At 44.7% G+C, this 62,640-nt stretch overlaps 1 protein-coding gene across 1 annotated transcript; it reads right to left on the minus strand.

The window, feature by feature from the left end:
- Window positions 1-23,921: 23,921 nt before the first annotated feature.
- Window positions 23,922-54,728, minus strand: LOC141129646 (vomeronasal type-2 receptor 26-like). The gene is made up of 5 exons (XM_073617775.1): window positions 54,465-54,728; window positions 41,656-42,444; window positions 28,410-28,640; window positions 24,921-25,044; window positions 23,922-24,820 (listed from the first exon to the last, which is right to left on the minus strand). The coding sequence occupies exons 1-5, from the start codon at window positions 54,726-54,728 to the stop codon at window positions 23,922-23,924; spliced, it is 2,307 nt and encodes a 768-aa protein (XP_073473876.1).
- Window positions 54,729-62,640: the final 7,912 nt, after the last annotated feature.

A 62,640-nucleotide genomic window follows, 5' to 3' on the forward strand; every position in this document is an offset into this window, starting at 1 on the left:
TGATATTCTATCTTGGTCACGAGGGACTGCGCCTCCCCGTTACCAATCGCTAAGTCAATCCTAGAGAGTGTGTGGTGTGACTCTGAGAAGCAAGAATACCGCCGAGCCCCTGGGTTCCGGGCTCTCCAAAAGTCACACCACCCAACCTCCTCCAGAAACTGGGCCAACCGCCCCCCAGACACTCCTATCGACCTGGGCCTAGGCGGAAACCTATCCAGGCAACCGTCGAGGACCATATTGAAGTCTCCCACTATTATAATCGGGACATCAGCTTTATCCTCCACATACTCCAATAAATGATATAGGATTTCCAATTTGGAAGGCGGAGGTATATACAAATTAGCTATGATAAATGGGTAGCCCTCTATGAGGCAGTACAGAAACACATAACAGCCTAGTGCGTCAATCTTAACATCTTTACAAAAAAACGTTATACCTTTTTTGATCAAAATACTAACCCCCCTTGAATAGGACGAGTATACTGAGTGGAACTGGGCCTGGAGTTTCCTATTCCTGACTAGTGGTATGGTCTCATTAGTCAGGTGGGTCTCCTGAAGGCACACCAGCCCCGAGCCATGAGACTCCAACTCAGCAAATATCATTGCTCTCTTAACAGGGTCGCCCATACCCCTAACGTTCCATGAACTAACACCTACGATGTTAAATGACATTTAAAGGAAATACAGCCCCTGCTAAAATAAAAAAAAAAGAAAGTGTTCCTAACCCCTCTATCCTGTTCACCCTCTCTAAAGTGTCTATTTTTTGTGCACTCGTTCCTATATCACTAGTTCCCTCCTCTAACTCCGTTATTTGGTGTAACCAAACTATATTTGTGTGTCTCAACATACTATAAACCTTATTAATTTTTTTACTCCCCAACTTTGGGTCCTGTGTAATGTGGATTTTCTTTTTAATTATTTTGATTTTAACCCCTTGTGTTCCCTTGCCCTTGTGTACTCCCACCCTCCTCCCCCCCAACCTATCTTGGTACGCCCTGAGGGCTTGTTTTGTGACCGTATTAACCCCAACTCTGCAACCAAACCATCTTTCCCTCCCTCTACCCAGATGTACTTCACCCCCCATCCCTCCCACACCCCCCTCCCGAATTTCGTGCCTTAGTGATCTCAAATAAGAGACGTCCACAACACACCATTCCTTCATCTCACCCTTCCATCAAAACCCCCCCCCCCCTCCACCCTTGCTGCAAAAAAAAAAAAAAAAAAAAAAAAAACCCCAAGAACCCCCCCCAACTACAACAAAAGTTAACACTATTTTTCGTTCAATGTGCTCAAATTCTAAAAGTTCCTCTTATTATCATCAAGCCACTTAGTGGCCTTTTCTGCTGTGTCAAAGAATTGGATCGACCCAAGAGCTTCAATGCGCAGTCTCGCCGGATACAATAGCGCATATGGTATTTTTAAAGTCCGCAGACTGCGCTTTATTTCCACAAAGCTTGCCCTCTTCTTCTGTAACTCAGGGGAGTAATCTGGGTATAAAGAGACTCGGGTGCCATTAAAAAAGATGTCTCCCTTCTCTCTGGACTTCTGCATTAGTGTAACCTTGTCCCTGTAATTAAATAGTTTCATAATCATCGGTCTAGGACGTGTACTCGATGAGACTATTCTGGTAGGTACTCTGTGCGCCCTTTCAATAGAAAAAAAACGTGAAAAAATTTCAGCTCCAAAGACCTCCCTCAACCATCCCTCCATGAATTCTTCAGGGTGAGGACCCTCACTTTTCTCTGGGAGTCCCAATACCCTCACATTCTGTCTCCGTGATCTATTCTCCATTTCGTCTATTTTAGACTTATAGATATCCAGCTGAGCTTGCATAGTTTTAAATTCATGTTGCATTGGGTGCAAAACATCCTCGGCCTGGCTTAACCTCTCCTCCAATGCTGAGGCCCTATCTGCAGCTTTTTGTAGTTCGTGGCTCATGGAGCGCAGCTCTTCTTTAAGGCCCCTTATTTCTTCATTTAGACTAGTTAATGAGCCCCTACAGGAATTTACTGCTTTCAGCACCTCTTTTAATGTAGGCTCAGCCTCACCCATTTCATCAGGAGCAGAAATATCTTTTGGCGCCTTTTCCAATGGGCCCTTTTCAGGGCTTTTTTTGTTCGCCCCTTTAGCAGGAATCGATAGCGCGGGTAGGGTTTTTCCTATACTTTTCCTGTCGCTCACACCACCCGTCTGTGTTTTTTCTTGGAGTACCAGATTACTTTTGGCTGGGGAGTGCTGGGGGGTGTGTGCGTACTTCTCTAGTTTAGCTGCTGCTGTTGCTGCAGATGACACCTGACTCCCCTTTTCTTTAAGTGAGCGGGTAGCTTGAGCCACCGCGCCTTCCTGGGCATGCTGAGCCTGCTCTTCCCCCTTTTTCCTAGTCATATTACAGACGGTAGCAATAACAGTAGAGGTAGCACAGAGGTGATATGGGGGTATTTTGAAGAAAGTGGAAAAATGATCCCTAGATACGTTCTCTTCCAAAAAAAAAAAAAAAAAAAAAAAAAAAAGGGGGCACAGCTGAAGTACCTAATACCAGGAGAAAGTCAATTTTTAACAAATCAGGGTAACGCTGCTCTTTGGTTACCCTCTCATCTCTAGCCTCGCTAGGGATATCCCGGGCTTCCTTAGTACACTACTGTTCAATGTAGAGCACTGCACAGCATGGAAAAGAGAGGTGTGTAAAAGGTACTCACGCTGCCCGTCCACCGCCGCTTCTACCCAGCGGTACAGTGTAGCTGTCCGGTTACTTGAGACTGGAAAGAGCACAGATCCGGCGCGAGGAGCTTTTACTTCATTTACTCCGGGCGTTTAGCTAGCCCAGCTGCTGCTATCAGTTTTCCTCTGGTAGACTCGCGAGAGTGCAGGGCCGTTGCCAAGCAACCCTCCGACGCGTGGAGCCGGAGTTCCGTCATACAGAGCCGGGCCCCCTCCAGCGCCGATCCGCCCTACACCCTCCTCGATGCAATGCCGGCTCTCTCACCTCTAATGCTCCGGCGGTCAGCGGGCTGCAAGAGAACCCCCCCACTGGGGAGCTGTGGTAAGCCTGAGAGGGGAAGGCAGGGTTGTAGCTGGGGGTTGCAGCAAAGGACCGAGCGGGAGAGGGGGCTCACATTCCTCCACTCACAACCGCGTCCTCATCCACATCCGGTCACGCCCCCTCCATCTCTAAATCCTATCTACAACAGTATCTCTAGTTCACCCATCTTGTCCGCCATGCTCCTGGCATTAGTGAACATGCCACATAGTTTAGACCGGTCGCATATTGTCCTCGTATTGGGTGTTTCAAGATTGCAACTAGGACTTGCTACTATACTCACCTTGTGTTTTTGTGCTTTGGTTAATCTACCACTAATGCCCCCAATACTACCCTCTGGTATATCTTCCACGCTGGCTATCACTGTCTCTGGACCCTCCCCCCCATCGCCTAGTTTAAAAACCCCTCTAACTTTTTGGCCATCTTCATTCCCAGCAGATCTGCACCCTCCTCATTTAGGTGCAGTCCGTCCCTTCTATAGTACCGGTTACCGACTGAGAAGCCGGCCCAGTCCTCCAGGAACCCAAACCCCTCCTTACTACACCAGCTCTTCAGCCACTTGTTTACTTCCCTAATCTCCCTCTGCCTTTCTGGTGTGGCTCGATGTACCGGTAGTATTCCTGAGAACACTACCTTGGAGGTCCTTTTCCTCAATTTAGCACCTAAATCCCTAAAATCGTTCTTTAGGACACTCCATCTGCCTCTGACTTTGTCATTGGTGCCAACGTGCACCATGACAGCCGGGTCTTCTCCAGCCCCTCCCAGTAATCTGTCCACAAGATCCATGATGTGCCGAACCCGAGCGCCCGGTAGACAACATACTGTTCGGCGCTTCAGGTCTTGGTTACAGATTGCCCTCTCTGTCCTTCTAAGAATTGAGTCCCCTACCACCAGAATCTGTCTTTCCTTTCCCTTTGCTGCCCCCCCACTCTCACTGGAGGAGTTCTTCCCCTGGCAGCTAGGAGAGTCCCTCATCTCCAGCAGTGCTGGTCCCTGACTGGTTTCACCAATGTCACTCAATGGAGCGTACTTATTGGGATGCTCCAGTCCTGGATCGGCCTCTCTGGCACTTCCCCCTCTACCCCTCCTGACTGTCACCCATCTACTCTTTGCTAGTGCCTGCACCTCTTTGTCTCCACCCGCCTCTGTGCTGGCCCCTGCCGGCACCTGCCGTGTACGTTCCTGGCTCACCTTTAGTATGGAGGGACTTCTCAGTGCTGACAGTTGCTTCCCCAGATTCAGAACCTGGGCTTCCAGGGAAACAATGTGCTTACATTTTGCACAGCAGTATTCGCCCTCGATCGGATGATCAAGGAACGCATACATGCGGCAAGATATACAAAGAGTCGCCTCTCCACACCCGCCGGGCATCGTACCTATTGAATATAGTGAGGATTTGGGGATTATACCCTGTCCAAATTACCTAACAGCTAGCTTCCTGGCACTAATATCAGTGCAGCTTCATCAGTACCTCCTCATCAGTGCCCACCAGTGCCACATATCAGTGCCCATCAGTGCCGCCTCATTAGTGCCACCTCATCAGTGCCCATCAGTGCAGCCTCATCAGTGCACATCAGTGAAGGAGAAAAATTACATGTTTGCTAACATTGTGAAAATGTTTTTTTTTTCACAATTTTGTTTAGCAAACGATAAAAAAAACAAAAAAAAAAAAAAACAGCTGTGATTAAAACCACCAAAAGAAAGCTCTATTTGTGTGAAAAAAAAATGATATAAATGTCATATAGGTACAGTATTGCATGATCGCACAATTGTCATTCAAAGTGCAACAGCGCTGAAAGCTGAAAACTGGCCTGGGTAAGACGGGGATAAAAGAGCTCAGTAAACAAGTGGTTAAAGGATTTATATATTCTCTGTGTCACTCTTGAAGATATACCATATGAAGAGGTCCCTTCTTTTGCTGGACACTTTTTTTTTACATTAGGTATAGTTTAAAGGTTCCATCAGCATTTGCCCTGAATATCATGCAAAAGTTAATTTATTTCACTAACGCAACTTAAAACATGATATATGAGATAGACTCATTACATGCAAAGCAAGACGTGATTTGTCATAATTGTGATGATTATGGCTTACAGCTCATGAAAACCCCAAATCTGCAATTTCAGAAAATATATATATAATATTCTAGGCTCAAAGTGTCCCACTCCAATCAGATAATTAAGCCATAACACCTGCAAAGGGTTACTGAGCCTTTAAATCAGGGATCTTCAAACTACGGCCCTCCAGCTGTTGCGGAACTACACATCCCATGAGGCATTGTAAAACTGACATTCACAGACATGAGTAGGCATGATGGGAATTGTAGTTCCTGAACAACTGGAGGGCCATAGTTTGAAGACCCCTGCTTTAAATGGTCTCTCAGTCTGGTTCAGTAGGAATCACAATCATGGGAAAGACTGCTGACCTGACAGTTGTGCAGAAAACCATAATTGACACTGTTGTGGACATTTTATGAAGATGTATTTTAATATGTATTGTCCCAGTGTCTCCCAGCGTTAGTTCTCCTGCAACCCGCTCTAAAGAGCTGACTGGGGCAGACTGATGCTGGTTGAGATCCGTTAGGTAGTGGAAAACTTCCTGTTGTTTGGAGAGAGGTGTTTGCAGAGTGAGGATATGTCCACCAGCGAAGATCCCCTGTGCGATGCACAGAACGATTCTCTGGGGGGGATGTTTTCGCTCTGCAAACACATTGTCGTTTTAGCGGATGTGAGCTCGTGTCACCCCTGTATGCCCGATCAACATATTTATGGCGGCATGAGCATACACCTGCAGATAAGCTCCCATCAGCAGGAATTGTAGTCATCGTTCATTGGTTGTTGTAAAAATTCATTTATTCTGTGTTGACATTAACATCCTGTGTTGATACATCCTTATTTGGCCATTTCCTGTGTTAACATTCAAATCCTGTGTTGTTACATCCTTATTTGGTCATTTCCTGTGAGGTCACATCCTGTGTTGTTACATCCTTATTTGGTCATTTCCTTTGAGGTCACATCCTGTGTTGTTACATCCTTATTCGGTCATTTCCTGTGAGGTCACATCCTGTGTTGTTACATCCTTATTCGGTCATTTCCTGTGAGGTCACATCCTGTGTTGTTACATACTTATTTGGTCATTTCCTGTGAGGTCACATTCTGTGTTGTTACATCCTTATTTGGTCATTTCCTGTGAGGTCACATTCTGTGTTGTTACTTCCTTATTTGGTCATTTCCTGTGAGGTCACATTCTGTGTTGTTACATCCTTATTTGGTCATTTCCTGTGAAGTCAGAGCCTGTGTAGGAGGCTATTGGCTGTTGTAGGCAAGCCTTCCAGTTTGTGACTTCCTGTTTGTGTGTAAATAAAAGAAGCAGTAAACTGCTCTTCGGCAGTGATGCTGAAGGAGCTGAGAACGTAAGCTATGGTGATGTCTGTTTACTTGGAGATATATGGGAAATAGAGCTATAGGTGAGATGCATTATATCATTAGTTGAAATGTGTGCTTATTAGCACAGGAGATATGGTGTGCGCATAGCGTAAAGCCAAATTTCCCTGACAACACCCTCCATAAGGAGGGAAAGCCTCAAAAGCTAATTGCAAAAGAAGTTGGATGTTCCCAAAGTGCTGTATCACAGCACATTAATAGAAAGTTATGTGGAAGGGAAAAGTGTGGAAGAAAAAGGCGCACAAGCAGCAGGGATGACCGCAGCCTGGAGAGGATTGTCAGGAAAAGGCCATTCAAAAGTGTTGGGGACTTTCACAAGGAGTGGACTGAGGCTGGAGTCAGTGCATCAAGAGCCACCACACAAAGACGGATCCTGGACATGGGCTTCAAATGTCGTATTCCTCTTGTCAAGCCACTCCTGAACAACAAACAACATCAGAAGCGTCTTACCTGGGCTAAAGAAAAACAGACCTGGTCTGTTGCTCAGTGGTCCAAAGTCCTATTTTCTGATGAGAGCAAATTTTGCATCTCATTTGGAAACCAAGGACCCAGAGTATGGAGGAAGAATGGAGAGGCACACACTGCAAGATGCTTGAAGTCCAGTGTGAATTTTCCACAGTCTGTGTTGATTTGGGGAGCTGGGCCGGACTGGCAATAAAAACCAGCCCTGGAAAAAAATTCATACCAGCCCCATAGCATTTTTATACTAGCCCAAAAGCAAACGTCATTATTTTCTTGTTCATGAAAGGGAAAACCATTTTAAAGCACATTTGAAGAGTGTATTATATACAGAGAAGACAGATATGAAATCACATAGGGCCTTATGTGTATATATATATATATATATATATATATATATATATATATAAGCAAATGCCAGTTAAAAGTGCTAAAAATGGTCAATCATCAAGGGGGACCCCAGGAACTCTGGGAACGTGTGGGGGGGAACGACTCTGTTGACCAGAGACCACCTTTCGCAGAAAGAATACACTAAGGTAGGGGGGGTTTACTAATATAGGGGGAAACCTTTATATCAGTACCCCCTTACATTATTGTATTCACTCCCCCCCTACATCAGTGACCCCCCCTCAGACTGGCCTGGCGGCGCCGTCACTGACCTCCTCCCAGGTGCACTGTGCAGGGATCAGTCAGTCAGCTCCAGCTTGGTGGCTCTGGTTTTATCCTATAGTCTCCTCTCCACAGTCCCCACACATCTGACTTCTCCCATGACCCCCAGCACGCCCTCTCTTGACTTCTCTACAGACTCCCTCAGAGACTGCAGACATGATATATAAGACAAGAGATGGTTAGAGGTTGCAGCCATGATACAAGAGATGGTCAGAGATTGCAGACATGATACAAGACATGGTCAGAGACTGCAGACATGGTACAGGAGATGGTCAGAGACTGCAAACATGGTACAAGGGATGGTCAGAGACTGCAGACATGGTACTAGAGATAGTCAGAGACTGCAGACATGATACAGGAGATGGTCAGAGACTGCAGACATGGTACAAGAGATGAATGCAGCCTCCTAAGTGCCCATGAATGCAGCCTCACTGTGCCAATCAAGGTAGCCTCACCGTGCCCATCATTGCAGCCTCACTGTGCCCATCAAACGCAGCTTTACGGTGCCCATGAATGCAGCCTCAATGCCCATCAATTCAGCCTCAGTGTGCTCATCAATGAAGCCACACTTTGCCCGTGATTGCAGCCGCACTGTGCCCATGAATGCAGCCTCATTATGCCCACCCATGCAGCCTCACTGTGCCCACCCATGCAGCCTCACTGTGCCCATGAATGCAGCCTCACTGTGCCCATGAAAAGAGCCTCACTGTGACCATGAATGCAGCCTCTCTGTCCATCAAATGCAGCATTACTGTGCCCGTGAATGCAGCCTCACTGTGCCCATCAATGCAGCCTCACTGTGCCTGTGATTGCAGCCTTACTGGCCTGTGATTGCAGCCTTACTGTGCCCGTGAATGCAGCCTCACTGTGCCCATGAATGCAGCCTCACTGTGCCCATCCATGCAGCCTCACTGTGCCCATGAATGCAGCCTCACTGTGCCCATGAATGCAGCCTCACTGTGCCTGTGAATGCAGCCTCACTGTGACCGTGAATGCAGCCTCACTGTGCCCGTGAATGCATCCTCACTGTGAACATCAATGCAGCCTCACTGTGCCCATCAATACAGCCTCACTGTGACCATGAATGCAGTCTCTCTGTCCATCAAATTCAGCATTACTGTGCCCGTGAATGCAGCCTCACTGTGCCCATCAATGTAGCCTCACTGTGCCTGTGATTGCAGCCTTACTGGCCTGTGATTGCAGCCTTACTGTGCCCGTGAATGCAGCCTCACTGTGCCCATGAATGCAGCCTCACTGTGCCCATCCATGCAGCCTCACTGTGCCCATGAATGCAGCCTCACTGTGCCTGTGAATGCAGCCTCACTGTGACCGTGAATGCATCCTCACTGTGAACATCAATGCAGCCTCACTGTACCCATCAATGCAGCCTCAATGTGTCCATCAATGCAGCCTCACTGTGCCAGTGAATGCAGCCTCACTGTCCATCAATGCAGCCTCACTGTGCCATCAATGCAGCCTCATTGTGCCCATCAATGCAGCCTCACTGTGCCCATCATTGCAGCCTCACTGTGCATATGAATGCAGCCTCACTGTGTCCATGAATGCAGCCTCACTGTGCCCATCATTGCAGTCTCACTGTGTCCATGAATGCAGCCTCACTGTGCATATAAATGCAGCCTCACTTTGCATATGAATGCAGCCTTACTGTGCCCATGAATGCAGCCTCACTGGGCCCATTATTGCAGTATCACTGTGCCCATGAATGCAGCCTCACTGTGCCTATCAATGCAGCCTCACTGTGCCCATCATTGCAGCCTCACTGTGCAACTAAATGCAGCCTCACTGTGCATATGAATGCAGCCTCACTGTGCATATTATTGCAGCATCACTGTGCCCATGAATGCAGCCTCACTGTGCCCATCATTGCAGCATCACTGTGCCCATCATTGCAGCCTCACCGTGCATATGAATGGAGCCTCACTGTGCATATGAATGCAGCCTCACTGTGCATATGAATGTAGCCTCACTGTGCCAGTGAATGCAGCCTCACTGTCCATGAATGCAGCCTCACTGTGCCCATCAATGCAGCCTCACTGTGCCATCAATGCAGCCTCATTGTGCCCATCAATGCAGCCTCACTGTGCCCATCATTGCAGCCTCGCTGTGCATATGAATGCAGCCTCACTGTGTCCATGAATGCAGCCTCACTGTGCCCATCATTGGAGTCTCACTGTGCCCATGAGTGCAGCCTCACTGTACATATAAATGCAGCCTCACTTTGCATATGAATGCAGCCTCACTGTGCCCATGAATGCAGCCTCACTGTGCCTATCAATGCAGCCTCACTGTGCCCATCATTGCAGCCTCACTGTGCAACTAAATGCAGCCTCACTGTGCATATGAATGCAGCCTCACTGTGCATATTATTGCAGCATCACTGTGCCCATGAATGCAGCCTCACTGTGCCCATCATTGCAGCATCACTGTGCCCATCATTGCAATCTCACCGTGCATATGAATGGAGCCTCACTGTGCATATGAATGCAGCCTCACTGTGCATATGAATGTAGCCTCACTGTGCCAGTGAATGCAGCCTCACTGTCCATGAATGCAGCCTCACTGTGCCCATCAATGCAGCCTCACTGTGCCATCAATGCAGCCTCATTGTGCCCATCAATGCAGCCTCACTGTGCCCATCATTGCAGCCTCGCTGTGCATATGAATGCAGCCTCACTGTGTCCATGAATGCAGCCTCACTGTGCCCATCATTGGAGTCTCACTGTGCCCATGAGTGCAGCCTCACTGTACATATAAATGCAGCCTCACTTTGCATATGAATGCAGCCTCACTGTGCCCATGAATGCAGCCTCACTGTGCCCATCATTGCAGCCTCACTGTGCAACTAAATGCAGACTCACTGTGCATATGAATGCAGCCTCACTGTGCCCATGAATGCAGCCTCACTGTGCCCATTATTGCAGCATCACTGTGCCCATGAATGCAGCCTCACTGTGCCCATCATTGCAGCATCACTGTGCGCATCATTGCAGCCTCACTGTGAAAATGAATGGAGCCTCACTGTGCATATGAATGCAGCCTCACTGTGCATATGAATGTAGCCTCACTGTGCATATGAATGCAGCCTCACTGTGCCCATCAATACATACTCACCATGGCATTGCCTGGATCACACACAGCAGGCATCTCCCGCTGTATGTCACAGAGCTGGCTGGGTCTGTGTTCGGCTGTGCTGTAGCAAGGTCCCACCCCCTAGATCGGCTCGTGTGATAGGCGAAACACTGATTCAATCAGTGTTCCATCTACACACAAGCTGGTCTAGGGAGGGGGACCTTGCTACAGCACAGCTGAACACAGACCCAGCCAGCTCTGTGACACACACCGCGGGAGATGCCCGCTGTGTGTGTGACATATAGTAGAGAGAGAACAATGGAGGGGAGCGCTGCAGTCAGCCACAGCTCAAAGCGGCCCCAGAGCAGGCGGCCTACCGGGAAATTTCCCAGTATCCCGGTGGGCCAGTCTGGCCCTGTTAGGGAGCCATGTCATCTGCTGGTGTTGATCCACTGTGCTTCATTAAGTCCAGGGTCAACGCAGCCGTCTACAAGGAGATTTTGGAGTACTTCATGCTTGCTTCTGCAGATGAGCTCTATGGGGATGCTGACTTCATTTTCCAGCAGTCCACACTGCCAAAAGCACCAAAACCTGGTTCAATGCCGGTGGGATTACTGTGCTTGATTGGACAGCAAACTCGCCTGACCTGAACCCCATACAAAATCTATGGGGCATTGCCAAGAGAAAGATGAGAGACATGAGGCCGAACAATGTAGAAGAGCTGAAGGCCACTAATGAAGCATCTTGGTCTTTCATAACACCTCAGCAGGGCTAAAGGCTGATAGCCTCCATGCCATGCCGCATTGAGGCAGTAATTGCTGTAAAAGGGGCCCAAACCAAGTACTGAGTACATATGCATGCTTATACTTTTCAGAGGTCCGATATTGTTCTATGTACAATCCTTGTTTTATTGATTGCATGTAATATTCTAATTTTCTGAGATTGTGGATTTGGGGTTTTCATGAGCTGTAAGCCATAATCATCACAATTATGACAAATCACGGCTTGAACTATCTTTCTTTGCATGTAATAAGTCTCATATTTTAGTTTCACGTTTTAAGTTGCATTAGTGAAATAAATTAACTTTTGCACGATATTCTAATTTTTCGAGTATCACCTGTATGACACCGTTACCACACTATGAAATTATGACACAAGAGACCTCTTGATGTGAACACTGTTTTTATTGATATTGTTTTTTAATTAAGTATATCAACAAAATACTAAAATGCATTTTGACCTTTTAACCACTTCAGCCCCGGTAGATTTGGCTGCCTAATGACTGGGCCATTTTTTGCGATACGGCATTGCGTCGCTTTAACTGACAATTGCACGGTCGTGCGACGTTGTACCCAAATATAATTCTTTTTCACACAAATAGAGCTTTCTTTTGGTGGTATTTGATCACCTCTGCGGTTTTTATTTTTTACGCTATAAACAAAAAAAAGAGCAATTAAAAAAAAAAAAAACACAATATCTTTTACATTTTGCTATAGTAAATATCCCATTTTTTTTTAATAAAAACATATTTTTTGGCTCTCCTGGGCGAAGCTTCCCAAACCCCTTTGGGTCATAATAGTTATCTAGCAGCCCCCCAAAGGATCAACAGTGACTTTAAATTTAATTTTGTCTAAAATTTCTTGTGTTTAAAATAATTTGACCAGTGCAAATTTTGGCAAATTCAGGTAACACTAGTTGAGTCACCATGTCCTATTTTTATTCTTCTCAACATATACAGATTGTCCTCGTTTTAACATTATACCTGTTTAACAACCACTCAGACTTACGACCAGCTCTCCCCACCCGAACGGCGCTCTATACATCATTGTATTGTACAGTACAGTAAAGAATTTTCTTTTCTTTTTTTTTCGTTTTAAAATGTTTATTAGAAAAATTTAACAGTTGTACAAAAAAGAATAAAGCCCCAGAGAGGAGCTAGTGCAATATGAGGGGAAACTCCATCATAAATATAGAAGGCACAATACAAATAAAACAAGGGAATGAGAAAGGTTTGTTAAGTAAAACATTTCTAAAAGACTCTGCGAAAGGTCACCCCCATACGCCCCACGCACCCCTAATGGGAGCCTGCTGTGCTAGGGGCAAATGGGCGGATGATCAGGTACTACATGGGCTGGGCAGGGCCGCTCCCCTAAACATGCTACATAATAAAACACACATTGGGAGTCACGTGGAACAGGATAATATGATGTGCAAGCAGCAGCCTACGGTGTTCCAGTGGAGATCATCATTAAGGATATAAGAAAAGTTTCCTCCTTGCCCAAATGATTTGAAGTACTCGACAAAAGAACCATCTTGAAGTTTTAGCAAACTCCAAAATGCTTAGTAGGCTGGTTCAGTTTAAGTTTGCGCATAGGGTAGAGGATGAGGAGAGGGCGGGGAGCGGAAATGAAAGAGGAGAAGAGAGAGTGGGGATGAAGAGGGTTGGCAAAAGAATGAATAAGGAGGGGGGGGTAGGAACCTTCACGAAGGATAAAGGGCACGAGCTGTCAGCATGTATTGCTCATGCTTGAGAGGGTTTCTGTTCCTCAGGGTAATAGAGAGATTCCTATATATTTAGCCCAGGGTTCCCAAATAAGTCTAAATTTCTCTGAAGTGTCGAGTATGGCGTTGGAAATTTTTTCCTGAGACATGATCCAGGAGATTTTTTGTTTCATTAGGTGGAAGGAAACCGAAGGGGATTTCCATGCCTGGGCTATTGTAAGTTTGGTCCCTAGGAGGATAAAGTGGATAAGGATTGGGACAATTTAGGTACATCAGGAACTCTGTCATTAAGGAGGGAAATTGTGGGATCCTGTTTCACCGCATATCCAGTGGATTTGCGGATGAGAGAGAAGATTTTATTCCAGTACCCTCTAATTCATGGGCATTCCCAGAAGATATGGAGGAGAGAGCCTATGTGGCCACATCCTCTGAAGCAATATGGAGAGGACTGAGGGTAGCATTTGGTGAGACGAGTGGAACTAGATACCAGCGAGAAATAACTTTGAGGTCCGCCTCGACCAGGGAGCCATTGAGGATTCCCTTAAAGGAGCGGGCAAAATTGGTGTGCCATTTGTCTAGGTCCCACTGAAACTGGAGATCTCGCTCCCAATTCAGCATGTAGGTCGCTTTCTCCAAGGGATCGGCTAGGGCTGAATAGATCAGGGAGATTCCCCCTCTTACGCTCAGGAACACCAAAGCTCACATTAAGTTCCAGAGAGCGGGTTCTCAGAACTTTTCCACACCTGGCGCAAAAAATGTAATAGTTGATTGTATTGGAATGTTTCCGAGGGCGGGATATCTAGCTTAGAAATGCAATAGCTAAGAGAGATAGGGCCGATACCATTGAAGTATTGCCCTATCCGGTAGAGGCCCTTATTAAGCCACCACCTAAAGGCCTTGATGTTGAGACTCGGGGGGGAACAATATGTGAGAAAGGATGCCAGGCCGATGTCAGGGAGTTACGTTTGTGTAGGGAGTCACATAGGGTCATGGAATGTGAGAGTGTGGGGGAAAGAATTGGGGGTCGATTTTTCTGTGGGCTCCAGACTAGGAAATCTAGGGTATGGTTGGGGGTTGCCTGTCTTTCTATGTCTACCCAGTCTGGTTTCAGTCCTTTGGAATAAATGACAGAGAATTGACAAAGTTGGGCAGCCTGATAGTACCACCATAGATTAGATAGTCCCAGTCCCCCCCTTTTCCTGGATCTAAATAGCACCGTCTTGGGTAGACGATGTCCTTTACTGTCCCAGATGAAGCATATAATCGCTGACTGCAGCTTATCTAGCAGACGTTTAGTTATGGGTATGGGGAGGGAGCGGAAGAGGTACAAAATTCTGGGCAGCAAGGTCATCTTGACTGCATTCACTCTCCCCAGCCAGGACATTTTATATAGGGACCATTGAGATAGGTCTTCCGATAGTTTCTTAAACATAGGAGGCTAATTGCATTGGTGTAATTGTTCAATTCTAGAAGTGAGTTGAATGCCCAGGTAGGGGAGGGAGGATGGGCTCCAGGAAAAGGGGGAGTGTTTTTTTAATCTATCGACTAGGTCTTGGGGGATGGAAATGTTTAGAGCTGTTGATTTGGTCATGTTAACCTGCAGACCTGAGATTGAACCAAAAGATTTTAGGAGTTTGAGGATATTGGGAGTGGAAATGAGGGGGGAGGTGACAAAAAGAAGAACATCATCGGCGAATAAGGCGCATTTGTGGGTCGATTGATCACAATTCACAATGTCCGGGTGTTGTCTGATGGCTAAAGCCAGAGTTTCTATTGTGATAGCGAAGAGGATGGGGGAAAGGGGATATCCTTGCCTAGTACCTTTGAGGATGGGGAATTGATCTGAGAGGTGACTAGGGATGAGCCGAACACCCCCCCCGGTTCGGTTTGCACCAGAACCTGCGAACGGACCGAAAGTTCGCACGAACGTTAGAACCCCATTGACGTCTATGGGACTCGAACGTTCGAAATCAAAAGTGCTCATTTTAAAGGCTAATTTGCATGGTATTGTCCTAAAAAGGGTTTGGGGACCCGGGTCCTACCCCAGGGGACATGTATCAATGCAAAAAAAACTTTTAAAAACGTCCGTTTTTTCGGGAGCAGTGATTTTAATGATGCTTAAAGTAAAAAAAAAAAAGTGAAATATTCCTTTAAATATCGTACCTGAGGGGTGTCTATAGTATGCCTGTAAAGTGACGCATGTTTCCCGTGTTTAGAACAGTCCCTGCACCAAATGTCATTTTTAAAGGAAAAAATCTCATTTAAAACTGCTTGCGGGTTTAATGTAATGTCGGGTCCTGGCAATATGGATGAAAATCAGTGAGACAAACGGCATGGGTACCCCCCAGTCCATTACCAGGCCCTTTGGGTCTTGCATGGATATTAAGGGGAACCCCGCACCCAAATTAAAATAAGGAAAGGTGTGGGGCCACCAGGCCCTATATACTCTGAACAGCAGTATACAGGCTGTAGGTTTGTTGTTAAGTAGAATCTCTTTGTAATTTTGAACGGGTACATTTTTAACGTGTTTAGCTCCAGCCAAAAAATCTTTTTTAAGCTTTTTGGAAAACATAGGGAAGGGTTATCACCCCTGTGACATTTGTTTTGCTGTCTTTCCTCCTCTTCAGAAGATTTCACCTCACTTTTTGTCCCAATGGATTGGAAAGCATCAGTGGAAAGGAGAAATGTTTTTCCCATATTAACTCTTACAGGAGAGAATTTCCCTTCCTAGGGGTAGATTTCATCTCACTTCCTGTTGTCTCCTTCCGTTTGCAAGTAGGAGTCGTTTGTAAGTTAGTTGTTTGAAAGTAGGGTCCTGCCCTATATACTCAGCAGAAATTTGGACCTTAGGTGTTGCTGTGGCCACAACACTGTAAGCCCTCACAGGGCTCTGCTGTGAAATATTAGATCAAGAATTGTAATTACATGCCCCTGTTGAACAGGAGCTGAAAAATTAGGCCTTAGGCACTGGTGCTGGTGCCACAACACTGCAACCCCTCACAGACACTCTAGTTGGAATGCAGGAAGGAGCCCTGCTGCAAAGTATTGCATCAAAAATTGTAATTACACGCCCCTGTTAAACAAGGGCTGAAAAATTGGGCCTTAGGCACTGGTGCTGGTGCCACAACACTGCAACCCCTCACAGACACTCTAGTTGGAATGCAGGAACGAGCCCTGCTGCAAAGTATTACATCAAAAATCGTAATTACACGCCCCTGTTAAACAGGGGCTGAAAAATTGTGCCTTAGGCACTGGTGGTGGCACCCAGAACCAAAAATGTTCTTACAAGCTATCAGCATGATGATTGAGGAGGAAGAGGATAATTACTCAGGGATAGTCACTCAGCATCAGCATAGGCAGTCTTTGAAGGGATCTGAGATTTCAAAAAAAATTATTCGGTTACATCAGCATCAGGTGCTTGGTAGCTGGTGGTGATCCAAGACTCATTCATTTTTATGAAGGTCAGTCGATTGACCGAGTCAGTGGACAGACGCACCCTGTGATCGGTTACCACGCCTCCAGCAGCACTGAATGTGCGTTCCGAAAGAACGCTGGATGCAGGACAGGCCAGTAGCTCAATTGCATACTGTGCAAGCTCTGGCCAGTGATCCATCCTCAAGACCCAGTAACCCAGAGGATTTTCGGTGGGAAAGGTGTCCAAGTCTGATCTTGCCCCTAGGTATTCCTGCACCATGTAAAACAGACGCTGGCGATGGTTGCTGGAACCGATCATACCTTGGGGCTGCGGACCAAAAAATTGTCTGAACGCATCGGTCAGACGGCCACCTTCTCCACCGCTCCTTCTTTGACTGACCGAAGCCTCAGCAACACGTTGTCCAGAAACAGGAGTTTGTAACCTCCCAGTCTCTGGGAACGCGTTGCACAGACCTTTCTGCAAGGCCTCCCGAAGATGTTTCATCCTCTGCTCCCTCTGTGATGGCAAGATAAGGTCCGCAACCTTACCCTTGTAACGTGGATCAAGGAGGGTTGCCAGCCGGTATTGGTCCTTCTCCTTGATACCACGAATACGAGGATCCTTACGCAGGCTTTGCAGGATCAGGGAGGCCATGCAGCGTAGGTTTGCTGAGGCATTCGGTCCGGAGTCCTCTGGGTCACTAAGGACGACATGGTCCGCAGCCACCTCCTCCCAGCCACGTACAAGTCCATGTGTTTCTTGGGACTGATCCCTTAAAGACTGCTGCTGATGCTGAGTGCCAGGCTCCACCTCCATACTGACACAATCTTCCTCCTCCTCCTCCTCCTCTTCCTCCTCGTCCTCTTCCTGTGTGATCGGCGGGCACGCAGGAACACTGTCTGGATAAAGGGGGCCTTGAGAGCTAAGGAAGTCCTCCTCTTCCTGCCTCTGTTCTGCCTCAAGTGCCCTGTCCATTATTCCACGCAGCGTGTGCTCCAACAGGTGGACAAGGGGGACAGTGTCACTGATGCATGCACTGTCACTGCTCACCATCCTCGTGGCCTCCTCAAATGGTGACAGGACAGTGCATGCATCCCTGATCATGGCCCACTGGCGTGGGGAAAAAAAACCAAGCTCCCCTGACCCTGTCCTGGTGCCATAGTCGCACAGGTACTCATTTATGGCCCTCTGCTGCGTGTGCAGCCGCTGCAGCATGGCCAACGTTGAGTTCCACCTGGTGGGCATGTCACAGATTAGGCGGTTCTTGGGCAGGTTAAACTCCTTTTGGAGGTCCATCAGCCGAGCACTGGCATTATATGACCGGCGGAAATGCACACAGACTTTCCTGGCCTGCCTCAGGACATCCTGTAAGCCCGGGTACCTGCCCAAGAACCGCTGCACCACCAAGTTAAGGACGTGAGCCAAACAGGGCACATGGGTCATTTGTCCCTGTCGGAGGGCAGAGAGGAGGTTGGTGCCATTGTCGCAAACCACCATTCCTGCCTTAAGTTGGCGTGGCGTCAACCACCTCTGAACCTGCCCCTGCAGAGCTGACAGAACCTCTGCCCCAGTGTGGCTCCTGTCCCCCAAGCACACCAGCTCAAGCACCGCATGGCATCTTTTGGCCTGCGTACTTGCGTAGCCCCTTGAACGACTACGGAGCACCGCTGGTTCCGAGGAAGAGGCCATGGAGGAAGAAGAAGAGGAGGGGGTGGAGGAGAGAGGTGTGTCACAATCATTAGCATTTTGGAGGCGTGGTGGCGGAACAACCTCCAACACTACTGCACCTTGTCCTGCATCCTTCCCAGCTGCCAGCAGAGTCACCCAATGCGTCGTGAAACTTAGGTAACGTCCCTGTCCATGCCTGCTGGACCATGAGTCAGCGGTAATATGCACCTTACCGCTGACCGCCCTGTCCAGCGAGGCATGGACATTGCCTTCCACATGCTGGTAGAGAGCCGGAATCGCCTTCCGTGAGAAAAAGTGGTGTTTGGGTACCTGCCACTGAGGAACCGCACATTCCACAAACTCACGGAAGGGGGCAGAGTCTACCAACTGAAAAGGCAGCAGTTGAAGTGCTAGCAATTTTGCCAAGCTAGCATTCAACCGTTGGGCATGTGGATGGCTGGGAGCAAACTTCTTTCGGCGGTGCAGCAGCTGGGGCAGGGAAATTTGCCTGGTACAATCTGACGTCGGTGTACCAAAATCAGATTGCCCACAAGTACGTGGCTGTGACACACCTAATTCTACACCTTCATTCCTCTCAGTGCAGGTCTCAGAGAGGACTGAAGGTCTAGTGGGGTTGGAAATCTCAGCTGATGAGGAGCAAGCAGAGGTCCTCTTTGTTCTTTGGTGTGGGTCTTTTAGATACGCTTGCCAACGAACTGCATGGCAGGTCAACATATGTCTGGTCAAGCATGTGGTACCCAAGCGGGAGATGTTTTGGCCACGCGAGATACGCTTGAGACATATGTTGCAAATAGCAGCGGTGCGATCTGATGCACTCGTCTCAAAAAAGGCCCACACCAAAGAACTTTTTGAATAACGCGCAGAGACTGCAGCGCCCTGCACATGTGGAGCTTTAGGGTGTGATGCAGTCAATGTGCTGCCCTTAGGCTGGCCCCTGGAGGGCATCCTGCCTCGTTGGTGATGTGCCGCCTCCTCCTCCTCCTCCTCTCTCCTATCAGGCACCCACGTTGAGTCAGTGACCTCATCATCCCCTCCCTCCTCATCACTGGAGCAAACCTGGCAGTATGCTGCAGCAGGGGGAGCATGACTGCCAGATTGCTGTCCTTCTTGGGCACCCCCTCTGTCCGTGCTCGTGTTACTGCCTTCATCGAGCTCAGTATCATCATCAGAGCCTTCCAAACGCTGGGCATCCTCCTGGAGCATGTACCCAACACTGTGGTCAAACAGTTCGAGGGACTCCTCAGGAGGACATGGTGGGGCTAGGGAAGGAGTCACTGATGACATTGAGCCGAGGGAAGAGGCCGCTGCTTTGCCAGACAAAGTACCCTGGGCATGGGTGAGAGAGGATGAGGAGGATGAGGACGGCTTGGTCATCCACTCGACCAAGTCTTCCGCATGTTGCGGCTCAACATGGCCAGCTGCCGAAAAAAAGGCCAAGCGTGTCCCATGGCCACGTGCTGATGAGGATGCACCGTCTCCACGACCAGCACTAGACACAGAGCCTGCTTGCCCTCTCTTATTGGCTTGTGACTGTCTGCCTCTCCTTCTTGGCCTTCCAGACATACTAATGGCCTGTAGCTGCACTAAGCTGGGATATATATATATATATATATATATATATATATATGTACTGATACTGCAGCTAGCAAAATCAACTGCCTGCCTGTAGTATGAGAACACCACCAACCTTCTACAGGTAGCTTTAGCTGAACACTGTGAGGTGGATGCACCCCACTAACTTGTAGGTTTAGCAGAACACTGTGAGCAGGACGCACTGCACTAACTGTAAATAGTCTAGCTGCCTGACTGTGGTACTAATAGGATCAAAAGAACACCAGCAATTTTCTTCAGGTAGCTGTATTTACTGTAACAAGACAAGCCTGCCTGTCAGTAAGAAGATAACAGAAACGGATCTAGCTGAACACTGTGAGCAGGACGCACCCCACTAGCTTGTAGGTTTAGCTGAACACTGTGAGGTGGACGCACCCCACTAACTTGTAGGTTTAGCTGAACACTGTGAGCAGGACGCACCCCACTAACTTGTAGGTTTAGCAGAACACTGTGAGCAGGACGCACTGCACTAACTGTAAATAGTCTAGCTGCCTGACTGTGGTACTAATAGGATCAAAAGAACACCAGCAATTTTCTTTAAAATACTGTAACAAGACAAGCCTGCCTGTCAGTAAGAAGATAACAGGAATGGATCTAGCTGAACACTGTGAGCAGGACGCACCCCACTAGCTTGTAGGTTTAGCTGAACACTGTGAGGTGGACGCACCCCACTAACTTGTAGGTTTAGCTGAACACTGTGAGCAGGACGCACCCCACTAACTTGTAGGTTTAGCAGAACACTGTGAGCAGGACGCACTGCACTAACTGTAAATAGTCTAGCTGCCTGACTGTGGTACTAATAGGATCAAAAGAACACCAGCAATTTTCTTCAGGTAGCTGTATTTACTGTAACAAGACAAGCCTGCCTGTCAGTAAGAAGATAACAGGAACGGATCTAGCTGAACACTGTGAGCAGGATGCACCCCACTAGCTTGTAGGTTTAGCTGAACACTGTGAGGTGGACGCACCCCACTAACTTGTAGGTTTAGCTGAACACTGTGAGCAGGACGCACCCCACTAACTTGTAGGTTTAGCAGAACACTGTGATCAGGACGCACTGCACTAACTGTAAATAGTCTAGCTGCCTGACTGTGGTACTAATAGGATCAAAAGAACACCAGCAATTTTCTTCAGGTAGCTGTATTTACTGTAACAAGACAAGCCTGCCTGTCAGTAAGAAGATAACAGAAACAGATCTAGCTGAACACTGTGAGCAGGACGCACCCCACTAGCTTGTAGGTTTAGCTGAACACTGTGAGGTGGACGCACCCCACTAACTTGTAGGTTTAGCTGAACACTGTGAGCAGGACGCACCCCACTAACTTGTAGGTTTAGCAGAACACTGTGAGCAGGACGCACTGCACTAACTGTAAATAGTCTAGCTGCCTGACTGTGGTACTAATAGGATCAAAAGAACACCAGCAATTTTCTTCAGGTAGCTGTATTTACTGTAACAAGACAAGCCTGCCTGTCAGTAAGAAGATAACAGAAACGGATCTAGCTGAACACTGTGAGCAGGACGCACCCCACTAGCTTGTAGGTTTAGCTGAACACTGTGAGGTGGACGCACCCCACTAACTTGTAGGTTTAGCTGAACACTGTGAGCAGGACGCACCCCACTTACTTGTAGGTTTAGCAGAACACTGTGAGCAGGACACACTGCACTAACTGTAAATAGTCTAGCTGCCTGACTGTGGTACTAATAGGATCAAAAAAACACCAGTAATTTTCTTTAAAATACTGTAACAAGACAAGCCTGCCTGTCAGTAAGAAGATAACAGGAACGGATCTAGCTGAACACTGTGAGCAGGACGCACTGCACTAAATGTAAATAGTCTAGAAGATAACAGGAACGGATCTAGCTAAACTGAATACAGTGTATATATATATATATATATGCAACACCTGGGATGCATATATATACACAATACACTTTAAGTGCAGCTAACTGACTGACTGTCCTGCCTAATCTAGCTAACTCAAATGAAATGACACTGTCTCTCTCTCTCTCTAAGCACACCGGAACACACTGCACAGGGCCGCCGTGCAGGCGGCCTTATATAGTGTGGGGCGTGTACTAAATCCCCTGAGCCATAATTGGCCAAAGCCTCCTTGGCTTTGGCCAATTATGGCTCTCTGTTAAGGCGGCGCTGTGATTGGCTAAGCATGCGGGGCATAGTGCATGCTTGGCCAATCATCAGCAAGCAATGCACTGTGATGCCGCAGTGAATTATGGGCCGTGACGCGCCACACGAATTTGGCGCGAACGGCCGATATCGTTCGCAATTCGACGAACTATCGAACAGCCGATGTTCGAGTCGAACATGGGTTCGACTCGAACACGAAGCTCATCCCTAGAGGTGAACTTGTAGTTTGATTTGGGCTTTAGGGGGAGAATTGAGAGCTTCCAGGGTTCTAGTAAATTCCGGTCCAAAACCCCATTTCTGTAAAATGTTGAAGAGGTAGGGCCAGGTGACTGTGTTGAAGGCCTTTGAAGATCTATGGAAAGGATATAACCCTCCTGGGATGGGCCTCCATCCCAGGAAGATTGCATACAGACGAGCGGTTTTCTCGATAGGAATTGGTTCCTTCAAAGATATTTAGAACATGTTCTATTTCTAGGTCGGTCAGAATTTTCGAAATTAAAAGTCCGATGAGGCATACACACAATCGGAATATATGATGCAAAGCTTCCATCTGACTTTTTCTGTCGATCATTCCGCTCGTGTGTACACGGCATTAGAGATTCTAATGATTCCTTCAAAGAAGAACGAATCAACAGCCAAAAGTTCAGTGAAAATCTCGTGACTTGTTATACGTAGATACTGCAAAAGTTTAGACACTTGTGACTAATACCCAGCCAGGGCCTTTTCCTCCCAATGCCCTGTACACACGGTCGGATTTGCCGACGGAAAATGTTCGATGTGAGCTTGTTGTCGGAATCTCCGACCGTGTGTAGGCTCCATCGGACATTTTCCACCGGAATTTCCGTCACATAAAATTTGAGTTCTGGATCTCAAATTTTCCAACAACAAAATCTGTTGTCGTAAATTCCGATCGTATGTACACAATTCTGACGCACAAAATTCCACGCATGCTCGGAATCAAGCAGAAGAGCCGACCTGGCTATTGAACTTAATATTTCTCGGCTCGTTGTACGTGTTGTACGTCACCGCGTTCTCAATGTTCGGAATTTCTGACAAAATTTGTGTGACCGTGTGTATGCAAGACAAGTATGAGCCAACACCTGTCAGAAAAAATCGATGGATTTTGTATTTAGGATGCCCGATCGTGTGTACGGGGCAAAAGACTTCAGATGTTGGTCTGGTCAGCAGGCATAATAAACTGTCCAGTCAGGAACGTGATAGACGGTGCAGCTTGTAGATCCATACATGATTCAACTGGTATTGAGGCGATAATAGCTCAGAAGCTCCTGTCCTGGGCTGCTAATCCTCTGAGCCTTAACATTATCCATTTCCCACCAAAAAAAAAGCCCAATTTGTTCTAAAAAAAAAACAAGTTATAATCGACCTGGATACAGAAGTAGTTTGATGATATGTACAGTTTTACTAACTCATGTCAAAGTTGTAAAATTGTGCTTAGCCATTTAGATTTGTTTTACCCTTAGGTGTGAAGGGATTAAATCTTACATTCTTGCGACACCCTCCCAAGTCACTGACCTGCCTTTACCACCCACTGAAGTTATGAAATTTGATAACATAATAAGCAGAGCTAAGCTTAGTGTCAGGAGGAGGAGCTTAATATTAGCTTGGATAGAAGACCCTATTTAGAGTCTGTGCATGGGACTGGAAGGGTTTTACAGAGACACAGGAATTATTTTGGAGACTGATGAAGGTGCATGCAGGTACTGTAAGACAAAGCATTGTTGTTGCTTTATTGTCTTCAATCAGGTCAGGTAAACTTCACAGTCCAGTTTAACCCAAACTATGTATGTGCAGTTAACACAACTTTATATTATATGATTGTTGAAACAGTATATCACAATTTTACTTTTCCATTAAATGTTTTTTGCAATTTCTCTCAGGTTTCACAATAATTATGTAACATTTGGGAAAAAATATGCACCCTAACAATCCACTGCTGGAGGCCAATATGGTGAACATCTCAACAGCCACCATGTATTTCCCTCTGGTGCTCAGATAGGCCGGGATCATGGCAATCCAGACACTGCAGAACACCAGCATGCTGAAGGTGATGTACTTGGCCTCATTAAAACTGTCCGGTAATGTCCTCACCATGAAAGCCAGAACAAAACTCACAGCTGCCATAAATCCCATATAACCCAACATAGAGTAGAACCCAATAACTGATCCTTCATTACACTGAATGAGGATCTTCCCAGGATAGGAGTCCATGTCATACTCTTGGTATGGAGGAGACACCGACAGCCAAATGACACAGATCATAACTTGGACGGACGAGCAGATTATGACCACAGAATTAGAAAAGTTTCCTCCCACCCACTTCCTCCAGTAGCTGCCAGGTTTGGCGGCTTTGAAGGCAATGCAGACTGTGATAGTCTTGGAAAGAACACAGGAGACAGCGATGGAGAAGAAGACCCCAAATGACACTTGTCTCAGCATACAGGTTATATCGACAGGACGTCCGAGGAAGAAGAAGACACAGAGGAAGCTCAGCAAGATGGAGGTCAGGAGGATGAAGCTCACAGTCCGGTTATTGGCTTTCACAATTGGAGTGTCCCGGAATAAAATGAACAATGCCAGTATATAGAGAGTAACAGCCGAACATAATATAGAGATGACATAAAAAACTTTAGAGAGTGTGTCCATCTCGAATGAGAGATAGTCATATGTTTTAGGAATACATTTCACTTTTCTCTTATCTGGCCACTGGTCATCAGGACATTTGTGGCAGAGGTCACTATCTGTAGGAGAAAAAAACAGCATGTTACATATTTTTACTAATTAATTAGCTAATAAAAATAATACATAAAAAATATAACCCAACTCTTTAATAATGATCACCTGCTATATTGGAGATTTCCCCATCGGAACATGGCACACAGCGATAGCAGCAGGCATGGATTCCTTCAATTGGACCTTTCCTGTATCCCATAGGACATGCCTCGTTGCACTGGGCTTGGGGAACCTGAAAGCAGGTTATTATAATTATTCTTCTAGCACTGCAGAATGTTATATACCAGTGGAATGTAATCCATGTGTGCAGGGTGAACACGGGCCCCCAAGAGCAGGGGGTACACTGTGCCCTGTCACACTCTGCCCACATGGAGTAAGAAAATGCAAAGGCAAAATTCACATTCCTGCTGGCTGCCAATGTGTGTAACAGGCTGGCAGCTTTGGGTGTTTTTTATTTACACACCTCGTGGAGGCCACATTGGCCGATGCCTAGTCTATAGATCTGACCGCTGCTGCTCACAGCCACTTAAGTGCCTGGTGGAGTAATTTGCAGTTTTGTGTGCTGCACCGCACTCCATAAATAGTAAGGGCGGAGGGCGGGGCTGTGCAGAGCGTAGGAGAGCCAGGCGCCACCGAGCTCGTGAGGACTAGAAGTTCCAGGCTGGACGTGGCGGGAACAGCGGACTCGGGAATACTTGGTCCTGCTGAGTGGCGTATTTGGTAAAATACTCCCTTTAGCATTGACTTTGTTCTTTGGCATTTGGCAAGAATCTGAATTGAGTCCCATCTTCCATGCAAACCACAACAAAAACTATAGCTACTAAAACAAACTACTGAGATACATCTTTTTTTTGGCAGGATATTTATCTATAAAACTGGCTTGTCTTAAATGCTGTTCTTCAACATAATCTGTGCTGCTTTAGGCACTGGTGTGATTATTACTGAGATATCTTCAAAAAGATGTATCTCAGTAGTTTTAGTAGCTATAGTCATCTGAGACTCTAACCACGCCCCCTTTAAGCCACGCCTAATATTTAGCGCAATTTAAACCATGCACATTTTTCGCCTTTCCACATTCACTTGGGGAGGTCTGAAATCGGGGGTCCATTTTTTGGTAAAGGCTGCTTTCAGATTCCACTAAGCCCTCCACCCTCAAACCTCCACAATCACTGGGCCAGGGCTGTTAGGAGGGGCTTTATCCTCCTCTGGCAAGGAATTCCTCTATGTTGAGGGCATGCTGCATTGGTATGGCTCTCCCCTTTCCCTGGTCTGCCAGGCTGCATACTCGAATACGTGTATAGTATGATTTTTTTTTTGGGGGGGGGGGCATGTTTTTTTATTGCATGGGTTTCCACCTTAGATACATGCCTGAAGGCCCTGGTATGAATTTGGGGGAACCTCACGCTGAATTTTTGTGTGGGTGTGCCCCATTAAAATCGAATGCAGACCCCCCCGTTGCTGTAGTAGTTAATATACATTGCATAGATGCACCACTTCATAGACAGGGTCAGAGCATCCCCGAGGCATGTTATTTAACCAGTTCCCACCTGACCTATAGCAAGATGACCGCCGAGCGGGACTTTCGTTGATCTGGGTGGACTTAACATGACGTCCTCCCGGATTGCCCCTCGCCTCATTGCCGGCTTCATGTGACCAATCACAGCAGATTACATGACAATTGTAAACAATGAATGGCTTCTATTCATGCAATTCCTATACAATTGTGTTGCTAGCTGTGATTTGTCACAGTAATCATATGGTATAGACAGGGCCAATCACAGCCCATCTGTACCATGTGATTAGCTGTGGCCAATCACAGCTAATCACAACAAAAGACACTGAATGAATCAGTTTAACCAGTTCAACTCCAGGCGTTTCACCCCCTTTTCACGACCAGGCCATATTTTGCGATACAGCACTGCGTTGCTTTAACTGACAATTGCGCAGCCGTGCAACACTGTACCCCAAAAAAATTGATGTCCTTTTTTTCCCCACAAATAGATTTCTTTTGGTGGTATTTGATCACCTCTACGGTTTTTATTTTTTGCTCTATAAACAAAAAAAGAGCGACAATTTTGAAAAAAAAAATATATATTTTTTTTACTTTCTGCTATTAAACATATCCAAAAAGAAAATGTAAAAAATCAATTTTCTTCATTAATTTAGGCCAATATGTATTCTGCTTCATATTTTTGGTAAAAAAATCCCAATAAGTGTATATTGACGGGTTTTAGCAAAAGGAGAAATTCAAAAGGTTGCCTCACGCCTAACAATTATATTGGCACCACATCCCTTTAGTAGCAAACTGTATAGGAAAAATGAAGGAATGGAACTTTAAAGGTGCAGTATATAACACACAGATTATATAAAAAATGTCATTTTATTTAGAAAAATTAATAAAAGACATATTTATTTAAAAATTCATCCAATATTACAGTACAGTTTCAAGAGGTGCGACTGAAAGACTTGTTTCTCAACATGTTTCACCACGTCCCGTGGCTTCCTCAGGAGAATAGTACTTAGTACTAATAGTATACCATATGATTACTGTGACAGTTTGCTACTAAAGGGATGTGGTGCCAATATAATTGTTAGGTGTGAGGCAACCTTTTGAATTTCTCCTTTGTGTGTTATATACTGCACCTTTAAAGTCCCATTCCTTCATTTTTCCTATATGGTTTTAGCAAAAGTTATAGCATCTACAGACTATGGGATATACAGTGCCTTGAAAAAGTATTCATACCCCTTGAAATTTTCCACATTTTGTCATGTCCACAACTGCCACCTTGTGTTGGTCTATCAGATAAAATCCCAATAAAATACATTTCCATTTTTGGTTGTAACGTGACAAAATGTGGAAAATTTCAAGGGGTATGAATACTTTTTCAAGGCACTGTATACATAGTTTGTGGACTCATTAACTTTCCCACAGACTAAAAAGTATACACCAAATTGGGCTATTTTCACACAAAAAAAAGTAGCAGAATACATGTTGGCCTAAATTTATAAAGAAAGATTATTTATTTGCAAAATTTTATAATGGAAACAAAGAAAAACATATTTTTATAGCAAAAAAAAGTCAGACTTTTTTTGTTTATTTAGCAAAAAAAAACAAAAACCTGTTTTGATTTAATAGCACCAAAAGAAAGCTCTGTTTGTGTGGAAAAAATATGGCATCTGGGTACAATGTTGCATGACCGCGCAATTTTCGTTCAAAGTGCAACAGCGCTGAAAGCTGAAAATTGGCCTGGGCAGGAAGCGGGTGAAAGTGCCCGGTATTGAAGCAGTTAATGGAGGTTTGCATTTTTACTGTTTTACTTTAAACATCATTAAAATTAATAATCCCTGCCAAAAATAATTTTTTGAACATTTTGTACAGGTCCCCATGGCAGTGCCCGGCCCACCCATGGCATTTTTTGACAATCCCTTAGCCTAGAAAATGGTTCCGAATTGGTTTTTAACATTCAGCCCCCATTGACTTCAATGGAGCAGAGGCTCTGTCTGAACTTTATTCATGTTCTCTGAACCCTGCATGAACACAACCCAGGTGTTTCTGGCTATTAAATACATCAAGGAGATATAATGGAAGACTCTTACTTTGCCCCGTTTCCATTGGATGTTTACAGAAAGCTCTTCTGGTTTGCGTTTTCCTACTAAATTATTACTGATTTCAAAACATTTTGCGCTGACTTTAAACTCTCCCGGTGTAGGGTCATAATAGACCAGATTGGCAAAGTAAATCACAGAAGGTAATTCTCCTCTCTTATTAAAGAAGACCTGCTCTCCGGTGGGGCCGGTATAATGAACTGTCCGGATGTATCTCCGTACCTTTTAAAAGAAAAAAAAAACGCATTATTCCCATATAATTTCCCCGAATTCACCACCTCAAAGAGCTGATAGGCGCTACAGGAAAGGCTGATTAAAGTGGTTCTAAAGGCTCCAGGGAGAATGCTTTCCATTCATTAAAGTAAAAAACCTTATAGGTACAGCTCCCTCCTCAGCCTCCCTTATTCTTACTTGAGCGCCACCTCGATCCAGCGAGAGCAGCGGCTCTCCCGGGTCTCTCTCTTCTCATTGGCTCACAAAGCAGTGGGAGCCATCGGCTCCGGCAGCTCTCAGTCACACGCGTGGCCCTTCCATGTGCTGTTTGTTGCAAAGGCTAGTCATAGGTGGGGGCAGTGGCCATTTTTTTGTACTGATTTAAAGTGATACTAAAGTCTATTTTTTTTGTGTTTCAAAATAACAAACATGTCATACTTACAGTACTTGCTCTGTGCAGTTGGTTTTGCACAGAGCAGCCCTGATCCTCCTCTTCTCAAGTCCCTCACCAGAGCTCCTGGCTCCTCTCTCCTGCTGAGTGCCCCAACAGCAAGCAGCTTGCTATGGGGGGCACCCGAGCCAAGCCGAAACTCCCTGTGTCCATTCAGACATGGAGCCACGGCTAGGCCCTACCCCCTCTCACTATTCGTTGGCTCACTGACTTTGGCTAAAAGGGCGAGTTCAGAGGGTGGTGATAAATGGGGAGTACTCAGAATGGTCAGGGGTGGGTAGTGGGGTCCCCCAGGGTTCTGTGCTGGGACTAATCCTATTTAATTTGTTCATAAATGACCTGGAGGATGGGATAAACAGTTCAATCTCTGTATTTGCAGACAATACTAAGCTAAGCAGGGCAATAACTTCTCCGCAGGATGTGGAAACCTTGCAAAAAGACCTGAACAAATTAATGGGGTGGCAAATGAGGATCAATGTAGAAAATTTTAAAATAATGCATTTGGGTGGCAAAAATATGAATACAATCTATACACTGGGGGGAGAACCTCTGGGGGAATCTAGGATGGAAAAGGACCTGGGGGTCCTAGTAGATGATAGGCTTAGCAATGGCATGCAATGCCAAGCTGCTGCTAAGAAAGCAAAAAGAATATTGGCATTAAAAAGGGGATCAACTCCAGAGATAAAACGATAATTCTCCCACTCTACAAGACTCTGGTCCGGCTGCACCTGGAGTATGCTGTCCAGTTCTGGGCACCAGTCCTCAGGAAGGATGTACTGGAAATGGAGCGAGTACAAAGAAGGGCAACAAAGCTAATAAAGGGTCTGGAGGATCTTAGTTATGAGGAAAGGTTGCGAGCACTGAACTTATTCTCTCTGGAGAAGAGACGTTTGAGAGGGGATATGATTTCAATTTACAAATACTGTACTGGTGACCCCACAATAGGGATAAAACTTTTTTGCGGATGGGAGTTTAACAAGACACGTGATCACACATTAAAATTAGAAGAAAAGAGGTTTAACCTTAAACTACGTAGAGGGTTCTTTACTGTAGGAGCAGCAACGATGTGGAATTCCCTTCCACAGGTGGTGGTCTCAGCGGGGAGCATTGATATTGTCAAGAAACTATTAGATAAGCACCTGAATGACCGCAACATACAGGGATATACAATGTAATACTGACACATAATCAAACACATAGGTTGGACTTGATGGACTTCACCTACTATGTAACTATGATTGACAGCAGCGGGAGCCAATAAAAAAAATAAGTAAAAATAATTTCCTTTAGAATCACTTTAAAGCAGTAGTAAACCACAGTTGAAGAAAAAAAAATCCCCTGAAAGGCAATGTCATAAGGTGCTAGTATGCATTATGAGAGACTTACCTTAAAGCAAAGCCCTCCAGCGCCGCACTGTCACCACTGAGAGGGCTTCCATCTTCCTCTGGTCCTCCTTTTGGGTTCACAGCCTCTGGAATGGGCTCTAAAGGCCTGATATTGACAACCCTGGCTGCATGCACTCTGAATAAGGTGTGTTGATGATGAAGAATGAAGAAATGCTCATTAACACTCCTATAGCATTTATGATGTGTTTATGATGTGTTTTTGCTGTGTTTTTAAATCGTTGAAGAAGCTTTAAGAATGCTCAATAAATACCCATAACAGTGTTGCTTTTCACGTGGTAAGTGATTAAAAGGGAAGTATGTAGAGGAAATGATCTGCTTTGTGGCATGGTCTGGTTGTGGTGTGATAGAGGACATTTTTGTGAATTGGTTGCAGGATGTATTGGTATACAGTGGCATGAAAAAGTATTCATACCCCTAGAAATTTTCCACATTTTGTCATGTTAAAATCAAAAATGTTAATGTATTTTATTGAGATTTTATGTGATAGACCAGCACAAAGTGGCTCATAATTGTGAAGTGGAAGGAAAATGATAAATGATACAAATAAATATGTGAAAAGTGTTGGGGGGCATATGTATAGCGCCCCCCTGAGTCAATACTTTGTAGAACCGCCTTTCTCTGCAATTACAGCTGCAAGTCTTTTTGGGGATGTCTCTACCAGCTTTGCACATCTAGAGAGGGACATTTTTGTCCATTCTTCTTTAAAATAGCTCAAGCTCTGTCAGATTGGATGAAGAGCGTCTGTGAACAGCAATTTTCAAGTCTTGTCACAGATTCTCAATAGGATTCAGGTGTGGACTGTGACTGGGCCATTCTAACACATGAATATACTTTGATATAATCATTCCATTGTAGCTCTGGCTGTGTGTTTCGGGTCGTTGTCCTGCTGGTAAGTGAACCTCCGCCCCAGTCTCAAGTCTTTTGGAGACTCTAACAGGTTTTCTTCTAAGATTGCCCTGTATTTTGCTCCATCCATCTTCCCATCAACTCTGACCAGCTTCCCTGTCCCTGCTGAAGAAAAGCATCCCTACAACATGATGCTGCCACCACCATGTTTCACGGTGGGGATGGTGTGTTCAGGGTGATGTGGAGTGTTAGTTTTCCACCACACATAGAGTTTTGCTTTTAGGCCAAAAAGTTACATTTTGGTCTCATCTGACCAGAGTACCTTCTTCCACATGTCTGCTGTGTCCCCCACATGGCTTCTTGCCATTTGCAAACAGGACTTCTTATGGTTTTCCTTCAACAATGTATTTCTTCTTGCCACTCTTACATAAAGGCCAGGTTTGTGGAGTGAACGACTAATGGCGCGTACACACGGGCGGACTTTCCGACGGACTTTTGATGGACTTCCGACAGACTTTTGAACGAACGGACTTGCCTACACACGATCACACCAAAGTCCGACGGATTTGTTTGTGATGACGTACGACTGGACTAAAATGAGGAAGTTGATAGCCAGTAGCCAATAGCTGCCCTAGCGTGGGTTTTCGTCCGTCGGACTAGCATACAGACGAGCAAATTTTTCGACCAGACTCGAGTCCGTCGGACAAATTTGAAAAATGTTCCAAATCTAAAGTCCGTCAGATTTTTGACCAAAAACGTCCATTGCAGATTGTCCACCGGACTCGGTCCGTCGGACCAGTCTGGTCAAAAAGTCCGCCCGTGTGTACACGGCATAATAGTTGTCCTGTGGACAGATTCTCCCACCTGAGCTGTGGATCTCTGCAGCTCCTCCAGAGTTACCATGGACCTCTTGGCTGCTTCTCAGATGAATGTTCTCCTTGCCCAGCCGGTCAGTTTAGGTGGACGGCCATGTCTTAGTAGGTTTGCAGTTGTGTCATACTCTCCATTTTTGGATGATGGATTGAACAGAGCTCCGTGAGATGTTCAAAGTTTGGGATATTTTTTTATAACTTAACCCTACTTTATACTTCTCCACAACTTTATCCCTAACCTGTCTGGTGTGTTCCTTGGCCTTCATGAGGCTGTTTATTCACTAAGGTTCTCTAACAAACCTCTGAGGGCATCACAGAACAGCTGTATTTATACTGAGATTAAATTACACACAGGTGGACTCTATTTACTAATAATTAGCAAAAAGCCGCAGAGGTGATCAAATACCACCAAAAGAAAGCTCTGTTTGTAGGGGGAAAAAAAGGACGTCAATTTTGTTTGGGAGCCACGTCGCACGTGAAAATGAAATTTTCAGTTAAAGCGAAGCAGTGCTGAATTGCAAAAAGTGCTCTGGTCAGGAAGTGGATAAATTCTTCCGGGGCTGAAGTGGTTAAAGAAAAATAGAAAAAAAACAGCATACAAAATCGAAGGAAAGAATGGGAAGAAGTTAATTGGGGATTATTAGGGTGAGCTAAGTGTTAAAAATGGGTTTCAATTGAAACAAGTTGTAATAAAAAAACATTTGAAATGGTGTCACGTATCTGGTCGGGAGTCAAAGTGCTGAGAGGGCTTCCCTTGGGGCTGAGTGCAGGGCAGCTCTGAACGTGGTGACAGAGAGTGCTATGCCTAAAGAAGCATGGGTTGCCAGCTGTGACAGGCTGAATTGATGAGATGTCTGCTGGGTGGTGGCTGGATGAGCATGGCAGGAGTCCCTCAGATGTTCCAGATGAGACTTGGCAGAAGAGAAAGCCAGAAGCAGGGTCAGGAGCCAGGCCAGTAGTCATCCACAGAATATCAGCCAGGGGTAAAGCGGCAAGCAGGGTCAGGAGCCAGGCCAGTAGTCATCCACAGAATATCAGCCAGGGGTAAAGCGGCAAGCAGGGTCAGGAGCCAGGCCAGTAGTCATACACAGAATATCAGCCAGGGGTAAAGCAGCAAGCAGGGTCAGGATCCAGGCCAGTAGTCATACATGGAATATCAGCCAGGGGTAAAGCAGCAAGCAGGGTCAGGAGTAAGCCGCGGTCATACACTTGTAATCAGGCAGCAGCGGATTCCAGCAAGGAGAAGCCGGGTCGGTAACAGGAAATCCAATAATATGAGGAACAGGAACTCAGAAACACACGGGGGGAGCTGAAGATCATCCAGCCAATAGTGGACCTGCCTAGGTGCCCACAATCTGCGATTCTGTTGGGCAGTAGCAGAAGTGCCAGTTCTTCTGTGAAGTGTTCTCTGACAGATGGAATGTGTTCAAGGCGTATACAGTGTATTTAGACAAGGGAAGATACCGCGCTAGAGAAAAACAGGTTTGTAAGAAAGCAGCAGCATACAGTGCGATAACACAAAAAGTCCAATAAATTTAAAAAAGCTGCGCTAGAGTATCAATGAGTATGTCCATAAAAAATGACATGGAAATAAGGGAATCCAAATAAACTGCTTTAGGCCTTGATATCACAACAGTGTGCACACACAGATAGGAAGAGTGCCCGACCATCGTAGCTGTAGATTCTGCTTACCAGACGGCAAGCTTAAAAGACGGATGGCTATAACCCAGCCTAGGCCTTTTAGCTTGCTGATGACCACATACGGACGGTGAATCGAATGGCGCAGATCGCTCCCTCTATCCCGCTTGAGTGTCCGTTATTTCAAATGGATGCTCAAGGAAAAAGAAAGCTGGTCAAAGTGTAATAACGTCTAAAGACCATTTATTAAAAACAAGTATTGCACTTACATTAAAAAGGAGATTATTCGCTTAAAAAGAATGCCGGCCGGCACAAAACACATGGAGCCCGTTCTCCTACTCCGATCGCTTGGTGACGTCACTATGTGCCTTCCTCCAGACGCGTTTCGTCATCAGCAGACATTTTGTCAATGGGGAACGGTCAGCGTAGTGACTCACCACCTTAAATACAAAACCAAGCCTCGTTCTGAGACACAAGTACACAGATCGAGGGACACCATGTTGAATATGGGCAGGTATCCCCTACTAGTAAGAGCGCGGATGATTACATCCACAGCGCCCCACATGGACCGTTAGTCACGCTAGAATCTTGGAAACAAAATAATCACGATGACTGCCATCTGAATACCATTAGAAAATATGTGTTAAATGCAAACTTAATGCAAGTCAACTCATACTTTAGATATCTGGCTAGTATAATAGAGACACTTAATTCAAATATATATATAACAATATAAATACCCTGCCCTATACATTGAAAACGAAAAATTACATATTAAATCTGGTGAATGGAATTATAAATAAATAAAGTAACATGAATAGTGATAATTAAAAATATTTAAATGTATATTGGGTGATGTGAAATAAATAATAAGTGTGATATCTCAAGTAAATAGCTTGGATTAATAATACTAAATAATCCATGTATAAAGTGGATCGATCCATATATACATGTACAGTAACAATATACAAATAAGCAAAAATTAATTGTATATTGAATAAATCATGTGGATAACTATAAATATATAAAAAAAACTAGTATAAACATAGTTAAGTATATTCCATACATGATCATGTGGGTCATAGATATGAATAAACATATATAACATATGTAATGTATATATATAAAAGATGAATGGCTAATGTGGAAAGTTGTTATAAGTGTACCATAAACAATATATTGACTAATAGGTTGTGTGACCAAATACCCCTAAATAGGTCACAATGACCTTTGATAGATAGATATCTGTGCAAAAATAATATTTATTCAAAAATATGTGATACCCCTAATCATAATTAATGTGAATTATTATAAAAATATAATAATATAAGAAAACATTTTAAGAAATTATTACATTTTTTAGTATACAGTGTATTCTTGGATGACATTTTTTTTTTTCACAAGAAAGGATGACATTTTTTAAGGCGGAAGTCTAACACCCAAATTTTACGACTTTTTAAAGAGAGGCTACATATAATAAATAATATAATTTAATACATATAATGTAATACAAGAAAGCAAAGGGGGAACTTTTAAGTGCTACACACAACTCCAAGAAACGGACACACAAACGTTTTGAAAGTTAAAAAAATACAATTCTTTTATCGTTTTCAAATTGTAAAATCATTGCATAAAACCAATAAATGTGATGAAAATTCCGTATTGCCATTTCCTAAAGCACTAGTCATTTGCACTGCCGAAAAATTTGTTTGTTCGTTTTTTGTTTTTTCCATAAATTCGGAATTTGGAGATTCAAAAATTCGGAAATCCGAAAATCCGGAAATTCAAAAAATTCAAAAATTTGGAAAATCGAAAATTTGAAAGTCCGCAAATTTGAAAATTCAAAAATAATAACTGACTAACAAATAATAACTAACTATTAAATTATTAGGTATTGGACACTTTTAAAAATGCACTGATTGCTGTATAAATGTCACTGGCAGGGAAGGGGTTAACACTAGGAGGTGATCAAGGGGTTACATAGGGTGCTACCTAGGGAGTGATTCTAACTGTGGGGGGAGAGAACTGACTAGGGGAGGAGACCGATTGGTGTTTCTCTGTACAAGGAACACACAATCTGTCTCCTCTCCCCTGCTCTGTGACAGACAATCGCGGGTGCCCAGCAGACATCGCGGCCGCCGGGCACACGCATCGGCCCCCTAGACGGCCAGGAAGCTAAGGACGTCATATGGGAGATCCCTCCTGCGGATATCATTTGACAATACTTGGGTAGGGAAGTGGTTAATGGATTAGAAAACAAAAGCTATTCATCCCAAAATGATACTACCGTGTTTCCCCGAAAATAAACCCGGGTCTTATATTTATTTTGGAAACCAAAAACACACTAGGGCTTATTTTCGGGGGATGTCTTATTCCTGTTCCTGTAACCACTTCCCGCCCGGCCTATAGCAGATTGACGGCTGGGCGGTGGTTCAGTTATCCTAACTGAGCGTCATATGACGTCCAGCAGGATAACATGAAGCCGTGGGGGTATGCATCGTGGCGATTGGTGGAGCGGTGTGTCAGTCTAACACACCGCTCCACCGATCTCTTTACCACGTGATCAGCCGTGTCCAATCACGGCTGATCACGATGTCAATAGGAAGAGCCGTTGATCGGCTTTTCCTCACTCGTGTCTGACAGACGCGAGTAAAGGAGAGTTGATCGGCGGCTCTCCTGACAGGGGGGTCTACGCTGATTGTTTATCAGTGCAGCCCCCCCCTTGGATGCCCGCACTAGACCACCAGGGAAGCCGCCAGGACCACCAGGGAAGGGGGCAACATGTGGATGGCCATCCACATGTGCCCAGTCTGTGCCCAATCTGTGCCAATCAGTGCCCACAAATGGGCACTGATTGGCACCATTATATTTCAGTGATGCCCAGCAATGCCACCCATTAGTGTCATCAGTGCCACCAATCAGTGTCATCAGTGCCACCCATCAGCGTCCATCGGTGCCACCTGTCAGTGCCCATCTGTGCCCATCAGTGCCCACCTATCAGTACCCATCAGTGCCCATCCAGGCCACCTATCAGTGCCACCCATAAGTACCCATCAATGCCACCTACGAGTGCCCATCAGTGCCACCTATAAGTGCCCATCAGTGCCGCATACCAGTGCCACCTATCAATGCCCATCAGTGCCACCTATCAGTGCTCATCATCAGTACCCGTCAGTGCCACCTCATTGGTGCCACCTCATCGGTGCCCATCAGTGCCGCCGTATCAGTGCCCATCATTGAAGAAGAAAATGTACTTATTTACAAAAATTTTTAACAGAAACAAAGAAAGCTCTATTTGTGCGAACAAAAGGATAAAAAATTTGTTTGGGTACAGTGTTGTATGACCGCACAATTGTCATTCAAATTGCAACAGTGCTGAAAGCTGAAAATTGGCCTGGGCAGGAAGGTGTCTAAGTGCCTGGTATTGAAGTGGTTAAAGCATGATAGATTGCATAATGCTTGTGCTATGTCATTTATCCATGTCCTGTGTCCCCCTCTCTTCTCCCCCTCCCCCTCCCTGTCAGGTCAGGAGTCAGTATTTTGACATAAACATCTTAAAATAATTATAGAATTATGTAATCCATTTTGTAGGAATTGTGCAGGCATGGGGTGCAGAGTGTCTCCCTTTGTAATTGTTTTCAGGGAAATACCTTTTGTTACAGCCCCCCTGGGTGACGCATGATCTGCCTGAGCTCTTCTCCACTCTGAGATCCCCGCTGACATCAGCCCACTCTGTGCACTGAAGAGGGAGGGGCCACAGACGTCAGCCAGGAGGAGAACAGAAGAGGGAAGCGCCGATATCCCCGCTGTAGACGTCAGCCAGGAGGAGAACAGAAGAGGGAAGCGCCGATATCCCCGCTGCAGACGTCAGCCGGGAGGAGAGCAGAAGAGGGAAGCGCCAATATCCCCGCTGTAGACATCAGCCGGGAGGAGAGCAGAAGAGGAAAGCGCCGATATCCCCGCTGCAGACGTCAGCCGGGAGGAGAGCAGAAAAGGGAAGCACCGATATCCCTGCTGCAGACCTCAGCCAGGAGGAGAGCAGAAGAGGGAAGCGCCGATATCCCCGCTGTAGACGTCAGCCAGGAGGAGAGCAGAAGAGGGAAGCGCCGATATCCCCGCTGTAGACGTCAGCCAGGAGGAGAGCAGAAGAGGGAAGCGCCGATATCCACGCTGCAGACGTCAGCCGGGAGGAGAGCAGAAAAGGGAAGCACCGATATCCCTGCTGCAGACCTCAGCCAGGAGGAGAGCAGAAGAGGGAAGCGCCGATATCCCCGCTGTAGACGTCAGCCAGGAGGAGAGCAGAAGAGGGAAGCGCCGATATCCCCGCTGTAGACATCAGCCAGGAGGAGAGGAGAAGAGGGAAGCGCCGATATCCCTGCTGCAGACGTCAGCCAGGAGAAGAGCAGAAGAGGGAAGCGCCGATATCCCCGCTGTAGACGTCAGACAGGAGGAGAGGAGAAGAGGGAAGCACCGATATCCCCGCTGTAGACGTCAGCCAGGAGGAGAGCAGAAGAGGGAAGCGCCGATATCCCCGCTGTAGACATCAGCCAGGAGGAGAGGAGAAGAGGGAAGCGCCGATATCCCTGCTGCAGACGTCAGCCAGGAGAAGAGCAGAAGAGGGAAGCGCCGATATCCCCGCTGTAGACGTCAGACAGGAGGAGAGGAGAAGAGGGAAGCGCCGATATCCCCGCTGTAGACATCAGCCAGGAGGAGAGGAGAAGACCTCCGGCGAGTCTGTAAATAAAGTATTTGCACAATACAGTTACAAAGGGAGACACACACACCTTATAGCGGTGTAATTGTTCTGCAAGGTGGATTACAATTTATTTTTAACAAGCTTTACTAGGGCTTACTTTTGGGGTAGGGCTTATATTGCAGCCCTCCCCAAAAATCCTGCTAGGTCTTATTATCGGGGTAGGTCTTATTTTCGGGGAAACATGGTAATGAAGTGTACACTTCAAAATACAGATAAGTTCTTTGGGTAGAGCAACAGAATGTCCAAATCTGCATTCCCCTTGCATTGGCAAAAGACAAAGAGTTTGTGTGTCCATGTCTTGGGGTTGTGTGTAGCACCTATAAAGTCCCCCTTTGCTCTCTTGTATAATGTATCCTGTTTCACTATTCGGTTTGTGGTGCTACTTTTATTAGGCTGTGCTCCTAGTTTGTTTTTGCAGTATAGACATATACTTTATGAAAACAGATACAAGCAGTCCCCGGGTTGCAAACAAGATCGGGTCTGTAGGTTTGTTCTTTAGGTTGAATTTGTATGTAAGTCAGAACAGGAACAATTTTTTAAGTGTAGCTATAGCCAGTAAAATAATTTTTACATTTGTGTTGGATAACATAGGGAAGGGTTAACTCCCCTGTAACGTTTGTTTTGCAGTCTGTGCCCCTGTTCAGAAGGTTTCACCTCACTTTCTGTCCCAATGACAAGTGGATTTTGAAAATATTGAGTTGATGGCAGTGGCGGCCACTCCATTAACCACTTAGGGAACGGAAAGATTTGCCCCCTTAATGGCCAGGCCATTTTTTGCAATACAGCACTGCGTCGCTTTAACTGACAATTGCGTGGTCCTGCGACGTTGTACTCAAACAACATTTATGTCTTTTTTTTTCCTTTTGGTGGGATTTATTCACCTCTACGTTTTTTTTTTGCGCTATAAACAAAAAAAAAAAAGCATCAATTTTGAAAAAAATATATATTTTTTACTTTTTGCTATAATAAATATCCCCCCCAAAAAATAAACAAATTTCTTCATCAGTTTAGGCCAATATATATTCTTCTACATATTTTTTGTAAATTGCGTATATTGATTAGTTTGCGCAAAAGTTATAGCATCTACAAAATAGGGTATAGATTTATGGCATTTTTTTTTTACTAGAAATGGTGGTGATCTGCGATTTTTATCAGGACTGCGACATTGCGGCAGACAGATTGGACACTTTTGACACTTTTTTAGGAACATTGACATTTATACAGCGATCAGAGCTAAAAATAGCCATTGATTACTGTATAAATGTCACTGGCAAGGAAGGGGTTAACACTAGGGGGTAATCAAGGGGTTCAGTATTCCCTAGGGAGGTGGTCTAACTGTAGGGGGGGAGGGAACTGACTGGAGGAGGAGAGAGATCGCTGTTCCTGATCACTAGGAACAGCAGATCTCTCTCTCCTCCCCTGTCAGAACGGGGATCTGTCTGTTTACATTGACAGATCCCCGTTCTGGCTCTCTGATGAGCGATTGCGGGTGGCTGGAGGGTGGCCATGGCCACGTGCATCGGCTCCGGCATCGTGCCCCTATAGCTTCTTAAAGCAGCCGACGTACAATGACGGCGATTCATGCAACAGTGCCAACCTGCCGCAGTAAAACTGCGGCGGCTGGTCGGCAATAGTTAAGGGTGCAGGGGCACTGCCCCCTTAACCATGCATCCGGCCTCCTAATCTACATGCGGGGAGGTGGACGCATGGATTCCAATGGGTTTTTTTTTTTTTAAAGCAGGTGATTAGAGCCTGAGTCTAATAGGCTTTAAAAAAGGATGGGCTCGGGGCACAGAGCACTGTGCCCCAAGCCCATCAAGTTGTGTGACAATAGCAAATTAATATTCCCTATTGTCACGTAGATTCTCCTCCCGGCCAATCAGGAAGTGGGAAAGACCCATTTTCTGATTGGCCAAAAGGAGAAGTGATCCTGTTGGCCTAGAAGGAGGAGGGAGGAGACACATGGCCGCCATAAGGAGATGCCAGGAGGGAAGCGCTGCCCACGCCATAGATGGGGTAAGTGCGGGGCCGACCGACAGATCGGGGGGGGTGGCTGTGGGTGCATTGTTTGCTGCCCCCCCTCAAAAAAAAAAAAAACAAACAACACCAGCGACCACTGGTAATTGGTGATAAAGCTTCAGTGGAGACACCTTTTTCCCATGACAACTTACAGGAGTGAATTTCCCTTCCTAGGGGGATATTTCCTCTCACTTCCTGTTGTCTCCCTCTTTTTGAAAGTAGGAGTTGTTTGTAAGTTAGATGTTTGTCACCCGGGGACCACTAATACATATACAGTAAAACCTTGGTTTGAGAGTAATGCCGCGTACACACGAGCAGACTTTACGGCAGTCTTTGCCAGGCGGACTGGATTTCGTCAGACAATTTGATCGTGTGTGGGCTCCAGCGGACTTTGTTTTCTCAAAAGTTGGACAGACTTAGATTTGAAACATGTTTTAAATCAATCCGTCGAAATCGAGTCCGGTCGAAAAGTCCACTTGTCTGTATGCTAGCTCGACGGACAAAAAGCCACGCTAGGGCAGCTATTGGCTACTGGCTATGAACTTCCTTGTTTTAGTCCGGTCGTACGTCATCACGTACGAATTCGACAGACTTTGGTGGATTGTGTGTAGGCAAGTCCGTTCATTCAAAAAAGTCCGTCGTAAAGTCCGTCGAAAAGTCCGCCGGGCAAAGTCTGCCGTAAAAGTCCGCTCGTGTGTACACGGCATAACTTGGTTTGAGAGCGTTTTGCTAGACAAGCAAAATGTTTTAATACATTTTGCCTTGATATACAAGCAATGTCTTGATATAAGAGTAGCGTCATGTCAGAACTGGAGTATAAAAAAGAAGAGAGGAGCCTCTAAGTGTAGCAATATGGTTACATTTAATGAAGGTACAACATTTAGCAACTTATTGCTACACTTAGAGGTGCCTCTCTTCTCTTTTATACCCTGTAAAAAAAATTCTTTGATATACAAGTGCTTTGGATTACAAGCATGTTTCTGGAACAAATTATGCTCGCAAACCAAAGTTTTACTGTATCAGGAAATAAACTTACATTTTTTCTTAATCCATATTTTTTAGATTTATTTTTGCTCAGTTTCATATTATTCAATGCATGAGCCAGCATGTATACTGCAGTATAGATGAAATAAAACTTTGCATTATGCTTGTCAGTAAAGTGATATGCGATTGATTCTGTCCTAGTGCAGGTCACATTATGGGGAAATCCTAATATTTGAAATAAATCATTTTTTCTCTGGTTAGAAGTAGAACAATGAAACTTCCTAAGCCAAATATCCTCCAGCAATGGATCAGCTGGGCGTTTGGATGGACATGCATTATCCATATAAACATCTAATCCAGGAATGTAGCGAGCAGGATATGCAGGTATTATGCTGCAGTTAAATAATTCTCTTAGGCTGAGGTCTGAATATCCAATGACATTCCATGAATCATTGAGGATTAACGTGATATTCTCTTTGAGAGCTTTCAGTTCCTTGCAAAAATAAATGTATTCAAATAAAAAACGTCCACACACAACAATGACATCCGTAGTTGACTTCCCAATAACCATTGTCCTCTGCCTGTTAATGTCCACATTGTTGGTCAGGTAGGTGACAAATTCTATACAGATCCCATGTCTAGTCATTTCTTTTCTCAGCTCCCTCAGTTCCGTTTCTCCGGTGCCGTCACTGGTTGTGATGATACCAACCCAATTCCATCCAAACAATCTCAGTAATCTTATAACCACCTCATACCAAACCAAGCTGGTCTGGACAGTGCGGTAAAAGTTTGGGAACTTCTCTCTGTCGCTCAGGAGAGGGTCGGTGACTCGGTGACTGATCTGAAGAAACAAAATATAGGAGGCTTATGAGTTATTTTCATATGTCAGATATTTTCTGTTGGGCCTTTGATGAAAAAGTAAAGGGCATGATTGTTTATCAAAGCGTGGAGCACAGGTTTCAGGTGGCATGGTAGGTCATGGAGCTTAGAATATTCAGCAGTGGAGGGAGAGGGGTTACTATGTGCGAGCGAGCTTGCTATAAAGAGGGGAAGTTCCCAGTGGCCTCATTCACATTGTACTTAGCTGTGATAAAGAAAGCATAGGGGTATCTGCTGATAAAGTGCATAGGGACAGAATAGTGTAGGACTTGTAGGTATTGGTCTCTTAAAGTAGAGAGAAACTCCTATGCCGGTTACACACGGTTGGAATTTCCATCAGAAAAAGTCAGAGGGGAGCTTTTCATTGTATATTCTGACCGTGTGTATGCCCCATCGGACTTTTTCCGTTGAAAATTCAGACGGACTTAGATAGAGAACATGTTCTATATTTTTCCGACGGAACAAATTACTATAGGAAAAACCGCAAGTCTGTATGCTGTTCCAAAGAGATTAGCAGAAGGAGCCCAAAGGGTGGCGCACTGGCTAATAAACTTGCTTTTTCTAATGCCGTCGTACGTGTTGTACGTCACTGCATTCTTGACAGTCGGAATTTGGTGTGACCGTGTGTATGCAAGACAGCTTGAGCGGAATTCCGTTGGAATTCCGTCGGAAAAACCTTCAGAGTTTATTCCAACGGCAAAACCGGTCGTGTGTACATGGCATTATTGAATGTGCTGTTTCGAACCAAAACAAATTGCACATGTCTAGTAACCACCATGATCAATGACGGCAGAAGAAGGAGATCATAATAGATTAGTGCAGAGGGGGCTGGGGGTGAGGAGGGTGCTATAAACTAGTCCACATTAAAAAAAAAATTATAAAGGTTAATTAGCTTTTAAAAAAAGCAAGTTTTACTGTACAAAATAAGGTCTGTTGGCATGGACCATAGGGTGAGTACATGGATTGAAAACTGGCTACAAGAGCGAGTTCAGAGGGTGGTGATAAATGGGGAGTACTCGGAATGGTCAGGGGTGGGTAGTGGAGTCCCTCAGGGTTCTGTGCTGGGATCAATTTATTTCTTTGTAAATGTTGTTTGTAGTAGGTTGTGTACTTTTTTAGAGATGTGCTACTTCACAGGCAGTCAGAGCATCCCCCAGTAGACATGTGCAATTCTTTTAGTTCCAAATTAGTTTTTTAACGAATTTCGACAAATTTGTTAATTTGGAAATATCCAAATTAATGAAAACTCGTTTAACTCGAATATTTTTCTGAATATTCGTAAATTTGAATATTTGAATATTCAAAAATTCAAAAATTTGTAGATTCAAAAATACGGAAATTCAAAATTCGAAAATCTGAAAACCCGAAAATTTGAAAATCTGAAATAATAACTAACTAATAATAACTATTACTAACTATTAAATTATAGGTATTTCAATTTCCTTCAAATCTGGCTGTTAGTGAACGTAACGAATATGAATTTATCCGAAGTTACAAATGCTGTATCTAAAAGAATGGAACGTAACAAATTAATAATAATAAATAACAATAATAATAATAATAATAAAAATGTATTATTATTATTATGTATTATTATTTTGTTCCATTTCATTAGTTTAGATACGGCATTTGTTATTTTGGATAATTTGTAACTTTGGACTTTGGATAAATTCATATTTGTTACGTTCACTAACAGCCAAATTTGAAGGAAATTCCAATACCTATCATTTAATAGTTAGTAATAGTTAGGTTATTATTATTAAATAATATTTAATAGTTAGTTATTTTTAGTTAGTTCGTCGTTCTTTTGAATTTTTGGATTTTCGAATTTTCGAATCTCCAAGTTTACAAATTTTCAAATTTATGAATTTACAAATTTTCAAAATTACAAATTTACGAATTGCGATCATAGCGAACGACCTGATAATCAAAAAAACAAAACAAAACAAATGAAATAAAAATGAAAATTAATGATTTTTATCGCCAGTGCACATGTCTATCCCCAGGCATGTTATTGATATGAAAATTCCATTTTTAATGTTGCCTTATTGAAATTGCTGCTCCCCTCCAAATAGAATTTAGGGAGATCCCACAGACTCAAAGGGTGTGGAACAGAATTGGGGAGACCCCATACTTTTTGTTTTTTTTTGTGTGGGGTTCCCCCATGATATTCATACCAGATCCTTGTCAACAGGGGCGTAACTAGAAATCACAGGGCCCCATAGCAAAATGTTGTATGGGGCCCCCCCTGCAAACAGCCCGCCCCACAGCCACCCTAGTATCAATTGTAATATCGTAAAAAATACTGCGCTATCCCATAAGTGGAAATGATCCCCACATGTGTGTGATGAAAAGACAAATATCTCAAACCGAAAATTGAAATGTAAAATGCTGCTGCAACCTTAGATGTGAAACAACCTCCACCTTACTAGCTATACAATTTAAAGGCTGCGCTGCTAGTGCAAATACATGATCATATTAACTGAAAATACCATAATTATGAATGAACACAAGTGAATTGTTTCATAACAAAAAAAAAAAAAAAAAAAATGCACATAAATCGCATGCAAAAAAAAAAAAAAGAATCGCATGCAAAAAAAATGAGTGGAACATTCAGTAAACAAAAACGATTAAGTAGAGTCCATTTAGTCATAGATTGAAATGAACTGTAGGTCTTGTGGGTGTAGAAAATGGTTGGATAGAGGGAGAAAGACACCCTTCCTTCAAGTGATATAAAGATTATCTCCGTAGGGAGCGTGATGTTAAAATAGAGAGAAGATCCTCCACCTCAAGTAAGGTAAGCCCCTTACCAGATCCAAAGATCTCCTGTCACAGAGATCATGCACACATGTGGCTGTGTCCCCCAGCCACTGGGTCTCTGTCAGTGCGCAGATCGGAAGCCACCTCTCCAGGAAATCAATCCAAACGTGATTTATCCGCTCACAGACCATGGATAAATAGGAAAGAAATGCTCCATAGCGTAATACAGTTAAAATCCACTTTAATTTATAAAAGAAAAGCACTTACAATTTGTGCAGTAAAGATCGCTTATAAAAACATGTAGCGCCGGCCGGCTTCAGCTGCTGCCCGTTTCTTCCGGGTTCAGCGTGGTATGGTGGTGACGTCAGCACGCCGCTCCTCCCTACGCCGTTTCGACAAATCTGTCGTCTTCCTGGGGTACGGGCGGCATGCTGACACACCACCTATATGGGAACTCAAAGCAGAGGAACGCCCCCTTCTGTGATCAGGGCGTCCGAGGCCGCTGCCGCCATCTTTGTATGGGGCAAGCGGAAACTGTATGTTGTTGATTCACTACCATGTATACCGTCACAACCCGGGCAAAAAGGGTTATAACAGGGCGAATAGGATTATACGCTCCATTGTTGCCAACAGCGTATAGACCACAAAAAAATGGATGTCAAAGGGATGCAGAAATTCAGATCGGAAAATACCGCATCTGATATTAGATGCATAATAAGCAAAAAATGAAAACAAAAATACAAACTATCTGTTAAATAAATAACATCTATTTAAATAAAAAAATCTATGTAAAAATGCCCAGGTGGCCTGATATTATCATTAATTGGGGCTGAAACTAGGTAGATTCGCCACTGGGGACCCTAGTGAGCTAATGCAACATCAAGTCAAGGAAAATTTAACCCTTAGGTTCCAAGGTTTTCTTGTATAGAGTAACCCTTTGTGTTCTAATAAAAAATTAAATGAATAATAATAATAAAACTTAAAGACGATCACACCGTCAGTGTGTACCTATACATATTGGTCCATCTCTGCAACAATGGAGCATAGAATCCAAAGAGAAGTTTGATTGTAGACTGCCCTATGAAAGTCCAAATGTAAAATGAACATAGAGAATGATGCTCTATAAAAAACACAGCCCTCCATGTCCCAAATTTCATTAATAAAAATAAATAAACAGAAAAAAGGAAGAATGTGCTATGGGGAGTTTTTTTTTTTTTTTTTTTTTTTTTCCCGTACCTTATTAGCCCACCTCCGGACACCATGATCTCAGATGAAGGTTACACACATGAACAATCAACCATTATCAATGAAGGCGTTCACATCAGTGTCTATATTCAAACCATAAGGGGTGTAACACCGGACACGATGGATCCAAGTCATTTCCAATCTAGATAATTCTCTGACTAAGGATCCACCCCTCCAGTGTGCACTGTACCTATCTATCCCCAAAAATAGAGTGTTAGCAGGGTTCCTATTGTGATGTAAAGCATAGTGTTTTGATACCGAATGGTATTGATATCCATTCTTGATATTAGTAATGTGTTCTCCTAAGCGGACCTGCATGGGGCGTTTGGTACGGCCTATATATTGCAGCCCACAAGGACATTGCAATAAATACACCACCCCTTTAGTGCTACAAGTGACAAAAGGTTCGATCTTATGGACCCTAGAGGTACTGGAGGATACAAAGGATTCTGTTTTTCTCTGTTTGCTTCTGTTGAGTGAGCATATCTGACACCTTCGACATTGGTGGTAACCAGATAAATTCTGGAAGAAGGATACCTTTTGAGTGGGTGGGTCCACAACATTAGGGGCAATTCTGTCCCGCAACGAAGGGACCCCCCTAAATACAATCTGTGGTTTATGGGGCAAGATTGTTTTAATGATCCTGTCATTTTCTAGAAGGTGCCAGTGTTTTCGCAAGATCCTCGTGATCTGATAATGTTGAGTGGAAAAGCCCGTAATGAACGGTAATGACGGTCCCCCCAAATTAGCCTTGGGGGCCTCATTCAATAGTGAGGCTCTGTCAAGGGCTTCAACTTGTTGCTTAGTTCTAACTAGAAGTTCTTTATCGTATCCTTTTTCTTCTAATCTTTTGGATATGATATCAGCCTGTACCCTGTAGTCTTTAATGTCAGTGCAATTACGCCTCATTCTGGTAAATTGGCTCTTCGGAATGGATTTAAGCCACGGATCATGATGGCAGCTCCCAATGGGGATAAAGGAGTTCCGATCCGTTTTCTTAAAAAAGGAAATGGTTGTAAACATATCACCCTCCTTAGAGATGGTGAGATCGAGGAAATTAATCCTCTCGTAGCTGCTCTCATGGACAAACCTTATCCCCCTATTGTTGTCATTAATTGCGGAGAAGAAGTCCTCAAGCTGAGAGGTGGACCCATCCCATAGGAGGAGGACATCATCTATATACCTAGCCCAAAACTTAAGATGGGGATTTCGGTCTTTATAGATGACGTCCTCCTCCCACTTGGCCATAAATAGGTTGGCCAAACTGGGGGCATATTTTGCCCCCATGGCCACGCCACGTTGTTGGCGATAAAACTGATGACTAAACCAAAAATAATTATGGCCAGCTGCGTATTCAAGCAATTCCAAAATATATGTCTGTTGTTGTGCCTGTAGGGTAGAGAACCTCTTCAAATAGTGTTCCACGGCTGCCACTCCTAAATGATGAGGGATGATGGTGTATAAGGATGTGACATCCGCAGTCACTAACAATGTCTGGTCATTAGGCCTCTGTTCCGACAGTAAATTAATTATATGTCTGGTGTCCTTCACATATGAGGGCATGGTGTGCACCAATGGTTGGAGGAAATGGTCTATATACTTGCCCGCCCGGGACGTGATGGAATCAATCCCACTAACAATGGGACGTCCCGGGGGGCAAGTCAGACTTTTGTGAATCTTGGGTAGACAATACAAAATGGGAATTCTCGGGGCTTTAGGAATGAGGAAGAGTTTTTCTTTTTCATTTAAAATGCCCAATCTAAAACCCTTGTCAACTAAAGGAATTAACGTCTTTTTATAGTCGCGGGTTGGGTCACCTGGTAATCGGACATACGTGTCTTGATCACTTAGAATGTTCTGTATTTCCAGGAGATAAGCATCTCTATCTAAAATGACGATGCCCCCACCCTTATCTGCCGGGCGAATCACTATGTTTTTTTTGTTACAGAGTGAATCCAGCCCTTCCTCAAGGGTCTTATCCATACGTGGATTCGGATTCTTTATAAGTTCCAAATCCCGTATAAGGACATCCCTGAATACCCTCAGTGAAGGAGCCAAAGTTCCAGGGGGATTGAACGTTGAAGCATTAGATAACCCTGAGTGTTGGATTTGTTGTTGTTCAGTAATAGTATGGATGGTTTGATTGGTCGCAAAATGTCGTTTGATATTTACCTTGCGAACAAATCTATGTATATCCATATAGGTTTGAAACTTATTTAACTTTTTAGGGGGTGCAAATTTCAAACCTTTACTCAACAAGGAGGTCTCTGCGGCAGTGAGAGCTTGAGAACTGAGATTAAAGATCCCATCGCTATTCACTTCCTTGATTTTTTTTGACTGTGCTCTCCTCCCCCCTCTGGTTCCTCTTTGTTTTCCACCGGTCTTTTGACCCCTTGATTTGGCCTGGGAAAACCCCAATCCTGCTGTGAATGGTTTGCCCCCTTCCGGTTATTAGAAGTATCTAGTATCAATGCAGCGTGACCTGTGCCCCATACAGCGTGACCTGTGCCCAATGCAGTGTGACCTGTGCTCCATACAGCGTGACCTGTGCCCAGTGCAGAATGACCTGTGCCCCATGCAGCGTGACCTGTGCCCCATACAGCGTGACCTGTGCACCATACAGCCTCACCTGTGCCCCATACAGCCTCTCCTGTGTCCCATACAGCCTTACCTGTGTCCCATACAGCCTCACCTGTGTCCCATACAGCCTCACCTGTGCCCCATACAGCCTTACCTGTGTCCCATACAGCCTCACCTGTGTCCCATACAGCCTCACCTGTGCCCCATATAGCCTCACCTGTGTCCCATACAGCCTCACCTGTGCCCCATACAGCCTCACCTGTGTCCCATACAGCCTCACCTGTGTCCCATAAAGCCTCACCTGTGCCCCATACAGCCTCACCTGTGCCCCATACAGCCTCACCTGTGCCCCATACAGAGTGACCTGTGTCCCGTACAGCCTCACCTGTGCCCAATACAGCCTCACCTATGTCCCATACAGCCTCACCTGTGTCCCATACACCCTCACCTGTGTCCCATACAGCCTCACCTGTGCCCCATACAGCCTCACCTGTGTCCCATACAGCCTCACCTGTGCCCCATACAGCCTCACCTGTGTCCCATACAGCCTCACCTGTGCCCCATACAGCCTCACCTGTGTCCCATACAGCCTCACCTGTGCCCCATACAGCCTCACCTGTGTCCCATACGGCCTCACCTGTGTCCCATACACCCTCACCTGTGTCCCATACAGCCTCACCTGTGCCCCATACAGCCTCACCTGTGTCCCATACAGCCTCACCTGTGCCCCATACAGCCTCACCTGTGCAAAGGAAGAGGCAATCGGCCCGGATCAGCAGAGAGCAGGATTGCACGCTGTAATTGCCTTCATTTGAATTTCCCGTCTTCCCGGGGCTCATCGGCACATAGCCCCACCTCTTGGCCTGACGCCTTTGATGACGTCCCGCATTGGACCGGCTTTCTGTCTATCAAAGGCGCCGGGCCAAGAGGTGGAGCTATGTGACGTGAGCCCCGGGAACACTGGAAGTTCTAATGAAAGCTCTTACAGCAAGCAATCACACTCTGCTGATACGGACAGCTCGCCTCTTCCTCTCCTCTCTCTTCCCCTGGCTGCGGTGTGCACACGTCACGCTGTATGGGGCACAGTGGTGCTGTCATCCTCACCGGGCCCCATAGCGGCTTCGGGCCCCATAGCGTTTGAATGGGTTGCTATGGCAGTAGTTCCGCCACTGCTTGTCAAGGTACGTGATTTCTCTTCTGCGGCTCTGGGGCGCACGGCCACCCGTGATTGTTCGCTGGAGAGGCAGAACGTTGATCTGCCTATGTAAACAAGGCAGACCATCGTTCTGTCACAGAGGAAGAGAGAGATCTTGTGTTCCTGCTAATCAGGAACACAGATCTCTCTCTTCCTCCAGTCAGTCCATCCCCCAGTCCATCCCTAGGAGCACAGTTAACCCCTGATTGCACCTGATGTTAACACCTTCCCTGCCAGTGTCATTATACAGTGTCAGTGCATTTTTTTTTTGCTCTGATCACTGTATTGGTGTCACTGGTCCCCAAAAAGTGTCACTTAGTGTCAGATTTGTCCTCCGCAATGTCGCAGTCCTGCTAAAAAGTGCTGATTGCCGCCAATACTTGTAAAAAAAAAAAAAATAAATAAAAAATAAAAAGTCCATAAATCAATCCCATAGTTTGCAGACGCAATAACTTTTGCGTAAACCAATCAATATACGCTTTTTGGGACTGTTTTACCAAAAATATGTAGCAGCACACATATTGGCCTAAATTAGGGGTCTCCAAACTTTCTAAACAAAAGGCCAGTTTATGGTCCTTCAGACTTTAGGAGGGCCGGACTGTGGCTAGTGTGAGTGGAAATTTTGCTGGCATCAGTGGAAGTAAACATCGCCACATTTGGTATCGGGGGAGGAATAGTGTCCCATCGTTGGTATCACTGGGAGGAATAGTGCCTCATTCTTGGTGTCAGTGGGAGAAATGGCGCCCATTTGTTGGTGTCAGATGGCAGACTAGCGTCACATATCACTGGGAGGAATAGTGCCCCAAGGGCCGGATAAAGGCAAGAACAGGGCCGCATCTAGCCCCAGGGCCGCAGTTTGGAGATCCTGGCCTAAATTTTTGAAGAAATTCGATTTTTTTAGTTTATTGGATATGTTTTATGGCAGAAAGTAAAAGATATATATTTTTTTTTCAAAATTGTCAGTCTTTTTTTCTAGCGCAAAAAATAAAAACCGCAGAGGTGATCAAAAACCACCAAAAAAAAGCTCTATTTGTGGGGAAAAAAAGGACATCAATTTTATTTGGGTACAACATTGCATGACCGCGCAATTGTCAGTTATGTGATACGGCACTGTGTCACTTTAACTGACAATTGCGCGGTCGTGCGGCGTTGTACCCAAACAAAATTGACAACCTTTTTTCCCATAGAGCTTTCTTTTGGTGGTATTTGATCACCTCTGCGTTTTTTATTTTTTGTGCTATAAGCTTTTAAAGAGCGACAATTTTGAAAACAAAACAATATTTTTTACTTTTTGCTATAATAAATATCTCCCCCCAAAAAAGTGTGCGTTTACATTTGTATGTGGTGGATATGGGGCTCCAAATGTTTGGGGTGGTTTAAGTGCTTAAGTGTAACTTTATTATTTTATACTTTTTTCTCAATAAACTTTATTTTTTGTGACAGGTTTTCATTAATGAAACATCAGGGATCATTAGACCCCTGATGTCTCACCTGCCCTCCATTGAAGGTATTGGAGAGTAGATCAGAACAGAGTCAGACCCAGAAAGTTACATACTACACTTCATTCCTGCGTTAATAATATGTAGGGGAAAGCAGTGTTCCTGCTTGGCGATTATTGCACTATTTTATGTCACACTGTATTTGTGCAGCAGTCTTTCAAACACATTTAAAAAAAAAAATACACTTTAATGAATTTTAATGGCTAACTATGACGGGAGTCACTTTGGGTGGGGGGCTTGTGGAACACAGCTTACTTTGGAGACCTCTGGAAACTCCTTGTCCAGCTCCCCTGGCCCCTCCTATGTGTAAATCACCCTGTGTTCGGTATTAGGGGCACAGGGTGACCGAGATCCCCAGTCTGATTTGTGCTAGTCGGACTCGATGTACAGCCTCTCCAGACGTGAACATAAATCCCCCCCCCCCAAAAAAAAAGATCGAGCTTTGAGGGTCATAGCTCAGCAACCTAGGGTCACAGAGACCCCAAATTTGAGGGGGGGTAGGTAGATACCCCACCACTGGTCAAAATGTGGAGCTTCTACGTCCTATGGTTCTGGAAATTTGGGGCTCCTTGTGAAGCCTGTCAGAAGCTACATACAGAGCATCCAGTTTAAATACAAGCTGACACACTCTGTTTGCAGCAGACTGAGACAATAAGCTCACAGTGTCTCTCCTCACCATTGGGACAATTTGTCCAATAAAAATGCTGCAGTGGAGGCTGGCCTCTCACTGTAGTGTTATAGAAGGGGGTGTGTCTAATGTTCCCTTCCAGCCCAGCTCTGTTAACTACAAGGAAAAAACATGGGTTTATGTGTATAAGATTTACCCACAATCCCATGTTTTTCTCACACAGTTAAGAGGGAGAATGAGAATCTTCTGCTGTTGAAAATGTACTTTTTTAATCAAGCTAAATCATATTTCATTATTCTATATGTTATAACATAACAATTTATTATTTATCTATTTACTGTGAAATTACTGGTTGGAAGTTATAACTTCAGACAGTAAGACCCCTTTCACACTGGAGCGTTTTGCAGGCGCTATAGCGTTAAAAATAGCACCTGCAAACCACCCTAAAACAGCTGCTCCATTCACTTCAGTGTGAAAGCCCTAGGGCTTTCACACTGGAGCGGTGCGCTGGCAAGGCGTCAGAAAAAGTCCTGCCAGCAGCTTCTTTGGAGCGGTGAACTCAACACTCCTCCACCGCTACTCCCTATTGAAATCAATGGGGCAGCGCTACGATACCGCCAGCAAAACTTATTTGTCCGTTAAGCCACCTGCTTGAGCACAGATTTTGAAAACATAATAAATTACCTTAAAAACAATACATAATAACTATTTGTATATTACTTACGTATGGTAATTAACCCCTTGCCACCCAGGCCAGTTCTGACACTTCTCTCCTACATGTAAAAATCATCTTTTTTTGCTGAAAAATTACTCAGAACATTATATATATTGGTTTAGCAGACACCCTAGGTAATAAAATGGTGGTAGTTGCAACTTTTTACGTCACACGGTATTTGCACAGCAATGTTTCAAACACATTTTTAGGAATAAACTGTTACATGAATAAAAAATTAAAAAAAAAACACTAAAGTTAGCCCAATTTTTTGTATAATGTGAAAGATGATGTTATGTCGAGTAAATAGATACTGAACATGTTAGGCTTCATGTACATGGGACGTTGTTCAACCTCTCCTGAAAGATTCAACTTGACAGCCAGAAACCGGCGTCTAAAAACGGCTGTTTAGCCGTGTTTACATGCTGCGTTTAGTCGCGTTTCACCGCGTTTAGCCGCGTTTGCATCTAGAAGCGTTTGAAAAAAAATGTTTTTTTCCTTTTTTTTCAAAATAGCCAAAAATGAAAAATGCCTGTAAACAAAATGCGGCTAAATGCGAGTTGCCACGTTTAGTCACGTTTAGCTGCGTTTAGCCACATTTGGCGTTTGAAATGCCTCTAAACACAGCTTCTGAATGCATTTTTTGGGGTTCCAAAAAACGCCTCTAAACACAACAGCCTAGAAATGACTATGAACGAACCAGTGTACATGTACTGATAAGATAACATAGAGGAGGGTTCAGGAGCAGTTGAAAAAAATGCCCAACTGCTCCTAAACGTCCGTTTGCCAGCGGCATTGTACATGAGGCCTTATGCTTTAAAATTGCGCACACTGGTGGAATGGCGCCAAACTTCAGTACTTATAAATCTCCATAGACGACGCTTTAATTATTTTTACAGGTTACATGTTTAGAGTTACAGAGGAGGTCTAGCGCTAGAATTATTTCTCTTGCTCTAATGATCGCGGTGTATGTAACCTGTGTGTATCTGGCTCTGATACCAGCCACTGACATCACCGCACGTCCCTGATACCTAGCTACTCCCAGCGTCAGATTGGTCCCGGGCTTCGACGATTGGTCAGATAAGCCCGGGAACGACTGGGAAGTGGTGGGAGGGAGCAACCCTACTGCCGCTCCTAAAAGTGATCCCGAGGCAATTCCACCTGCAAGGGCCACTTTTATCTGAAAGAGAATAAGCTATAGTAAAAAAAAAATAAATAAATAACTAGCTGCCGCCATAACCCCGGTATTTAATGTCAAACAAATTACATAATTTTACTATAGGCTGGTCGGCAAGTGGATATTCAGCTCATCCTTCGTCATAGAAAAATAATGTCCATGTCAATTTCAGAAGAGACAACCTACCTGTGTGTGCTGGTAAACATTCAAGAGCTCAGCCACGGCAAGAGTCGTCGGGAAAATGGTATCACCCACAAAACCAGCGACTTCAGGGCTTTCCATGCCAAAGTAGTTTGGAGCTTTTCTCTTATGACCGGCGAGTATCATGATAGTGGAATCTATCGCTTTAAGATTGTACCCACATGTGTCAAACAAGTGATAGCCCAGAGTAATGTTGGGAAGGAGATGGGGATCCTTGTTGATGTCATCAATGGCAAAGAAAAATGCCATCAAGTATTCATATTCTGCTAGATCCAATCTGTGAAGGGTTTAAACATTTACTTTCTCTGAACTGAAAAAACAGCACCAAATCCCTAAAACACTTTTTTTATTCTTACTTGCAGATCAGACATTTTTTCACCACCAGGTCTCCTACCCTGTCCCTAGAAAAAACATTGGACTGCGAAATGCTATGCACCAAGGTTCCCTACGAGCCCCAATTAATCTCCACAATATATAAAATTTTATACCCCTGAAGGGTGGACAGTCACCATTACATGAGGAAATGGTCTCAGATACTTCAACATGACATCTCCTTGTTAAATTGGGAAAGTATCTGGGAGTCCACCTCCAAAATTCCCCACTGTGTGACCCATAAGGAATCCGCGTATAAAATCCTACTAATTTGGTACAGAACCCCAGAACACTTACATGCTTATAATCCGACTGCGGTTTTTATTTTTTGCACTATAAACAAAAAAATAGCGACAATTTTGAAAAAAAAAAACGCATTATTTTTTACTTTTTGCTATAATAAATATCCCCCAAAAATACCTAAAAAAAAATTTTCTTTGCTCATTCTAGGCCGATACGCATTCTTCTACATATTTTGGGTAAAAAAATCGCAATAAGCATTTATCGATTGGTTTGCGCAAAAGTTATAGCGTCTACAAAATAGGGGATTAATGGCATTTTTATTATTAATTTTTTTTTACTAGTAATGGTGGCGCTCAGTGATCAATGATTTTTATCAGGACTGCGACATTATAGCAGACAGATCGGACACTTTTGGCGCTATTTTGGGACCATTGTCATTTATACAGCGATCAGTGCGATTAAAAATGCATTGATTACCACTCTTCAGGAATAAAGAGATACAACGTAACACAGTGACTTTGTTTCTACTCTGTTTCATTGGATTTGCAGATAAAGGTAGTTAGGGCCAGTTCACACCACATGCAGTCCGGTGCATTTTTGTTCTGCATCAAAAATGCATGTAAAGTAGGTTATATGGTTTCCAATGGCATGGCTCACACCAGTGCAGTCAATTCCAGGGCTTTTCAGTTCCAAAAAAGTAGAACATTCTGCATTTTTCCTGCACTGGACTGTACTGGAATGCTGTAAAACGCATCAAAAACACACCGAAAAGCACTGGAGCACATCAAAAATGCATAAAAATGCACTTAAACGCACTGGAACGCATAAAAAAAAATGCGTAAAACATGCACTGGACCCTAGTATAGTGGGAAAAACAACAGGAAAAAGAGAAGAAAAAAAGCACCTGGAATGCACCCGGAAATGCAATGATGAGATACAGATGAGTGCGTTTTTGTGGTGAGAACCAACCCTTAACCACTTCAGCCCCGGAAGATTTGGCTGCCCGATGACCAGGCCACTTTTTGCGATGCGGCACTGCGTCGCTTTAACTGACAATTGCGCGGTCCTGCGACGTTGTACCCAAACAAAATTGACGTTCTTTTTTTCCCCACAAATAGAGCTTTCTTTTGGTGGTATTTGATCATCTCTGCGGTTTTTATTTTTTGCACTATAAACAAAAGAAGAGTGACAATTGTGAAAAAACACAATATCTTTTACTTTTTGCTATAATAAATATCCCAAATTAAAAAAAAAAAAAAAACATTTCCCCTCAGTTTAGGCCAATATATATTCTTCAACATATTTTTGGTAAAAAAAATCGCAATAGTATAGCGTCTACAAAATAGGGGATAGTTTTATGGCATTTTTATTATTATTATTTCTTTTTTTATTAGTAATGGCAGCGATCTGCGATTTTTATTTGGACTGCAACATTAGGGCGGACACATTGGACACTTTTGACACATTTTTGGGACCATTGTTATTTATACAGTTATTTATACGAGCGATTGCAGTCATCGCGCCCGCCAGGCACTCGCATCAGCAAGCCACGGGTGTGCGCGCATGCCTCTGGTGGCGCGCCCCCCCTAGTGGCCAAAAGGCGAAGCAACATAAGGTAACGTCATTTCACCCACCCGTGCCATTCTTCCGCAATAAAACCTGCGGCGGCTGGTTGGGAAGTGGTTAAAGGAACCTGGAAAGTAAAAAAATATATATTTTTAAATAAAATTTGCTTGGGATTAGCCCTTTAATAATTCTTAAATTACCCCAATCAGCCCTAATGAACTACTTCTTCTCCCTTCAACTATCATTTTACTGATAATTTTTGTTTATTTGTATTTTATTAACCATTAATATTTAAACTCAGTTTTTATTTGTTTTGCTCTTTAATTTATGTTTTTAGTGTCACATTTAAAAACAAAGGCAAAAAAAAAAAAAAACACTTTGATTCACAATTTGTAAATACCTTTGCAATACTTTGTATCAGAATCATAGTTTATTTATCGTACATCACGGGACACAGAGCACCATAATCATAACTATGTGGGTTATATGCCACCTATAGGTGAATGGACACTGGTACACTCAAAGACAGGATGTCCCCTTCCCTATATAACCCCTCCCATCCAGGGAGTACCCCAGTTTTTTCGCCAGTGTCTAAGGTGTTGGTCACGGTTAATGAAGTGCTAAGAAGAGCTCCACTAAGAAATCCCTGATGGGATCAAGGGGCTATGAATTTGGATCCATCTAAAGCAGGGGTCTTCAAACTGCGGCCCTCCAGGTGTTCAGGAACTACAATTCCCATCATGCCTAGTCATGTCTGTGAATGTCAGAGTTTTACAATGCCTCATGGGATGTGTAGTTCTGCAACAGCTGGAGGGCCGTAGTTTGAGGATCCCTGATCTAAAGTGCCTGAAAGAGCCAAAAGGGATGGTACCCGAGCCACGTGGAAGAAGAGCGAGGTTGCTCTGGCAGGGTGCTGTACAGGTCCAGGGGAGTGGACTCCATTTACAAGGAGGACCCGGTCCCTGAAGGTCTGTCATGACAAAGCTCGCCGTGATGAGTGAAGATTGGACTCCTGCTATCTACAGAGTCCTGCAGCGAGGAATGGTGAGTCTGTATTTGTTTGCAGTTTCTCTTTTAAAAAGAGAGAGATCTGACTGTCTGTTTTTTTCCCGGTAGCCACTGGGAGCAGTGTGCTGTTCAATAATGCTATGTGCTCTTACTCATGCGGGCTTCTGTTTCTTCCCCAGCCACTAGAGGGTGCAGGTTTGCTCAAGTCTAGCCTATTTTTTTATTTAAACACGAGGCAAAAAGGAAGTTCTGGACAGCCGCACTCCGGAATATAGTCTTTATTAGTAAAAAGTCCAACAGATACAAGTCACAGCAAAAAATGGGACAACTGAACTGACGCGTTTCACACTTAACAGTGCTTGGTCATAGCTTATATTATTTCTATCCATTTTTTTTTTTTAGGCAGGAAGAGGTAGGGCGGCCATTGTCACGTAGTGACAGGTCAGGTAGGCCTTGGAGACAGAACGACGGCCCGTGAGTGTGTGAGTACTTGCTTGGGGAACTGGGGGCAGACAAGTCATGATTACATGCTGCATATTTTCTACCTATCTGGGGGCATGTACATCTGTAAAGTAGATACACCCCTGGGTGATTAGCAGTTCACTTTAAAAGTGTTATTAACTGCTTGTAGGCAGGAACAGCATAATATACGTGCTTGCAAATTTATTGCTTAAAGAGGAGTTCCACCCAGGGGGGCCGTCAAAAAAAAAAAAAAATTAAAAGTCAGCAGCTACAAATACTGCAGCTGCTGACTTTTAATTGGACACTTACCTGTCCCTGGGTCCAGCGATGCGGGGGATCGAAGCCCCGCTCGTCCCCCCCCTCCGCTCGTCGCACCGGCATTTCAACTGTGGGCGCCGGGCTGTGGCTTCACAGCCTGGCACCCACTGCGCATGCGCGAGCGGCGCCGCGCACCGTGATTGGCCGCTCAATCACCTGGGACCTGTAATGGGTCCCAGATGATTGACAGGAGGGAGGGAGCAGAGCGGAGCCCTTCCTGTGCCTGGGGGGAAGTGATGTCACCAGCCCAGGCAAAGGAACAGGCAGACTACGAGGGACCACCTAGCAACAGGCATTTAGAGGTAAGTGAAAAAAAAAAAAAAATATCCAAATGTTTTTTTGTTTTTTTTTTTAGAATTTTTACAGGTATTTTTGTTTTTTGGGTGGAACCCCACTTTAATTGCATGTTTTTAAAGTACATGGTTGAAAGACATGAGCGTGGGTGCATTTTAGGGAGTTGTATCTCCAATATAGTGCATATGTGCTTGGTATCCTACAGTACTAAAGCATAGGACCAACTGCAGTTGAGCAGGTGCTTGCTTACAAACGTGCTAAAGTGCCCAGTTGCTAAAACGCACAGATGCTGAAACGCACAGTTGCTGAAATGCACAGTTGCTAAAATGCACAGATACTGAAAGGCTCAGTTGCTAAAACGCACAGTTGCTAAAACGTACAGATGCTGAAACAAACAGTTGCTGGAGCACGCGGTTGCTGAAACACATGGTTGCTCAAAATAACTGTTCACATGTTTGCATAAAGATACATGATCATGAGTGTTCAAATGCATGTTTGGACATAAAAATAAAAAATAAATGTTTATTGTTGATCACATAAAAATGCGTGATCACATAAGGTGACACGATCGCTTAAGGATACATGGTCACATAAAGATGCATGTTTATGTTTGTATAGATATACATTGTTTTTCATAGTCGCATAAAAATGCTTGATTACATAAAGATGCTTAGTCGCATAAAGATGCTTGCTTCTCACAAGGATGCTTGATCACACAAGGATGCTTAATCGCATAAGATGCTTGATTGCACAAGGGTGCTTGATTGCACAGAGAGGCCCAATGGCACAAGGGTGCTTGATCGCACAAGGATGCTTGATCGTACAAGGGTGCTTGGTCGCACACAGAGGCTTGATCGCGCAGAAAGGCTTGATTGCATAGAGATGCTTGATCACATAAAAATGCTGGATCGCATAAGGATGCATGATCTCCTAAAGTTGCATGATCGCCTAAAGATGCATGGTTGCAAAATGAGGCATGTTAATAGATGTTTACTTAAATATTCATGATTCCTCATGATCACATAGGAATACATGTCTGCATAGATACGTGTTGCGAAATGTTGCATAACACGTTTCATAAATGCATGCTTGCTTTGCAAAGATGCTTGTTCCATGGCACACATGCTACATGAATACGTGTGTACAACACACACTTTTCATATTTTGCCTAAATGCATATTTGTATGGACTCATGCTAAAACCATGAACGCACGCTTCCATAGAGGCATATTGCTTTAACACATGCTGCATACATTAAAGCTGTATACGTATGTAATTGTTTTGTCTGGAACTACAGTATTTACCTATGTGTTTATTTGCATAGGACTGCAGAAGTGCCTGAGGGCAGAAGCCTACAAAGCAGAGTCCCAAGGCCTCCTTATGAAGGGGTGCCCCCATTCGATCGAGGTGGGGGGGAGACTTCTGTGGTTTTCAGGGGCTTGACAGGAAGAGATCCTTAACAGATGGGTCATCTCTGTGGTAGCCCTAGGCTACTCCCCAAAGACCCAATGAAAAGAAGGTCTTTATTTCTGGCGCTAGACCGATGTCTCAGAGAATCATAGAGACCCCCTCAGAAGGGTATGTGGTTTTATTCAAATCTCTTCACTGTACCGAAACCGATTGGAGATGCCTTTTTTAGATCTCAAAGATCTGAATCGCTTCCTAAACATCCGATCTTTCCGCATGGAGTCAATCCGGTCAGTCGCATCCACCCTGCGGGGAGGAGACGTTCTAACATCTATAGACATCAAAGATGCATATCTACATCTGCCAATTTTCCCGCTCATCAGAAGTTTCTGCGTTTTGCGATGGAACAGCGCCACTTTCAGTTCGTGGCCTTGCCCTTCGGGTTAGCCACCGTTCCCTGGGTATTTACAAAAGTTTTGGCCCCAGTACTAGCAAGACTAAGGGGCCAGGGTATAGCAGTAATGGCGTACCTAGATGACCTGCTGCTGGTAGATCAGTCAGTAGCACGGTTAAATCCACAGGGTGTCCAGAACAGTCAAGTATCTGGAACACCTGGATTGGATTCTCAACATAAAGAGAAATCATCCTTACAACCAGTAAAGAGACTGGATTATTTGGGCTCAGTCATAGATACAGCCCAGGAAAGAGTGTTTTTGCCCCAGGCAAAAGTCAGCGCTATAAGAGAGCTGGTCCAGGTGGTCAGGACAAGGAAGGGTCCTTCCATTTGCCTTTGCATGAGGTTGCTAGGGAAGATGGTGGCTTCATTCAAAGTAGTCCCCTACACCCAGTTTTATTCAAGACTGTTGCAATACAGTATTCTGTCTGCTTGGAACAAGAAGACCCAAGCTTTGGATTATCCAATGAATCTGGCCCCAAAAGTGAGCGAGAGTCTCAGCTGGTGGTTTACAGAAAGGGAAATCCTTCAGTCCGGTTACCTGGAAAGTAGTAACAATGGATGCCAGCCTATGGGGCTACGGAGCAGTTCTAGAAGAGACCACTGTCCAAAGGAAGTGGTCAAAGTCTGAGAAAACCTTGCCCATCAACATCCTAGAGATTCGGGCAGTACGTCTGGCTCTAATGGCCTGGACGTTCAGGTTACGGAATTGTTCCATCAGGATACAGTCCGACAATGCCACAGCAGAGGCCTATATCAATCACCAAGGGGGCACCAGAAGTCACGCAGCCCAGAGAATGTATTATGTATTATATATGTATTATATATATAAATACTGTATATATACAGTATTTACAGTTAGTGTAGTGCGTCCTCTGCACAGTGTTCTTGACAGAGAAGGCAGGAATGGTGGTTTGCGACAATGGCACCAACCTCCTCTCCACCCTCCTACAAATGACCCATGTGCCCTGTTTGGCTCACGTCCTTAACTTGGTGGTGCAGCGGTTCTTGGGCAGGTACCCGGGTTTACAGGATGTCCTAAGGCAGGCCGGGAAAGTCTGTATGCATTTCCGACGGTCATATAATGCCAGTGCTCGGCTGGCTGACCTCCAAAAGGAATTTAACCTGCCCAAGAACCGTCTAATCTGTGACATGCCCACCAGGTGGAACTCAACATTGGCCATGCTGCAGTGGCTGTCCACACAGCAGAGGGCCATCAATGAGTAACTGTGCGACTATGGCACCAGGACGGGGTCAGGAGAGCTTGTTTTTTTTCCCCACACCAGTGGGCCATGATCAGGGATGCATGCACTGTCCTGTCACCATTTGAGGAGGCCACGAGGATGGTGAGCAGTGACAGTGCATGCATCAGTGACACTGTCCCCCTTGTCCACCTGTTGTAGCACACGCTGAGTGGAATAATGGACAGGGCACTTGAGGCAGAACAGAAGCAGGAAGAGGAGGACTTCCTTAGCTCTCAAGACCCCCTTTATCCAGATAGTGTTCCTGCGTGCCCACCGATCACACAGGAAGAGGACGAGGAGGAGAAGGAGGAAGAGGAGGATTGTGTCAGCATGGAGGTGAAGCCTGGCACTCAGCATCAGCACCAGTCTTTAAGGGATCATTTACAGTCCCAAGAAACCCATGGACTTGTACGTGGCTGGGAGGAGGTGGCTGCAGATCACGTTGTCCTTAGTGACCCAGAGGACTCTGGACCGAATGCCTCAGCAAACCTACGCTGCATGGCCTTCCTGATCCTGCAAAGCCTGCGGAAGGATCCTCGTAATCGTGGTATCAAGGAGAGGGATCAATACTGGCTGGCAACCCTCCTTGATCCACGTTACAAGGGTAAGGTTGCGGACCTTATCTTGCCGTCGCAGAGAGAGCAGAGGATGAAACATCTTCGGGAGGCCTTGCAGAAAGGTCTGTGCAACGCGTTCCCAGAGACTGGGAGGTTACAAACCCCTGTTCCTGGACAACGTGTTGCTGAGGCATCGATCAGTCAAAGAAGGAGCGGTGGAGAAGGTGGCCGCCTGA

Source organism: Aquarana catesbeiana, linkage group LG01, assembly GCF_042186555.1.
Source record: "Aquarana catesbeiana isolate 2022-GZ linkage group LG01, ASM4218655v1, whole genome shotgun sequence".
In the NCBI taxonomy this organism is placed as follows: Eukaryota; Metazoa; Chordata; class Amphibia; order Anura; family Ranidae; genus Aquarana; species Aquarana catesbeiana.

What these genes read in the sequence shown, in the direction of transcription:
- LOC141129646 (XM_073617775.1), bottom strand. Translation starts at nt 54,728, where the DNA reads ATGGCATTTTTCTTTGCCATTGATGACATCAACAAGGATCCCCATCTC. An exon ending in ATGTTTACCAGCACACACAG is followed by an intron (nt 42,445 to 54,464) that starts GTAGGTTGTCTC and finishes TTGTTTCTTCAG; the next exon opens with ATCAGTCACCGAGTCACCGA. An exon ending in TCCAATGGAAACGGGGCAAA is followed by an intron (nt 25,045 to 28,409) that starts GTAAGAGTCTTC and finishes ACCTGCTTTCAG; the next exon opens with GTTCCCCAAGCCCAGTGCAA.